Source organism: Zeugodacus cucurbitae, chromosome 6, assembly GCF_028554725.1.
Source record: "Zeugodacus cucurbitae isolate PBARC_wt_2022May chromosome 6, idZeuCucr1.2, whole genome shotgun sequence".
Classification (NCBI taxonomy): domain Eukaryota; kingdom Metazoa; phylum Arthropoda; class Insecta; order Diptera; family Tephritidae; genus Zeugodacus; species Zeugodacus cucurbitae.
Genome location: NC_071671.1, coordinates 36,210,817 through 36,282,905, shown reverse-complemented (window position 1 = coordinate 36,282,905; position 72,089 = coordinate 36,210,817). Strand labels below are relative to the sequence as shown.

At 36.8% G+C, this 72,089-nt stretch overlaps 1 protein-coding gene and 1 long non-coding RNA gene across 4 annotated transcripts; one reads left to right on the top strand and one right to left on the bottom strand.

The window, feature by feature from the left end:
• Positions 1-1,602: 1,602 nt before the first annotated feature.
• LOC128922701 (uncharacterized) lies at positions 1,603-2,415 on the bottom strand. Of its 2 annotated transcripts, none has more exons than XR_008471880.1 (3): positions 2,215-2,415; positions 1,992-2,151; positions 1,603-1,939 (listed from the first exon to the last, which is right to left on the bottom strand). It is a non-coding gene; the product is annotated as an uncharacterized LOC128922701 (long non-coding RNA). The 2 variants fall into 2 exon arrangements; XR_008471881.1 differs by having other exon boundaries at positions 2,002-2,151; positions 2,215-2,408.
• A 37,756-nt stretch (positions 2,416-40,171) lies between these two features.
• LOC105219854 (beta-galactoside alpha-2,6-sialyltransferase 2) lies at positions 40,172-57,256 on the top strand. 2 transcript variants are annotated; one of them, XM_054234152.1, is made up of 7 exons: positions 40,172-40,322; positions 51,557-51,909; positions 52,210-52,746; positions 55,737-55,834; positions 55,933-56,212; positions 56,274-56,371; positions 56,940-57,255. In XM_054234152.1, exons 2-7 carry the CDS (start codon positions 51,606-51,608, stop codon positions 57,102-57,104), a joined length of 1,482 nt encoding a protein of 493 aa, XP_054090127.1. In that variant the 5' UTR covers positions 40,172-40,322; positions 51,557-51,605; the 3' UTR covers positions 57,105-57,255. The 2 variants fall into 2 exon arrangements, with proteins under 2 accessions (XP_054090127.1, XP_011194502.1); XM_011196200.3 differs by having other exon boundaries at positions 40,176-40,881; positions 56,940-57,256.
• The last annotated feature ends 14,833 nt before the right edge of the window (positions 57,257-72,089 follow it).

The following is a 72,089-nucleotide window of genomic DNA, read 5'->3' as shown; positions in this document are numbered from 1 at the left end:
TGAAGTCAGCAAGCAACTGACCTGACATCGCGTCTATGGTGTAAAAATGATTGAAACACACGTACACTCAGTGTGCGCTCAGAGAGCGCTCCGCGGGCAATGGGCTGCCGATCACTGGTTTAAAGGATCGTTTTCACTGATCCTACCGACTGCGACAGTGATGTGCTGGACACATAGAAGACGACAAGCGACAAGCGACATCTGTCAAATATTAAAATACACGCGTTCTTATGGGCACAGATTTTTTGACAACAGCACGACTACGCGACAACAGGCTTGTAGTTGTCGTTGTCGCCAAATTAGAAATGTTTCTAATTTTGCCGACGACAATAGCCGCTGTAGAGCTGCCACTAACATGTGAAATGTGAAATTATTCAAAGTTCTCACAAGTATGACGTTATTTTGCCAGCAGAAACGTAAAATAGCTTTGATATATCATTTATAATAAGAATCGATTATTTAAAATAAATAAATCGACCATTTTTACATTTTTTGTGTAAATAATTTCACTTTAAACTAAATATGTAAATTTTATTGAAGTGAAAGATGTTAGTACGGCAACAATGAAATTGCTGTTTGATATGTCGCTGCCGTCTTCAAAATGTACAAGACGCTGGCTTCAAAGCGACATTTGAGATTAGCCGTCGCTACGTCGTGTCGTGTCGTCGTCTTTGTGTTCAGCACTTGAAATAAAACACGATTGTTTAAATATGTATAATCTAACAAAATATTGGTTTATTGTTGAAACGCTGTTCATAGCAAAGATAACATGATACGAAACTCTTTCATTCGTGAGAGAGCTGTCAAAGTCCGCATTTTTTATAACATTTGGCAGTGGTGCCACTGCGGGAAAACATAAGTTAGGAGATTTTTATTCGATTTCTTGGGTATTTATTGGTTTGCACTTTACGCTTAATAGAGACTTCTTAACCAATATTACACCAACACAAACACTTATAAATATATATTTTAAGATAAACAATAAACATCTACACATAAAAATAATAAAATATTATAATAATTAAAAATCGTACATATTATTAGTCAACATAAACAAAAATTTAGCTTAGTTGAATTTAGTAACATATATTGATTTATATTTTATAAACCAATAAACACCTTAATATATTCTCTAAAAGTTTAAGAGAAAATTTGCAATCAGATATGTATTTACGTAAATGGCATTTAACACTGCCAAAGAACGTATATTACTTTTGTTCAAATAGCCACCGTTTCTTAAATAATATACACATATTAATTCCATTTAAATAAAAGTTAATAGTAATTCAAAAATCACAAAAAACTTATCGTACAAAAACGAACCATTTAATCATTTATTTCTGCGGGATTCTTAGTGGTAGCTCGTCATTTTGACTGTCAGCTGTTCAGTAGCCCATGATCTGGCTTTGTTGCCAACATCAAAAATGAGTTCATGGGCTCTCTCAACAAGCAAAAGAGAAGAGTTTCGTATCATATTATCCATGATTCATAGCTTGACTGTTTACATCAGACTGAATTAAGTTTAGCTTAAGACAGCGAGTCAAATTCCCGGGAGAGAACATATATAGCGGAAAAGTACAACAAAGAAGTATATATGTACATATGTACACTTACATATATGTATACATAAATTTTATTAAACAATAAATAACATGGTAACGTACATTCTTAAGATAAGGAAACAAAATGAGTAAAAAGTTAATTTCAGTGCAAAACTTAAGAATAATCCAATTACAACTTACAAAATTAAATTTAAAATTGTCGCGCAATAAAATAAGAACTAATTAATCTACGATTACCGACGACATATTTTTTTTGCTTTCGTATTCAATTATTTTTTTGATTGTGATTATGTTGCTGGCGTGTTGTAAAAAATTCAATGTAGTTCGCTCGAATTCCATGTCCGTGGCAGCGGTAGGGAATTTTTGATGGTATGCCTCTATAATAGAAAAAAATTACAAATAAGAATAAAGCAATAAAATTAATATTACGCCTTAATACTATCGTCACACTAAGTGCTCTTGCCGGTTTTTTCGTCTTCGTTCCTTTCCAGGAGTATATCTGGGCAACATCGTCCGTAAAAATTTTTTGCCAAGCCATTTTAACAAATTTGTTCGAATTGGATGCTATTATCATTTGCAATTCAGCCACCTATAAATATATATAGAACAAGTAAGGAAAGGCTAAGTTCAGGTGCAACCGAACATTTTATACTCTCGCAGTTTATTGAAGAAATTTTAGTAAGATAATATCAGAGAATATGAAGTAATATAGAATGCGCATCTCGTACAACGTACACGTTGTATGGCGGGTCATACTGGTACAACCCACTAGTTTGCTGTTAAGTTCACAGAAAACTCGCTCATTTCGCTGTTAACTTTACAGAAAATTCAATGCACAGAAGCCATAATTGTAGCCGAATGACTCCTCGTTTCCTTGCTTCGTTTCTCACATTTTTACACCTAAAACAAAAAACATCATAACAAGTAAGGAAACGCTAAGTTCGGGTGCAACCGAACATTTTATACTCTCGCAATTTATTGAAGAAATTTAACCAATACATATATGCGGAATTAAGCTCATCCTATTTTTGAAAAACCTATAATTAGGTATATGGGAGGTAGGAGAAGATTCTTTTGAAAAACCTACAATGAGGTATATGGAAATGTTCTGACCCGATTTTAATAGTTTTTGGAACAGAGACACACTATTAGAAGAAAACAATTTCCTCTGAATTAAATTGAGATATCTGAGAGATTTACCCATATTTTCGGTTAAAATTTATCCATAGGCGCTGAGTTCAACATGTTCGATATCTGGGGCCTTGAAAAGTTATGGTCCGTTTTCGACAATTTTTTCACAAGTGAAGCCAGAGATGATATGCACTAATATAAGATGGATTTCAAAATTGAGTTATAAGGAAAGTAGTAGTGGTTGTAAACCGTTATGTGAACAAAACTATAATACTCTCTTTAGCAACTTTTGTTGCGCGAGTATAAAAATTATGGATATGAGGGAATATAAATAAACGTACATATGTATGTGATATGATTTATATGTCAGCTGTAAAATTAAATTTATACATAAATATGTATTAATAGTTATAATCATATTTTTTTAGTCATTGCGACAAAAACGAAAACAAACATATAGTTTATTATAATTTTTATATAAAAAAAATTATTAATTGTTTCAATTTTAAATAAAAAACAAGTAAGGAAGGGCTAAGTTCGGGTGTAACCGAACATTTTATACTCTCGCAATTTATTTATTTAACTTTATTTATATTATATAATACACAATTTGACCCACATATTCGTCATATATATTGTATAAAGTCCATTGAAAGTTGGAAACCATAATATTAAGTTAGAAGCACCGAGGTCTTCGGTTCGATGGTTCGATTTCGGCGATTTTTAGAATGGGGCTGTCACACTATTAACATAGTATTTGTGCAAAGTTCTGCACCGATATCTTCACTAGTGCTTACTTTATATATTGTAAAGTAAACGATTCAGATTGTCTCCAAAGTTCTGGTATATAGGAAGTAGGCGCGGTTGTGAAGCGATTTGACCTATTTTCACAACATATCATTGGGATGTAAGGAAACTATTACAAACCAAGTTTCATTGAAATCAGTCGAGTAGTTCCTGAGATATGGTTTTTGACCCATAAGTGGGCGACGCCACGCCCATTTTCCATTTTGTAAAAAAATCTGAGTGCAACTTCCATCTGCCATTTCTTATGTCAAATTTAGTGTTTCTGACGTCTTTTGTTAGTGAGTTAACCCACTTTTAGTAATTTTCAACCTAACTTTTGTATGGGAGGTGGGCGTGGTTATGATCCGATTTCTTTCATTTTTGAACTGTATTAGGAAGTGGCTAAAAAAAGAGACTGTAGAAAGTTTGGTTTATATAGCTCTATTGGTTATGACGAATATGTGGGTCAAATCGTTTATTATATAATATAAATAAAGTTAAATAAATAAATTGCGAGAGTATAAAATGTTCGGTTACACCCGAACTTAGCCCTTCCTTACTTGTTTCAAATGAGTTTGGAAATATGTGTTGTCTAGTCAACTTTGGGCACATTTTGGTATTACAGTTTTCCTATCGTTCCCACAACTCTTGTATGACTTTAAAACTTACAATGCCATCGGGCGTTCTTAGGTCACACTTCAGCAATCCATTCCGTAAAGACTTAATCAAATGTGGGAAATCAAACATACAGTAAATGTTTTTCCCTTCCAAATTAAAACTAGGCTTTTCTGTACTAACCCCAAAATTAGAAAAGCATTTTCGATTTGATGATCCCTGATCGCAAACTAGTACATTTATATTTATGCCAAAGCTACTTATCATTCTCAGAATTTCTTTTATAATTCCACATAAAATATTTGAGGTTAATCCGTTCTCAGAAACAAAACAATTTAAAATTGAACTCCAATTAGAAAACATTGATTTCAGCATAAAAACGCATACATATCTTAATTCCTTTCGAATTGCCATTTCGTCCATCAAAAGTACTAAGTGATTTTCATTTTTTTCTTTTAATTCTAAACACATACTCTTGATGGAATCGAAGGCGACATTTTTGATACCAGGTTGAAGGAATTTTATTGGAGCCCATCGATTTAAAGAGCTTATGTGTGGCAAATTTAGATTTCATTTATTCCTTAGAAAGGAATAAGTTGACTGTGAAATATAAAATATATTTTGCGCCAAATATTTCACATCAGAATATTCCTTTGACCTCGTGCTTACCAACAGCTTGCAAAATGTTTTGGACTCAGAACTTATATTTTTTGAAGAGTCAATTGAGTTTTGCAACATCCTTAAATTTGCCTTTCTAGATTTAAAAACAGGGAGTTCCTTTGTTCTCAGCTTTACTTTGATTTTTCTAAATTTCTTCAATAAATCGATGTATTTTTTTCTATAAAAATTAGATATTCTTGTATTTTTTTTCACAGTTATTGCACATAACATCATCCCAGTGGGGTCGCTTCGAGGGAATATCTGGTTCCACAAGGTCTTCTTCAGAAAATAAATGATCTTCAACCAAATTTAATGTAGGAATTGCATCATTTTTTTTTAATTTTTTCCCGATGAACGTGCTGCAGAAGTGATTATGACAAATATAAAGTTTTTTGTCATAATCTTCATTTGCAACATTGCATTTTTCCCGCCAAATTTGACCGAAAATAAGATCGGCAGCGGGAAATTTAAATAATTTTAAATTGGGCCAGTATCTTTTTGATTTTTGGCAACTGCGCACACAACATTTAATTCCCGACCTTGCACTATTTTTATTTGTCCATGTAGTATTTTGAATTGCGGCCATACCGTTGCAATTTCAATATAAATACAAAAACAATTAAAAATTTGGAGTATGTATACAAATAAGTTTATTTGGAACAAGCCACTTAAAAATATTTGTAAAAATTTTGAATTGGGATCAACCACGTCAAAATATATATAGATACATATGTATATAAACAAAAATTAAAATTTGTTTCAAGCGCAAGGGAGCATACATCCATTCACGTAGAAGATCAATCGCATATTAACATATGCACACATGCTCTAACCAGAGCATATTCAAAAACAAAAGTCAATTCAATGCTAAAATTCTTTTGAAATATACACTGCAAAGCGTCATTGCTTCTGCATTTTTGTTTTTACTCGTAAATACAAAAACAGACTTGATCGCAAATACAAACCATTGCTTCTTTCAAAAAGCCAACAACAAAACACATCACAAATTACGAATAGGCAACAAGAATTTACGAATAGGCGGGACGTCGGCGCAATGTAAAGAATATGAAATTTAACATAATTCCGTTGTTCAACTTCTGCTAACCAAATTCCCCCTGAAGCTTACCGCCCGCACCCGAAACTGAAATTTTGTCATTTCTATATTACTTCATATTCTCTGATAATATACAATTCGACCCATATATTCGGCATAAGGTTTAATAGAATAACGCAAATCGTCATATGTAGTATATGAGGGCTGAGGTAATTCCTGAACCGATTACACTCATTTTCACCACCAAGATACAAAGTAATATTTTATATTACTTATAATTAGGTATATGGGATCTGGGGGAAGTTCTGACCCGATTTTAACCATTTTTGGTTCAGAGACAAACTGTTATAAGAAAAAAATTCAGAGGGAATGAATTACATTAAAATATCTGAAAGATTTACTTATATTTTCCGTTAAAAATTACCCTTAGGCACTGAGTTCTTCTTGTTCTATATCAGGGGCCTTGAAAAGTTATGGTCCGATTTTGACAATTTTTCCACAACTGATGTCACAGCTCAAGCACAATTTTTGTGTAAAATTTTATTCCGCTATCTTCATTTGTTCCTAATGTATATATGTATGTATTATAAAGTGATTGAATCAGAAGAATTCAAAATTGAGTTATATGGGAAGTTGGCGTAGTTGTGAACCGAATTTCATTGAAATCTGTCGAGTAGTTCTTGAGATATGGTTTTTCACCCATAAGTGGGCGATGCCACGCCCATTTTCCATTATGTAAAAAAATCTCAGTGAAACTTCCTTCTGTCATTTCTTATGTAAAATTTGGTGTTTCTTGTTAGTGAGTTAACTCACTTTTAGTCATTATCAACCTAACCTTTGTATGGGAGGTGGGCGTGGTTATTATCCGATTTCTTTCATTTTTGGTATAAGAAAACGGCTAAAAGAAACGACTGCAGGAAGTTTTGTTTATATAGCTTTATTGGTTTGCAAGATATATACAAAAAACCTATTTGGGGGCTGGGTCACGCCCACTTTTCAAAAAAATTACATCCAAATGTGCCCCTCCCTAATGCGATCCTATGTTCTAAATTTTATTATCATAACTTTATTTATGGCTTAGTTGTGACACTGTATAGGTTTTCGGTTTTCGCCCTTTTGTGGGCGTGGCAGTGGACCGATTTTGCCCATCTTCGAAAGCAACCTCCTCACGATATTGTATTAACTACTTACTTGATTTAGTGGTTTGCTCACATCCAATCGATATAAACGAGCTATTGAAATCCATCTAATTGTGAATAAGAGGAATAAATACATATTGACTACACTCAAAATTACTAAGCAAAATCATTTTTTGTGATATTTCTTCCGCTAAATGCTGATAGGCGCAACTTGAAAATTGTAAAGAGAAATATTAAAGTTCGATGATTTTATTGGTGTAATACAGAAGTCATTCAAATTGCTAACTTCCACGGATGAAATTTTTGATACACCATTTTCCTGAGAAAAATTTATTATTTTAAATTTTTTTTTATACTCTAAAAATTATATGGTCTTTTTAAGGATAAATAAAATGAATTTGTATTTAATGACCTGATTGGATGATTTTGCTTTACATTTGCAACCTCAAAATTATCATTACTGAACGAGCTTTCCTCAACTAAACGATTATAAATTTGGGCAGCAGTATGAGTTTTACTATTACATTTACGTTTAAGCTTGGACAAAAAGTTATCGAACTTAAATGCGCTAATAGATCCTAATCCTCCATAATTTAATGCATCAGAACGTAAATGAGTAAGACTGTGGAAGTTAAAAGTTAAGAATGAATCGTCAAGAAATGTCTAGAAATGTTTTTGACGAATTCATTTAAAAGAATTTTCGCACACTCATTGAAGCAAGAGGTTTCATTTAATAAAATTCACATACCCAAACTAAGTAGTAAAAAGTGATTTTACCTTTCAGCGTCTAAAAGTAAGCTTTTGATGACACCTAAACACACCACATGCATATACATAGTCATATGGAAATGACTTCACAACGTCGATTGGTATCTTTTCAATAGCTATTTGGTCCAATATTTTATTATGATTTGCATTACTTATGTATGTGATTGGCGTTGCAACCGTTTAGCCGGTTATAGCCGAATCGACGATAGTGCGCCACCTGTCTCTCTCCTTCGCAGTTCGGCGCCAGTTGGAGATCCCAAGTGTTACCAGGTCGCTCTCCACCTGGTCCCTCCAACGGAGTGGAGGCCTTCCCCTTCCTCGGCTTCCTCCGGCGGGTACTGCATCGAACACTTTCAGGGCTGGAGTGTTTTCGTCCATTCGGACAACATGACCTAGCCAGCGTAGCCGCTGTCTTTTTATTCGCTGAACTATGTCAATGTCGTCGTATAACTCGTACAGCTCATCGTTCCATCGTCTGCGGTATTCGCCGTTGCCAATGTTCTGAGGACCATAAATCTTGCGCAAAATTTTCCTCTCGAAAACTCCTAGTGTCGTCTCATCTGATGTTGACATCGTCCAAGCTTCTGCACCGTAAAGCAGGACGGGAATGATAAGAGACTTGTAGAGCTTGATTTTGGTTCGTCGAGAGAGGACTTTACTGTTCAATTGCCTACTCAGTCCAAAGTAGCACCTGTTGGCAAGAGTTATTCTGCGCTGGATTTCGAGGCTGACATTGTTCGTGTTGTTGATGCTGGTTCCCAGGTATACGAAATTATCTACGACCTCGAAGTTATGACTGTCAACAGTGACGTGGGAGCCAAGACGCGAATGCGCCGACTGTTTGTTTGATGACAGGAGATATTTCGTCTTGTCCTCATTCACCTCCAGACCCATTCGCTTCGCCTCCTTATCCATGCGGGAAAAAGCAGAACAAACGGCGCGGTTGTTGCTTCCGATGATATCAATATCATCGGCGTACGCCAGGAGCTGTACACTCTTGTAGAAGATTGTACCTTCTCGGTTTAGCTCTGCAGCTCTTATAATTTTTTCCAGCATCAGGTTAAAGAAGTCGCACGATAGTGAGTCACCTTGTCTGAAACCTCGTTTGGTATCGAACGGCTCGGAGAGGTCCTTCCCAATCATGACGGAGCTTTTGGTGTTGCTCAACGTCAATTTACACAGCCGTATTAGTTTTGCGGGGATACCAAATTCAGACATCGCGGCGTAAAGGCAACTCCTTTTCGTGCTGTCGAAAGCAGCTTTAAAATCGACAAAAAGGTGGTGTGTGTCGATCCTCTTTTCTCGGGTCTTTTCCAAGATTTGGCGCATGGTGAATATCTGGTCGGTTGTCGATTTTCCAGGTCTAAAGCCACACTGATAAGGTCCAATCAGTTTGTTGACGGTGGGCTTTAGTCTTTCACACAATACGCTCGATAGAACCTTGTATGCGATATTTAGGAGGCTGATCCCACGGTAATTGGCGCAGATTGTGGGATCTCCCTTTTTATGGATTGGGCAGAGCACACTGAGATTTCAATCGTCAGGCATGCTTTCTTCCGACCATATTCTGCAAAGAAGCTGATGCATGCGCCTTATCAGTTCTTCGCCGCCGTATTTGAATAGTTCTGCCGGTAATCTATCGGCCCCCGCTGCTTTGTTGTTCTTCAAGCGGGTAATTGCTATTCGAATTTCTTCATGGTCGGGTAATGGAACATCTGTTCCATCGTCATCGATTGGGGGATCGGGTTCGCCATCTCCTGGTGTTGTACTCTCACTGCCATTCAGCAGGTCGGAGAAGTGTTCCCTCCATAATCCCAGTATGCCCTGGACATCGGTTACCAGATTACCACCTTGGTCTCTACATGAGGATGCTCCGGTCTTGAAACCTTCGTTAAGTCGCTTCATTTTTTCATAAAATTTTCGAGCATTCCCTCTGTCTGCCAGCTTCTCAAGCTCTTCGTACTCACGCATTTCGGCCTCTTTCTTTTTTTGTCTGCAAATGCGTCTCGCTTCCCTCTTCAGCTCTCGGTATCTATCCCATCCCGCACGTGTTGTGGTCGTTTGCAATGTTGCGAGGTAGGCAGTCTGTTTTCTCTCCGCTGCGAGACGGCACTCCTCATCGTACCAGCTTGTTTTTTGTCGTTGCCGAAAACCAATTGTTTCGGCTGCAGCGGTACGCAGTGAGTTTGAGATGCCGTTCCACAGTTCCCTTATACCGAGATGCTGATGAGTGCTCTCAGAGAGCAGGAGTGCAAGTCGAGTAGAGTATTTCGTGGCTGTCTGTTGCGATTGCAGCTTTTCGACGTCGAACCTTCCTTGTGCTTGTTGACGGGCATTCTTTGCTGCACAGAGGCGGGTGCGTATCTTCGCTGCGACCAGATAATGGTCCGAGTCTATATTTGGTCCTCGGAGCGTACGCACGTCTAAAACACAGGAGACATGTCTTCCGTCTATCACAACGTGATCGATTTGGTTCCGCGTGTTTCGATCAGGAGACAGCCAAGTAGCTTGATGTATTTTCTTATGCTGGAATCTGGTACTACAGACGACCATATTTCGGGCCCCAGCGAAGTCGATCAGCCTCAGGCCGTTTGGCGATGTTTCGTCATGGAGGCTGAATTTTCCGACTGTTGTGCCAAAGACACCTTCTTTACCCACCCTGGCGTTAAAATCACCAAGCACGACTTTTACATCGTGGCGGGGGCAGCGCTCATAGGTGCGTTCTAGGCGCTCATAGAAAGCATCTTTGGTCACATCGTCCTTCTCTTCCGTTGGGGCGTGGGCGCAAATCAGCGATATGTTGAAGAACCTCGCTTTGATGCGGATTGTGGCTAGACGTTCATCCACCGGGGTGAATGCCAGGACTCTGCGACGGAGTCTCTCTCCCACCACAAATCCAACACCAAATTTGCGCTCCTTTATATGGCCGCTGTAGTAGATGTCACAAAGACCCACCTTCTTCCGTCCTTGTCCCGTCCATCGCACTTCTTGGATGGCGGTGATGTCAGCCTTAAGTCGTATGAGGACATCAACCAGCTGGGCAGAGGCACCTTCCCAATTAAGGGTCCGGACATTCCAGGTGCATGCCCTTATATCATTATCCTTAAAACGTTTGCAGGGGTCGTCATCAAAAGGGGGGTGTCTCATCCGAGGCTTTCGTAGATTTTTCATTGGGGGGTGTTTTTATGTGGTGGGTCCCAAACCCTACGCACAACCGCATAAGCGGGCTTCGCCTTCTCACTTTAGCTCGCCTTCAAACGGATGTCTGTTGGCTACCCAGAGGATACTTGGTCTAAAACCGGAAGTCGTGAGCTGCTTGAACCATGTGGAGAAGAATCGTTTCTGGCCACTCCCAAGTGAGTGACAATCAAAAACTTTCCTCACTTGCGTGAACTTCTACACATGATCCCATCCTCCGATTTGCATTACTTCGTGAGCGAAAATCTGCATCTGTTCTGTTAGGATAGATTTCACTACGGAAAATTATCCGATGTCCTACAGATTCGCCTTTTTGAGTGCATTTTATGCAATAAAAAAAGGCAGTGTGTCCTTTCACAACCAATACATAGGATCTTACTGGAGCATCCCAAATAAAAGACCGGCAATAAATTGAAAAATGTTTACCATTGAAGTTTAAACCATGTTCTAATAAGTACCACAAATCGTTGCAAGAAGATGTTCGGGCAGAGTGCCTTACTATTTGTGCAATATGCTCCCACAACCATGACAACTGGTTCCCCATTTACATTTATTAAAATAGGCCAAGCTTGCAAATTTGAACTTTTTGCGAGTGGAAGGCCATCAATATTTATGTTGAAGTGAATTTCGGTGGAATCAAATGATTTCCTCAATAAAAAATCTGTCAAGTAGTCTTCTATGCCGTAGTGAATATACTCTCCTGTTCCCATTTTTTCTACGGGTGGAATCCTAGGAGTACACTTTAAAGTTCGTGTATCCTTTGGAATATCTCTTATACAGTACTTTTCATTTAATGGTTAATTGTTTACCCCGTTTAATTGAACGGTGTTATCGGGCAAAACATATAGCATATGAAAGAACATGTGAAATTTCTCGTATAATTGGACTCGGTTAATTGATTTTCCCGCTTAGTTGGTTCAAAATATGTCATCAAAAATCTATTTCCTTTTAAATTTCCACGGTTAATTTCACCAAATAATGTTGTTGAAAAACGAATCTCCTAATCAACACTGTATAATTTTTTTTAATAATAAATTTGAATAAGATTTATATATATATATCTACATAGATTCATATATACCTATGTAAGTACATATAATTGTTTTTACATTTTTTCCTATAATGGTAAAAAATATTCAAATATTTGAAAAACTTTAAGTGCGCAAGTGTATGTATACAGTTTAATTTAAGGGGATAGGTTGGTTTAACAGGTTGAAAACATGGGTATATTTACAATTTTTGATAGATTTTGAACAAAAAAACTAACTTTTGTGGTAAAATTTTTGCCATATACTGACTCGAAAAAATATGTAGTTGTAATAAAGATGTGTGAAAATTTTTCAACAGAATCGTTTCATAACTTTTCAAGAAATCGTGTCCACTGACTTCAAACTTCGATTTTTGAGATAAACCCGTTTAAAGTTTTGCATTCTTGATAATATTTTAATATTGTACTATTTAATAAGACAAAAATATCACAATTATAACAAATATTTATAATATTATACTTCCTTTCCCTTTTATTCTTCAAAATTGCTGCTAGAGATAAAGAGGTGTATAACTCTCATCTCACTGGAAGTGAGAGCACAATATCAAACGTCAAAACCTACTAATCTTTTGACAACTGGAATATATTAGTAGGTTTTGACGTTTTGCAATTGGGAAACTGGAACGGCCAGAGTGAAATGTCGCTAAAAATTGTACGAAGGACTTGTAATCGCCGTGCAAGTTCACTTATAAGAACTTAAAACAATGAATATAAATGGAAACGCAACATTTTAGGGTATTTGAAGAAATGTTTTGTGATCTGCAGCATCGGGATTTTAATTTTTCGTAAAAAAGTGTATTAATGGTGAGTTGATACGTATTAATTCACTTTATTTACCACCGAATGTTCGAAAACCGGTTGTTTTAATATACCATAATATCTCTAACTGAAATTTAAATAGTTATTATTTATATTAATCATTTAGGATATAATAATTATTAATCGTAATAAATGTTATAATTTTAATTTAAATGCCCAAAAATAAGTATTTTGTCTGATCTGGTAACAATGCTTACAGTGTCATAACTAAGCCTTAAATAAAGTTACGCCTACTTCCCATATAACTCAATTTTGAATTATTCTGATTCGTCCACTTTATAATATAACTAGCAGACCCGGCCACACGTTTTTGTGGCTAAGGTATACATTAAATTAAGTTGGTCCAATCTTGGCTTCGGCGACGATATTGATTACTCGAGGTTGACTTATGTTACGCAGCATGATTACAACTCACACTACTTTTAATTGCAAAGTACAAGCAATTTTAAATAGTTTAGGATAATTGACTACGTCATCCTGGTTTGTAGCTGAGCCCACTGTCTTGGACCGAAATTCTAAATTGTCGCATTAAGATCATCGATATCTTTTTTTTACCACCAATGTAGGTCATTCAATCAGCCATTTATGGTTATCATATTGAGGTTTCATGACAGGAAAACTTCTCTTTCGAGTCAATGAAGTGAGAGAAATCTGTTGGAAATGCTATTAATCCATCGAGGTGTCAACTGCCAACTACTTCTACAATCGCAATTTGATATTGTTGCAAAAACACTCATATGTTAGTTGTTAATTGGCGATTCTTCATGTGTCGCCACAAATTAAATGATTTTAGGCATGCGATTAGTCCGTCAGTAACAGTTGATCCAGGAATAATTGGAAGAGTCTGGCGTAAATCACCTACTAACAGAATCCTGGCTATACCAAAAACGTTCATCGACAATCAAGATCTTTTAAAGTCCTGTGCAGTACCTCCAGCGACTTCTTGAATATTTGGAAAATCTTCGTTATAGCGCTATTTTTGGCGATTTTGCCGACTGGTATTTCGTTCATTTGCAATTTAGGAGTAATTTCTAGGCCGAATGTGCCGTATGTTTGCCTACTAACAGGTGCCAAGTTGCCCCTATTCCCGTTAACCTTGGTGGTGAAAATTAGTGAAATTGGTTCTGGAATTACATCAGCCCTCATATACGATATATGATGATTTTCTATTGGACTTTATGTCGAATATATAGGTAAAATTGTGTGCTATCTTAATAAAATGTTCGGTTGGACCCGAACTTAGCCTTTCCTTATTTGTTACAAATTGTTTTGGGCTATCGACACAACCTTATACAATTGAACTATAACAAAAATATTTTAACAAAGCAACAATGATAACCTTCAAAATACTATTTTTTTTTTGTTTTCTCTTTTTATATTTTTCTTGTCAACTCGAATAAAATTCTCTTATTATTATCATCCTCGCAATTTTTTCAAATTTACTCACTTTCTAATCTTTTTCTGGCCTTCCGCGAATATTTCAAGACTAAAATTAGCCAGATCGGTTTGGCCGTTCTCGTTTTTTTGCGGCACAAACGAACAGCAATTCATTTCTATATTATATTATTATCAAGCGACAACTTTTTTTAATACCGCACATGACCACGCGAGTGATCTTAACCCCCATCCCGTACCTCCGTGCCTGATTGACGCCTACAACTCTACAACGCATAGTTAGCCGCCGAAAAATGTCAAAATTTTTAACTCGTGATATCTTTTGAATGGAATGTCAGAATCTAATAATTCAAAAAGTAATATAAAGGTTTTGAAGCGATCTTAAATAATAAATCATTTATTTCGATAAGGATTAATGTATGTATGTATGTATGTGATTGGCGTTGCAACCGTTTAGCCGGTTATAGCCGAATCGATAGTGCGCCACCTCTCTCTCTCCTTCGCAGTTCGGCGCCAGTTGGAGATCCCAAGCTTAACCAGGTCGCTCTCCACCTGGTCCCTCCAACGGAGTGGAGGCCTTCCCCTTCCTCGGCTTCCTCCGGCGGGTACTGCATCGAACACTTTCAGTGCTGGAGTGTTTTCGTCCATTCGGACAACATGACCTAGCCAGCGTAGCCGCTGTCTTTTTATTCGCTGAACTATGTCAATGTCGTCGTATAACTCGTACAGCTCATCGTTCCATCGTCTGCGGTATTCGCAGTTGCCAATGTTCTGAGGACCATAAATCTTGCGCAAAATTTTCCTCTCGAAAACTCCTAGTGTCGTCTCATCTGATGTTGACATCGTCCAAGCTTCTGCACCGTAGAGCAGGACGGGAATGATAAGCGACTTGTAGAGCTTGATTTTGGTTCGTCGAGAGAGGACTTTACTGTTCAATTGCCTACTCAGTCCAAAGTAGCACCTGTTGGCAAGAGTTATTCTGCGCTGGATTTCGAGGCTGACATTGTTCGTGTTGTTGATGCTGGTTCCCAGGTATACGAAATTATCTACGACCTCGAAGTTATGACTGTCAACAGTGACGTGGGAGCCAAGACGCGAATGCGCCGACTGTTTGCTTGATGACAGGAGATATTTCGTCTTGTCCTCATTCACCTCCAGACCCATTCGCTTCGCGTCCTTATCCATGCGGGAAAAAGCAGAACAAACGGCGCGGTTGTTGCTTCCGATGATATCAATATCATCGGCGTACGCCAGGAGCTGTACACTCTTGTAGAAGATTGTACCTTCTCGGTTTAGCTCTGCAGCTCTTATAATTTTTTCCAGCATCAGGTTAAAGAAGTCGCACGATAGTGAGTCACCTTGTCTGAAACCTCGTTTGGTATCGAACGGCTCGGAGAGGTCCTTCCCAATCATGACGGAGCTTTTGGTGTTGCTCAGCGTCAATTTACACAGCCGTATTAGTTTTGCGGGGATACCAAATTCAGACATCGCGGCGTAAAGGCAACTCCTTTTCGTGCTGTCGAAAGCAGCTTTAAAATCGACAAAAAGGTGGTGTGTGTCGATCCTCTTTTCACGGGTCTTCTCCAAAATTTGGCGCATGGTGAATATCTGGTCAGTTGTCGATTTTCCAGGTCTAAAGCCACACTGATAAGGTCCAATCAGTTTGTTGACGGTGGGCTTTAGTCTTTCACACAGTACGCTCGATAGAACCTTGTATGCGATATTTAGGAGGCTGATCCCACGATAATTGGCGCAGATTGTGGGATCTCCCTTTTTATGGATTGGGCAGAGCACACTGAGATTCCAATCGTCAGGCATGCTTTCTTCCGACCATATTCTGCAAAGAAGCTGATGCATGCACCTTATCAGTTCTTCGCCGCCGTATTTGAATAGTTCTGCCGGTAATCTATCGGCCCCCGCTGCTTTGTTGTTCTTCAAGCGGGTAATTGCTATTCGAATTTCTTCATGGTCGGGTAATGGAACATCTGTTCCATCGTCATCGATTGGGGGATCGGGTTCGCCATCTCCTGGTGTTGTACTCTCACTGCCATTCAGGAGGCCGGAGAAGTGTTCCCTCCATAATCCCAGTATTCCCCGAACATCCGTTACCAGATTACCACCTTGGTCTCTACATGAGGATGCTCCGGTCTTGAAACCTTCGTAAAGTCGCTTCATTTGTTCATAAAATTTTCGAGCATTCCCTCTGTCTGTCAGCTTCTCAAGCTCTTCGTACTCACGCATTTCGGCCTCTTTCTTTTTTTGTCTGCAGATGCGTCTCGCTTCCCTCTTCAGCTCTCGGTATCTATCCCATCCCGCACGTGTTGTGGTCGTTTGCAATGTTGCGAGGTAGGCAGTCTGTTTTCTCTCCGCTGCGAGACGGCACTCCTCATCGTACCAGCTTGTTTTTTGTCGTTGCCGAAAACCAATTGTTTCGGCTGCAGCGGTACGCAGTGAGTTTGAGATGCCGTTCCACAGTTCCCTTATACCGAGATGCTGATGAGTGCTCTCAGAGAGCAGGAGTGCAAGTCGAGTAGAGTATTTCGTGGCTGTCTGTTGCGATTGCAGCTTTTCGACGTCGAACCTTCCTTGTGTTTGTTGACGGGCATTCTTTGCTGCACAGAGGCGGGTGCGTATCTTCGCTGCGACCAGATAATGGTCCGAGTCTATATTTGGTCCTCGGAGCGTACGCACGTCTAAAACACTATCACAACGTGATCGATTTGGTTCCGCGTGTTTCGATCAGGAGACAGCCAAGTAGCTTGATGTATTTTCTTATGCTGGAATCTGGTACTACAGACGACCATATTTCGGGCCCCAGCGAAGTCGATCTGCCTCAGGCCGTTTGGCGATGTTTCGTCATGGAGGCTGAATTTTCCGACTGTTGTGCCAAAGACACCTTCTTTACCCACCCTGGCGTTAAAATCGCCAAACACGACTTTTACATCGTGGCGGGGGCAGCGCTCATAGGTACGTTCTAGGCGCTCATAGAAAGCATCTTTGGTCACATCGTCCTTCTCTTCCGTTGGGGCGTGGGCGCAAATCAGCGATATGTTGAAGAACCTCGCTTTGATGCGGATTGTGGCTAGACGTTCATCCACCGGGGTGAATGCCAGGACTCTGCGACGGAGTCTCTCTCCCACCACAAATCCACCAACAAATTTGCGCTCCTTTATATGGCCGCTGTAGTAGATGTCACAAGGACCCACCTTCTTCCGTCCTTGTCCCGTCCATCGCACTTCTTGGATGGCGGTGATGTCAGCCTTGAGTCGTATGAGGACATCAACCAGCTGGGCAGAGGCACCTTCCCAATTAAGGGTCCGGACATTCCAGGTGCATGCCCTTATATCATTATATAACGTTTGCAGGGGTCGTCATCAAAAGGGGGGTGTCTCATCCGAGGCTTTCGTAGATTTTTCATTGGGGGGTGTTTTTATGTGGTGGGTCCCAAGCCCTACGCACAACCGCATAAGCGGGCTTCGCCTTCTCAATTTAGCTCGCCTTCAAACGGATGTCTGTTGGCTACCCAGAGGATACTTGGTCTAAAACCGGAAGTCGTGAGCTGCTTGAACCATGTGGAGAAGAATCGTTTCTGGCCACTCCCAAGTATATGACAATCAAAAACTTTCCTCACTTGCGTGAACTTCTACACATGATCCCATCCTCCTAAGGATTAATACTAAGGTATAAATAAAGAGCCTTTTCAAGTAGTGGTATTTTAATTAAATTTTTTATATAAAAAAAATATTGTGACAAAACTATAATAGTTAGAGATATGATGTCGCGACTTTTTTTGTAGATAATGATAAGTTCTAGTAGTAGTACATCACTTTGTTATATCTTCAATCATTTTCGCAGCATTCGCGATTAAAGAAAGTTTTTTGGTATTTTTTTTTACATTATAGGAGTTTTGGTAAGGAACCCTATTTTTTTTTAAACTAAATATAGCCTATGTCACTCAGGGATAGTATAGCTTTCCAACGGTGAAAGAATTTTTCAAATCGGTTCAGTAGTTTCGAAGCCTATTCGAGACAAACAAACAAAAAAACAAACATTTCCTCTTTATAATATTAGTATAGATATGTACATTAAGAACCAATGAAGATATCGGAATAAAACTTAAAAAATACTGTATTTGAGCTGTGATACAATTGTGGAAAAATTGTCAAAATCGGACCATGACTTTTCAAGGCCCTGATATCGAACATGAAGAACTCGGTGCCTAAGAATAATTTTTCACCGAAAATATAGGTGTCCCCAAATACTATTTATGCTGATTTTCGTTATTCTATTGAACTTTATTCAGAATATATGCGTCGAATTGTGATATCTTTATAAAATTACATCAATAAATTGCGAGAGTATAAAATATTCGGTTGCACCCGAACTTAGCCTTTCCTTAATTGTTTTAATTATGAATACTTTTTGACAGATGATTGATTGTTTATTGAACGGAATGAAACGGAATGCTATATATTTCAGAAAATGGTTTTTATCAAATTGTAAAACGATGGAAACAAATTTGAGAAATAGCCTTTGGGAAACGTTTGAGAAAATGTGGTCTTTTAAATTGTATAAATGTTGAATTTCAAATTGAAAATTAATATTTTCTCCAACGTTTGAGAATTTCAATTCCAGTGTTTGTTGGGATTCATTAACACTAAGTTTTGTATGTATAAGAGAGAGATGCACGTATGTGCAATGAACAGTTCAAAATTCGCCGCCATTCCCGCCTTTCATTTCAAAAGAAAATTTAAAGTGAGTGGTTAAGTGCATATTAATAATTTGTTACTGATATTATTTTATATCTATAGTAAATTTTCTCTTCACAGAGCAGTACTATGTTTGACTGGGTGTGCAGGGTATTTTAAAGGAATATAATTGCAGAAAATGGTTCTTGGAAGGTAAAGCGAGCTGCAAAGCAAACATGCAAAACATGCAAAACCAAAGCAGAACAAGGATTATGCCACTGGAGGCAGATGGGTGAGTTGATAATATCCAACCTTACATATGTATGTATATATGTACTATAACATAAAATTTTTTTTTAGAATATACTTTCATATAAAGCTTACTTTTATCTTTTTATACTCTCGCAACAAAAGTTGCTAAAGAGAGTATAATAGTTTTGTTCACATAACGGTTGTTTGTGTCACCCAGAAATAAAAGAGTTAGATATGGGGTTATATATATATAAATGATCAGTATGACGAGTAGATTTGAAATCCGTCTGTCTGTCTGTCCGTCTGTCCGTGCAAGCGATAACTTGAGTAAAAATTAAGATATCTTAATGAAACTTGGAACACATATTCCTTGGCACCCTGAGGAGGTCGCTTTCGAAAATGGGCAATATCGGTCCATTGCCAAGCCCACAAAATGGCGGAAACCGAAAACCTATGCAGTGTCATAACTAAGCCATAAATAAAGATATTAAAACAGAATTTGGAACATAGGATCGCATTAGGGAGGGGCACATTTGGAAGTAATTTTTTTGAAAAGTGGGCGTAACCCCGCCCCCAAATAGGTTTTATGTATATATCTTGCAAACCAAAAAAACTATATAAACCAAACTTTCTGCAGTCTTTTAGCCATTTCTTTATACAGTCCAAAAATGAAAGAATTCGGATAATAACCACGCCCACCACCCATACAAAGGTTAGGTTGAAAACTACTAGAAGTGGGTTAACTCAATAACGAAAAACGTCAGAAACACTAAATATCACATATGAAATGGCAGATGGAAGCTGCACTCAGATTTTTTTACAAAATAGAAAATGGGCGTGGCGTCGCCCACTTATGGGTCAAAAACCATATCTCAAGAACTACTCTATCGATTTCAATGAAATTCGGTATATAACACTTTCTTGACACCCTGATGACACGGGTGGAATATGGGCTAAATCGGTTCACAACAACGCCTACTTCCTATATAACTCAATTTTGAATTCTTTTGATTCGTTCACTTTATAATATATACATTAAGAACCAATGAAGATATCAGAATAAAACTTTACACAAATACTGTATTTGAGCTGTGACATCACTTGTGAAAAAAATGTCAAAAGCGGACCATGACTTTCAAGGCCCCTGATATCGAACATGAAGAACTCGGTGTCTAAGAATAATTTTTCACCGAAAATATTGGTAAATCTCTCAGATATTTTAATGTAATTCATTCCCTCTGAATTTTTTTCTTATGACATTTTGTCTATGTACCAAAAGTGGTTAAAATCAGGTCATAACTTCCCCCAGATTCCATATACCTAATAATAGATAATATAAAATTAGGTGGGCGTATAGTCTTCGATATATTATATCTTGGTGGTGAAAACGGTTCACGAATTACCCGAGTCCCCATATACTATTTATGATGATTTTCGTTATTATATTGAACTTTAATCAGAATATATGGGTCGAATTACATCAATAAATTGCGAGAGTATAAAATGTTCGGTTGCACCCGAACTTAGCCTTTCCTTACTTGTTATTACTCTTTTCAGATATTTACAAACTTCGGATGAAAAACTTAAGTTTAAGCTAGATACCACCTTAGACAGTACTTTTATTAGTGACACAAACGATAGTACCACAATAGCGACTCCAGGCAGAGGACTTATGGAAACATATTAGATTTCTTTAATATACACCAACATTGCAATAATAACAACTTAGTGGATGCTTATGGTGATAACAATAAACAGAATTCGGAACAACAAAGTGTAGATAAAGTATTACCCCATATAGGAAGGTAGCTATACTTGGTATGGGTGCGGGGAATCCTACTAGCAGTTCTTCAATACATACAACGACAATCGCTCATCAATCATTCAATACAAATTCGAACTAGAATTCGCCGTATGATGGAAGAAGCACTCGTAGTCCTTTGTGTAAGAAAGTAACAAAAATCGTGCACCTAGAAGCACAACACAAAATATACAACAACAACAGATATTATTGAAATGAATTTAATTATAAAACTAAAACAATAAACAAAACAATAATTTTGATATTCTTATTATTTAACAGAGCATGAATATTGGTTTTAATAATTAATAATAATGGTGGATAATCGCCAAATGGTGTAACATGTGTAGCAGCATCAACTAATAATACATATTAAAATCCAGAATAAAAGTCAAAATCGCACAACACAACCGGCAAATAATGTTCTACGAATATATGTAGTTATTTTAATTATTCTTAACCAACTATAAATATTTTTCAGGCATCGGATGATGTACAACAAATTACATCGGACTTTTGCAGTAGCTGTTTCACTACTTATTTTCGAAGTGCTAAACACAGTGTCTCCTATGATGCCCTTGGATCTACAAATACACAATGACGATACACGTTCCGCCCGCCCGTGGTTGGTACAGTAGAAAACCTTTGGTTTGTTTACATTAATTTTCATCTTTTAACACACCACCGAGGGGTACTTGGGTTGTGTGCTACGATTTTTTTGCTACAATTGTGGTAATTAGGTTGTTGTGCTAGCATTTAATCTTCGCAATAATTTTAAAGTCCGATGAACAGTACTTAAATAATTATTAAATAAAATAAATTTTTTCATTATTATTGGAATTATTTTAAATTATTTCGCATATTTATTCAATTTTATGGTGGTATTAAATGTTATTTAATGATAAGTTAGTTATATTTTATGTACAAGTGTATAACGCGATTAAATTAGTTTTTAAATATTGTATTAAAATAAATACATCCCTGGGTTGGTGACACTGCATTTAGCGCTTTCAAATTTTAAAGGATTTAATATTACTATGGAACAATTTGAATAATTTTCACTAAATAACCTTGATAGAGTATATACATATGTCTGGTTCAAGATAGTTCTTGGCAAACTTTTCAAACTTTGACAATGTCTTATAGATAGAAAGCAATCTATTAGACATTGTATGTAAATTGATATAATTGAAAACGACTTCCTTCAGAGAAATTCATTTGCATATTTTTATGGTTATTTGTATAATGAATATTTGTTACTTTGGAAGTCTTTTAAATATAAATATTTGTAAATAATTTAAGTAAAAACTAGCAAAAATGGATTTTTTTTATTCATCTATGTACATTAAATAAATCTTTTGCATATAATATAGCACACATTGACGTTAAAATCTTCTATAAGTGAAATATAGCATAATTAAATAATTTCGCTTTATATAAGACAGCAATATTTGCTATTTTATGACTAAAGTTTTACTAAAATGAAGTACTCCATATATACGGCACGGTGTTTTTCCAATGGCGGCTATCTTACCACCGAGAATTCCCCACGAATAAGGTTTTCTACTGTATGTACTGTCGTTATGCCCGAGGAAGCAAAGACAAAAAGAGAAATTAATGTTACCATTGCACAACCTGTTCTAGATTGTTTTTCACACATTTAGCTTTTCAGTTTTGATTTTTCATAATTTAAAAGATCAAAACTCATATCCAACAATTAAAAATAGTCTAATGATTTATATATATGTAATTGTATTCGACTGTGATTTTGGGTTAGTTGAAGAATATTTCAAATATATTAAAGTTTACATTTTAATTACAACAATATATCGGTCCTGGTAACCCTGCAACGCGAGAGCGAGATGCGGCCGACTCTTCACTACGGGAAAAATCCGAATGACTAGAATATCTACTGTAGCGTACGATAGAAGCGGTGACGACTGTTCATTTACATTGAAATCTCATAAGACAGGTCGTTTCGGCTCTCTCCGTCTACGGGATTACGTCGTTCACTGTTTGAACCTTCGCAATAGCACTAAATTTATTAATATAAATGTAAAATATTATTAAATTAGCATCTATATACAAATAAATGTACGAATATTTGTAACAACACAAAAAATCAATAGTTAAAACTTGTCAGAAATTGAAAATTATAAAAATTTATTTGTAAAATATGTAAATTTTATCAATGTATAAATGATAGCCACACAATTTTTTTAATTAAAGTTAACTTTGCATTGAAATGCTAATATTTAAAAATTAATCTATAATTATTATTAATAATGTAAAATACCGTATTAATTTATAAATGTCAATATTCTTTTTTTGACTGGCGTAGACACCGCTTACGCGGTTATAGCCGAGTCCACAACAGCGCGCCATTCGTTTCTTCTTATGTCAGTTTTGCGATAATTGGTAATGCCAAGTAAAGCCATGTCCTTCTCCACCTTGTCCTTCCAACGGAGTGGAGGTCTTCTTCTTCCTCCGTAGCCAGCGTAGCCGCTGTCTTTTTATTCGCTGAACTATGTCAATGTCGTCCTACAAATCGTACCGCTCATCGGTCCATCGGCTGCGGTATTCGCCGTTGTCAATGTTTCCTTTCTCTCGAAAACTCCCAGTGTCGGACGTTGACATCGTCCACGCTTCTGCACCATAAATAAGACTGGAATGATGATGGACTTGTAGAGTTTGGTTTTTGTTCGTCGAGAGAGGACTTTACTTTTAAATTGCCTACTCAGTCCAAAGTAACACCTGTCGGCAAGAGTAATTCTGCGTTGGATTTCCAGGCTGACATTGTAGAATTCACGGCGCGGGTATTGTTTCCAATATCATCGGCGTACGCCAGTAGCTGTACACTCTTATAAAATATTGTATCTTCTTTGTTTAGCTCTGCAGCTCGAATTATGTTTTTCAGCATCAGGTTAAAAAAGTGTCACGATAGTGAGTTACCCTGTCTGAAACCTCGTTGGGTATAAAACGGCTCGGAGAGGTCCTTCCCGATCCTGACGGAGCTTTTGGTGATGCTCAACGTCAATTTACACAGCCGTATTAGTTTTGCAGGTATACCAAATTCAGACATCGCGGCATAGAGTCAGCTCCTTTTCGTGCTGTCGAGAGCAGCTTTAAAACGACAAAGAGATGGTGTTTGTCGATCCTCTTTTCACGGGTCTTTTACAAGATTTGGCGCACGGTGAATATCTGGTCAGATGTTGATATACCAAGTCTAAAGCCGCACTGATAATGTCCAATCAGTTTGTTGACGGTGAGCTTTAGTCTTTCACACAGTACGCTCGATAGGACCTTATATGCGATGTTAAGGAGGCTTATCCCACGGTAGTTGGCGCAGATTGTGGGGTCTCCCATTTTGTGGATTGGGCAGAGTACACTTAGATTCCAATCGTCAAGCATATTTTCTTCCGACCATATTCTACAAAGAAGCTGATGCATGCTAGAACAAGAGTAACCACAAAAATAATGCGGGTTTTTTATAACTAACTCTATCCGTATTGAAGGTTACATGTAAAAGTTACTTGCGTGCCACTTGTGGGGTGTTACACGATAGCATGGGATTGTTGAAAAAATATCGATATATCGATATTATTTTTTCAATGCAATGATATTTATTAGCGATATTTAAAACTTTGTCATATCTATGTATCGATACAAAATGTCATGTATCGAAAAGGTATAAAAAACGATACTTTTTATAAATTTGTGGATTAAAAAATTCTAAAGAAGAATACATGTTTATCCTGCCTTAGGCTTGTTGGAAAAATACCGATACATCGATATATCGATATTTTTTTTTTTAAATATTAATATCGATACTTTTTTGCACTTCCGACATTTCTAAGATAGCCATCTTGATAGCAGTATACATATAGGAAGAGGCGTGTGACAATGGTGTGTTTTGTCGCCTCTACTTTTTAACAAAGTCTGAATATTGTGATGAGGAAAGAAACGCTTGAAGGGAGAGGAATAAGGTGGGGCTGTTTATCAGCTTGAAGACTTAGATTATGAGGATGACATCTTATCACATAGTCACGTAGATATGCAAGCTAAACTAGATGCTATAGCCAAAGCGTCGTCAAAAGCAGGCCTTAAAATAAATCTAAAAAAAAAAAATTATGCGTTTGAACAATGACTACAAGAATCCACTGAATATACTTGGAGAATATGAAGAAGATGTTGAATCATTCGAATATCTTGACTGCACGATAACTACTTCTGGAGGTTCCTCTGAGGATATATGTAAGTAATCGCCTATGAAAAGCAAAACAAACATTTAGAATGATCAAAAACATATAGAAGTCTCAACAGTTATCCATTCGAACAAAAATGCGTTTGTTTGACTCTAATATAAAATCTGTAAGACTGTGATACTTGGAATTTTACCGCCAGTGATTCGCAACGACTATAATCTTTCGTCAACCGTAGTCTTCGTAAAATACTGCGCATCAGCTTCTTTGTATTTAATTGCCAAATATAATCTTCAATCAAACACTATGGAGCCGCACAAACCAAAATCCACTGCGCTTGATTGGGCACACCTTATGCAAATCTGCTAACGACAAAGCAAGAAATCCTCTTGAATGAAAACCGTCTGGACAGAAGAAAAAGTTGGGCCGAAAAGTTAAGCGCATCACATGTGATAGAAATTATTGAAATTGTTTCACTGTGGTCCTATGCTCCATGCTGAAGTAACTGGAACAAATATACAAGTGACAAATGTACTTTGCATACAAAATAATACTTTGCATACGAAAATAATATTAGGCTGGCAAATATCTCCCTTCCGCTTTTTTGCTCTTTATTCAATGCTTTATAAAAAGTTTTACAGTGATCGGATTTAGTTCAAATATGCGCCGTTTCGTTCGATAATCTGTTTCCATCTAAACGGCAACTTCATAAGCCCCTCATAGAAGCCCCCGTCCTTATTTGCGAAGAACTCGGACAGCTACTTTTCACAACCCTCTTTCGAGTTCAACTTTACCAGGGCGTTCACCATGTACTGCTGGCCAATTCTAGACGCATCTGGTCGATCGCCTGCTTCAAGCGGTCCAGTTGTTCGCAGTATATGGTAGAATTAAGCATCTGGTCATATGGGATCAGCTCATAGTGGATGATTCCCTCTCAATCCCACCAAACACACATCAAAACCTTCCTGGCCATTAATCCCGACTTGGCCACTGTTTGGGACGATTCACCAACCACGACCGTTTTCGCTTGATATTGTCGTATGTGATCCATTTTTCATCGCTATTCACCATCCGCTTCAAAAATGGATCGCAGGCGTTGATTCGGGCCAGAAGGTTTGTTTGAGTCAAATCTTGCGGCACCCAAACATTAAGCTTTTTTGTGTATCCAGCCTTCTGCAGATGGTTTAGAACAGTTTGGTGACTAACTTCCATCTCCTGGGCGTTTTACAGTTTTACAGTGATCGGATTTAGTTCAAATATACGCCGTTTCGTTCGATAATCTGTTTCCATCTAAACGGCAACTTCATAAGCCCCTCATAGAAGCCCCCGTCCTTATTTGCGAAGAACTCGGACAGCTACTTTTCACAACCCTCTTTCGAGTTCAACTTTACCAGGGCGTTCACCATGTACTGCTGGCCAATTCTAGACGCATCTGGTCGATCGCCTGCTTCAAGCGGTCCAGTTGTTCGCAGTATATGGTAGAATTAAGCATCTGGTCATATGGGATCAGCTCATAGTGGATGATTCCCTCTCAATCCCACCAAACACACATCAAAACCTTCCTGGCCATTAATCCCGACTTGGCCACTGTTTGGGACGATTCACCAACCACGACCGTTTTCGCTTGATATTGTCGTATGTGATCCATTTTTCATCGCTATTCACCATCCGCTTCAAAAATGGATCGCAGGCGTTGATTCGGGCCAGAAGGTTTGTTTGAGTCAAATCTTGCGGCACCCAAACATTAAGCTTTTTTGTGTATCCAGCCTTCTGCAGATGGTTTAGAACAGTTTGGTGACTAACTTCCATCTCCTGGGCGATGTCACGAAATGCCACATGCCGGGTTAACTCGATATTTTCCATGATTTTATTGGTATTCGCCGTCACAGGTCTTCCGCCGGCTGACTTATCCATGGTGTCGTTTTCACCCGCTCTGAATCGTTGAAACCATTCCTCCGCAGTTCGAAGTGATTGGGTACCATCCCCTAAAACCCCATTAATCTCACGGAACGTTTCTCGAGCGGATTTGTCTTTAATGAAGGAAAACGTTAAAATAGCGCGAATTTCGGCGTTAGTGAACTAATCATGCATAGCATCGTTTTGTAGGTTATGTGAAGACCTTTCAAAGATGTATAGTATTGCCAGATACGAGCGCTTAAACATAGCCTCGAAATTCAAAAGACAAAAAGGCGGAAGGGATATTTGCCAACCTAATACAAAGCGTAAAAACATTAATATATTCATTGTTTCTTTTGAGCTTTTTCAAATTTTGTGTGTTTTGATTCTATGTTTACCATGATTTTATTTTATTTTAAACTCTTTCTACATGTATCTTCTTCATGTTGTTCGTTAAACCAAGTACTTAAAAATTCCCTATGTTCGTTAGTTAAGATGCTCAATGTAACAAATCAAATATACGGCGGTTTTCGTTAAAACGAATATTCATTATTTCGGAAAACTACTGTATCATTATCATTTAAGCACTCAAGGAGAGTAAACGTTTATATTAAATAAAATAAACTTAAAGAAACTCTGTGCGTGTTTTTATTATTGGCGCAGTTGGCCAGTCCTATGAAAAAGGTCTTTTAATTTCGAACCTATCGCGAACTTATCGCGAAAAATACAAAATATTAAAATATATTAAAAACATGTAAGGAAAGGCTAAGTTGCTGGTCTATTTTCACAAAATATCATTGGGAAGCTTGGAAGATAATATGAACCGAATTTCATTGAAATTGGTTTAGTAGTTTCGGATATATTGGTTTTAACCCATAACTGGGCGAAACCACGCCCATTTAAAATTTTGTATACCATTTTGAGTGCAGCTCTTCTGTACCATCTTTATAATGAAATTTAAGGTTTCTGGTGGTTTTCCTTACTGAATTAAAGCATTTTTAGTAGTTTTTAACATAACTCCCATACAAAATGGAGGCGGGCGTGGTAATAATCCGATTTCCTCCATTTTTGGACTGTATAAGGTAGTACCTAAAAGAAATGACAGTAGAAAGTGTCCTTGATATAGTTTTAGTAGTTTACGAGATATGTACAAAAATCTTAGTAGGGGGTGGGGCCAGGCCCACTTCCCCAAAAAAATTACATACACATATGACCCTTCATAGTGCGATCCTTCATACCAAATTTTACTTCAATAGCTCAATTTATGGCTTAGTTATAGCTCTTTATATGTCAGTGATCCGATTACGCCCATCTTCGAACTTTACCTGGTCGAATGGTGCCAAGAAATACGTCTTCCAAGTTTCATCAAGATATTTTAATTTTTACTCAAGTTACTTGCACGGACAGACGGACAGACAGACATCCGGATTTGAACTTTACTCGTCACCCTGATCATTTTGATATATATAACCCTATATCTCACTCGTTTAGTTTAAGCACTTACAGCCAACCGTTATGTGAACAAAACTATAATCAAGCATTTTACTTCAATTGCGTTTTACATACTCTACGAGCATGATTCAATTATAAAAGGTTTGGTAAGTAGTGACAGCTTAGATTTGACACTGCGTAACAAACGGTTGTATTTGCGAAGGAAAGAAAAACGGGAAAAAATATTCGCTTTTTTTGTGAACGTAGTTAAAATATATTTAAAGTAGTGGAAAATATACTACTATTCTAGATCCAAAATTAATAAGTGGCATGAAAATATGTCCGATTTTCTACTAATAATGGTTTGAATCTATTTAATGTTGAGTTATAGAGAATATAAAATTTAAAATTGTTATCCATGACACAAACATTTAATTTTATTTTCAGAAATTATTATTAGAACTTTATTAGAAATTTTCAGACACCTACGAATAGATAGTCTAGCAGAAGTAGACCTACACATTATGCTTTCGCTTCAATTCAAGCGCTAGGAAGATTCTAACAATGGATAAATAACGTTGATTGATTACATAATCTTTCATCGAGAGAGCACAAAAAGTGCCAGAGTTAAAATATTCCTATTGCCCCTATTGCCTTCTGTGAAATAAACAATTGTGAAAACAAAGAAGTACGATTGGAAAGTTAGTAGTTAAATAGCAAACATTAAGGTTGACTTGGGCCTATTTAACTATATTAGTTATCTCCTACAAACACTATTTTCAAACACGTTCTTGATATAATATGCCCTTTTAACTTTCTTATAAATGCATTCATCAGTTTTCTGCCGTCTATTTGAAATTAACTCGCTGTCACATTGGTCTTTGTCACAGTCCATCCTGTACCATCGACTGGAATTTCTTTGGACTACAGATTAGTTTTTCTGCAATAGTACATGTTTTAAAATCATTAAGTCAAACAAGTAAGGAAAGGCTAATTTCGGGTGGAACCAAACATTTTATACTCTCGCAATTTATTGAAGAAATTTTATTAAGATAACGCACAAATTTACCCATAAATTATTAACCAATACATATATGCGTAATAAAGCCGAACGAATTTTTGAAAAACCTTTAATTAGGTATATGGGAGCTAGGGGATGATATTTTTGCAAAACCTGTAATTATGTATATGGGAGCTAGGAGATGTTGTGACCCGATTTTAATAAGTTTTGGAACAGAGACATACTATTGGAAGAAACACATTTCCTCTGAATTACATTAAATTAGTTGAGAGATTTACCCATCTTTTCGGTTAAAATTTAACCTTAGGCGCTGAGTTCAACATGTTCGATATCTGGGGCCTTGAAAAGTTATAGTCCGTTTTGGACAATTTTTTCACAAGTGATGCCACAGATCATATACTGGTTTTGTGTAAAGTTTTATTTCGCTATCATCATTGGTTCCTAATGTATATATTGTAAATATAAGTGATGGTTTCAGATGGAATTCAAAATTGAGTTATAAAGAAAGTTGTCGTGGTTGTGAACCGATTTCATCCATTTTCCACACATGTCATCAGGGTGTCAATAAAATATTATATACCGAATTTCATTGAAATCTGTCGAGTAGTTCCTGAGATATGGTTTTTGACCCATAAGTGGGCGATGCCACGCCCATTTCCCATTTTGTAAAAAGATTTGAGTGCAGCTTCCTTCTGCTATCATTTCTGTGTTTCTGACGTTTCTCGTTAGTGAGTTAACACTACAAAAAACCTATTTGAGGGCGGGGCCAAGCCCACTTCTTCAAAAAAATTACATCCAAATGTGCCCCTCCCTAATGCGATCCTGTGTTCCAAATTTTATTTTATAACTTTATTTATGGCTTAGTTATAGCTCTTTATGTGTTTTTGGTTATCGCCATTTTGTGGGCGTGGCAGTGGTCCGATTCCGCCCACTTAACCTTCTAATGGTGCCAAGGAACACGTGTTCCAAGTTTCATTAAGATATCTCAATTTTTACTCAAGTTACAGCTTGCACGGACGGACAGACGGACGGAGAGACAGACAGACATCCGGATTTGAACTTTACTCGTCACCCTGATCACTTTGGTATATATAACCCTATATCTAACCCGTTTAGTTTTAGGACTTACAAACAACCGTTATGTGGACAAAACTATAATACTCTCTTTAGCAACTTTTGTTGCGAGAGTATAATAAAGATATGAGCGTCTCGATATATGCAATTGAATAAGAAAATACCGAAGGGGTTAAAAGATTTTTTACTAAAACATTTAATTTTATCAAACAAATTTTCAGTTTGCGCAATGTAAAAATCAAATGTCAATAAAAAAATTCGAAAAAACAGATAAACATGAAACAGTATTGCCTACCCCTTGTATTGGTAAATATCTGCTACTATTTACACATTTTTGAACAATTTTCTGGATAGATTTCCAAAAATCATTATTGTTTTGCTAACGCAGAAGGGGTGTCAAAAAAGAGTGAGAAAGCTGCTTACTTATCAAACCTTTTATAATTGAATCATGCTCTACGTGGGGTGGCTTGGTGTAATTGTCGCCCGTAGCAACCAAAATATGTCAAAAGTTATGCCCGTAGAAACAAAGAAAAAATGGGAAATGAATGTTGCCAGTGTTCAACTTGTCTAGATTATTTTTCACACATTTAACCAGAGATAAAGAGATGTACAACTCTCATATCACTGGAAGTGAGAGCGCAATTGTAAACGTCAAAACCACCTAAACTTTGACAGTTTGTCGAGATGAGGAGGTTTTGACGTTTCGCAAATGGGAAACTGGAAAGGCCATATTGAAATGTTGCAAAAAAAATAAATCGATGGAGACATTTTTATCCGCCTTGCAAGATCACTAATAAGAACTTAAAACAATAAATATAAATGAAAACGCGTAATTTAAAAGTGGTTTAAGAATATTTTTCTGAATTGCAGCAGCGAGAAACTAATTTTTCATGGAAAATTATAAAAGAAATTGATTTATTTTCAGTTGACACTTAATAATTGACCATATTTATTACTGAAACTTCGAAAACCGGCTATTTTAATATACCATTTTATCACTAAATGAAACTGAAATAAGTTATTTTATATTAAACATTCAGTATATAATAATTTTTAACCATAATAAATGTTGGGTATTTTAATTTAAATGCCCAAAAATTAGTATTTTGTCTGATCTGGCAATAATGCAAAATGTTATAAAAAACGCAAATTTTGAGGCGCGCTCACACTGGAATAAGTTGGACATCCCTTTATCCCTGCATTTAACTTTTCAGCTTTGTTTTTTCATAATATAAAATATCGAAACTAATAACAAAAAATTCAAAATAATCTAACGATTTATAAATAATTGTATTCGATTGTGATTTTGAGTTAGTTTAAGAATTTTTCAAATACATTAAAGTTTACTTTTTAATTAATACAAAATATCGGTTCTAGTAACCCTGCGTTGTGAGAGACTCGAGAGTGAGAAGCGGCCGACTCTTCTCTACACAGAGGCGGGTGCGTATCTTAGCTGCTACAAGATAGTAGTCCGAGCCGATCTTAAGACCACGGAGCGTACGCACATCAAAAGCACTGGAGACATGTCGTCCATCTATCACAACATGATCGATCTGGTTGTGCGTGTTTCGATCAGGGGACAGCCACGTTGCTTGATGAATATTCTTGTGCTGGAATCTGGTACTACAGACAACCATATTTCGGGCCCCGGCGAAGTCGATCAGCCTCAGCCCATTTGGCGATGTTTCGTCATGGAGGCCGAATTTTCCGATTGTTGTGCCAAAGACACCTTCTTTACGCACTCTAGCGTTGAAATCGCCAAGCACGATTTTGACATCTTGGGCACATCGTCCTTTTCTTCCGTTGGGGCGTGGGCGCAAATAAGCGATATGTTGAAGAACCTCGCTTTAATGCGGATTGTGGCTAGACGTTCATCTGCTATTAAAAACTGCCTAAGATTACGAATATAAAAGAGACGTAAAAAACAATGCAAGAGCGCATTTTTCTAATAATAATAGATTTTGTAAATGTGAATTTGTTAACTCTAATTTACAAACCGACAAAAATCAAAATTCTCATATATTTAAAAATAATAATTTTCAAACAAGGAGAGTCCCATCAGGTAATGCTACTTTAAGTCATAATCAATCCAGGCAGGTAAATGTAGGCCAATCGTGTTCACAAAATTATTATCCTAATTCATTTAATAATCCCAATAGCTTTACTACAAGAAATGTGGTTCAAATGGACTCATTGCAAACCAGAATGCCTGTTAACTCAAACTTGGCGATTTCAACGCCAGGGCGGGTAAAGAACGTGTCTTTGGCACAACAGTCGGAAAATTCAGCCTCCATGACAAAACATCGCCAAACGGCCTGAAGCTGAAATGTGGTTGTCTGTAGTACCAGATTCCAGCACAAGAATATTCATCAAGCAACGTGGCTGTCCCCTGATCGAAACACGCGCAATCAAATCGATCATGTTGTGATAGACGAAAGACATGTCTCCAGTGTTTTAGACGTACATACACTCCGAGGACCAAACATTGACTTGGACCATTATCTGGTAGCAGCGAAGATACGCACTCGCCTCTGTGCAGCAAAGAACGGCCGCCAAAAAACCAAGGAAGGTTCGACGTCGAAAAGCTGCAATCGCACCAGACAGCCACGAAATACTCTACTCTACACTGCAGCCGAAACAATCGGATTTCGGCAACGAAAAAAACCAGTTGATACGATGAGAATTGTCGTTCCACAGTGGAGAGAAAACATACTGCCTACCTCGCAACGTTGCGATCGACCACAACACGTTCGGGGTGGGATAGGTACCGAGAACTGAAGAGGGAAGAGAGACGCATTTGCAGACGTAAAAAGAAAGATGCCGAAATGCGTGAGTATGAAAAGCTTGAAAAGCTGGTCGACTTGGGAAACGCTCGAAAATTTTATGAAAAGATGAGGCGATTTATAGAAGGTTTCAAGACCGGAGCATTATCATATAGGGACCGAGGAGGTAATCTGGTAACGGATGTCCAGAGCATACTGGGATTATGGAGGGAACACTTCTCCGAACTGCTGTATGGCAGTGAAAGTACAACACCATGAGATGGCGAACCCGATTCCCCAATCGATGACGATGGAAAAATTTCGAATAGCTATTACCTGCTTGAAGAACAACAAAGCGGCGGGGCCGATGGATTACCGGTCGAGCTATTCAAATACGGCGGCGAAGAACTGATAAGGTGCATGATCAGCTTCTTTGTAGAATATGGTCGGAAGAAAGCATGCCTGACGATTGGCATCTCAGTGTGCTCTGCCCAATCCATAAAAAGGGAGATCCCACAATCTGCGCCAATTACCGTGGGATCAGCCTCCTAAATATCGCATACAAGGTTCTATCGAGCGTACTGTGTGAAAGACTAAAGCCCACCGTCAACAAACTGATTGGACCTTATCAGTGTGGCTTTAGACCTGGAAAATCGACAACTGACCAGATATTCACCATGCGCCAAATTTTGGAGAAGACCCGTGAAAAGAGGATCGACACACACCACCTTTTTGTCGATTTTAAAGCTGCTTTCGACAGCACGAAAAGGAGTTGCCTTTACGCCGCGATATCTGAATTTGGTATCCCCGCAAAACTAATACGGCTATGTAAATTGACGTTGAGCAACACCAAAAGCTCCGTCATGATTGGGAAGGACCTCTCCGAGACGTTCGATACCAAACGAGGTTTCAGACAAGGTGGCTCACTATCGTGCGACTTCTTTAACCTGATGCTGGAAAAAATTATAAGAGCTGCAGAGCTAAACCGAGAAGGTACAATCTTCTACAAGAGTGAACAGCTCCTGGCGTACGCCGATGATATTGATATCATCGGAAGCAACAACCGCGGCGTTTGATCTGCTTTTTCCCGCATGGATAAGGAGGCGAAGCGAATGGGTCTGGAGGTGAATGAGGACAAGACGAAATATCTCCTGTCATCAAACAAACAGTCGGCGCATTCGCGTCTTGGCTCCCACGTCACTATTGACAGTCATAACTTCGAGGTCGTAGATAATTTCGTATACCTGGGAACCAGCAGCAACAACACGAACAATGTTAGCCTCGAAATCCAGCGCAGAATAACTCTTGCCAACAGGTGCTACTTTGGACTGAGTAGGCAATTGAACAGTAAAGTCCTCTCTCGACGAACCAAAATCAAGCTCTACAAGTCGCTTATCATTCCCGTCCTGCTTTACGGTGCAGCAGCTTGGACGATGTCAACATCAGATGAGACGACACTAGGAGTTTTCGAGAGGAAAATTTTGCGCAAGATTTATGGTCCTCAGAACATTGGCAACGGCGAATACCGCAGACGATGGAACGATGAGCTGTACGAGTTATACGACGACATTGACATAGTTCAGCGAATAAAAAGACAGCGGCTACGCTGGCTAGGTCATGTTGTCCGAATGGACGAAAACACTCCAGCCCTGAAAGTGTTCGATGCAGTACCCGCCGGAGGAAGCCGAGGAAGGGGAAGGCCTCCACTCCGTTGGAGGGACCAGGTGGAGAGCGACCTGGTTACACTTGGGATCTCCAACTGGCGCCGAACTGCGAAGGAGAGATAGAGGTGGCGCACTATCGTCGATTCGGCTATAACCGGCTAAACGGTTGCAACGCCAATCACATACATACATATGTACATATGTATATGTACACACACACCATCTCTTTGTCGACTTTAAATCTGCTTTCGACAGCACGAAAAGGAGTTGCCTTTATGCCGCGATGTCTGAATTTTAGTATCCCCGCAAAACTAATACGGCTAAGTAAGCTGACGTTGAGCATCACCAAAAGCTCCGTCAGGATCGGGAAGGACCTCTCCGAGCCGTTCGATACCAAACGAGATTTCAGACAAGGTGACTCACTATCGTGCGACTTCTTTAACTTGATGCTGGAAAAAATTATAAGAGCTGCAGAGCTAAATAGAGAAGGTACAATCTTCTACAAGAGTGTACAGCTACTGGCGTACGCCGATGATATCGATATCATTGGAAACAACACCCGCGCCGTTAGTTCTGCTTTTTCCAGACTGGATAAGGAAGCGAAGCGTATGGGTCTGGTGGTGAACGAGGACAAGACGAAATATCTCCTGTCCTCAAACAAACAGTCAGCGCATTCGCGTCTTGACTCCCACATCACTGTTGACAGTCATAACTTTGAAGTTGTAGATAATTTCGTCTACCTGGGTACCAGCATTAACAGCAATAACAATGTCAGCCTGGAAATCCAACGCAGAATCACTCTTGCCAACAGGTGCTACTATGGACTAAGTAGGCAATTGAAAAGTAAAGTCCTCTCTCGACGAACAAAAACTAAACTCTACAAGTCCAAACGGCGAATACCGCAGACGATGGATATGTTATTCGACGACGTAGATATATGTACATACATGTATATCACTTCTGCCAACTCTAAAGCTTTCCATAGCTCTAAACTAGTAAATAAGTACTAATAAAATCTACATTCTTTTTTTCTATAAATATAATATTTCTCAAATATTATTTTTACATTAGCATTTTACATTTGAATTTTTTTGTTATTATACTTCAATTAATAACACTGTCCAACAGCATTTTTGGAACAGAATAGCGACCCTATAATTCTGAAAGGGTATGTTGAGTAGATCATTTTTGTAGAACAAACTTATGGTCCAGCACGTCTGAGGTTTTTTTACAGTGGGTCAAAGTTTTCATTTTTTGGTCGAAGGGAGCATTATACTATATGAAAAAAATGGTGTAAGTTAATGTCTGAGAGAATTCTTATGGTCAGAGTTGTATTGTGGAATTGTATGAGGATTATTTTTCTGGAAGATCTTAACCCTCTAACTGGTTTCTTTATGGGTCAATATGACCCTTTTTTCGAGAATATCAAAAAATATCCTTTAAAAAAGGACATTTAAGGATTAAAGTATTTTACGAAAATGTTTGGCGGAAAATTTCAGTGGGGGTCACCAAAGACAAAGTTGTTGTAAATAAGGCTCTTTACGATTGATAAAATAATTATAATTTTGTTTTAATTGTGGTTTATTATTGTATGTACATATTTATTTTTTTGCTTCAGCAGTAGTAGGACAAGGGATTAAAGATTAAACTTAATATGCTTTTCTGTATTTAGCTTGAAGTGAATGTTCCGATGTGTCAAGGTTTCTGTACAAGCCCCATACGTATTCAGCAAGCATTACAGTTTGGGATTTCCCTTTGAATCTTTTTTCCAATACCTTTATATCCTGATGAAACCTTTCACCGTGTTCATCTGAAACCGCTCCAAGGTTTTCTTTAAAAAAATTGAGATGAGAGTGCAGAAATGCAGCTTTAGTTTTACCTTCTTTTAATTTTGCTGCAGATAATCTGGGGAAAATTGTTTGAATCCGTTTGAAAGCATATCCTTGTGTATTTAAGCTTTTAATAAAATTTTTCACCACGCCCAACTTAATATGCAGCGGTGAAAGTATGACCTTATCTTTTGGGACAAGAGATTCATGGATTACATTTAAGTCACCAATAATATTTTCTTTACGTTCTTCGAAATATTTAATATGATAATGGCTGCTGATAGCACGTGAATCCCATTTACAAATAAAGCACATATATTTTGCATTCCAGTCAATATTGCAATCATTTTGCGCATACTTCCCATTTATATTTATAATATTCAATTTTATTTAAGAGATTTGAAAGATTTGCGTATGTTTCCTCCTTTTTTGTGGAATACGCAACCGGTATTGATGGATGCTGATTTCCATTGTGCAGTAAAACTGCTTTTAAGCTGTGTTTTGAACTATCTATAAATAGTCGCCAAGCGGAAGAGTCCAGTGGAAGCTTTAGATATTTTAGAACCTCTTCAATACTGCAACAGTACACAAGTTCTTCTGATTTTTTAAAATAACTTTCCAAATCGGCGTGTCTTTTATTGGCGATGTAACTTTTACATCGGCTTTTATCAAATTCCTGTTTTTCAATCTGGAACATAATATTTCAGCTTTCTCTTTTGTTAGTCCTAAATCTCTTACAAGATCTTCAAAGTAAGCTTGGTCTATCAAATTAGGACATATGTTTAAACCACCAGGATGCAAGTAACTTATATCTGATATGTTTTCACCCGCCGCTGTTATTTCTGTATTGGCGTATGTCATATTGGCCGAAAATGTATGTGTAGGCGGTTGAGGCACCGGAAAACCTTCACAGCGCACTTCTGGTAAAATGACATTATTTGTTGCTTCGTATGTCATTATCGCGTAGTGCCTTTGGCTTCTACCAAATTTGTAATTTACGCAGAAATAGCATGTATCTGATTTGTGATTTTCAGGTTCAATCCATATAATAGGCGCAGAAAATGGCAGCGCCTTAGTACCGCCTTTGTACCAGATCAAAGGACCACTTTCGCAAGTAGTACATACAGTTTTTGGTATCCAAGCTTCACATAAAAATCGTATTCCAATGAAAAGAAAATATGGTTCTTCAATTGTAGGGAATATCTTTCTTCTGCTTTGAAGGTGCGTAAAATGTCCACAAATAAAACAAAACCAATTAATTTGCAAACAGAATCCGCCATGCTTATTTAGGCTTTAATTGTTCTTTTTTATATTAATTTTAGTAAAAATCACACCCGATATGTACTGCTTAGAAAGTCAATTATGCTTAATTTTATCACACCCGATTTGTAAGTCACAGCTGACTAGACGCGAGAACTCAGTTTTTGGCCCGGCCGAACTTGACGACGTTTTAACCTGCTTTGTATATGTTGGCGTGTAATTTTGCCAATTAATCGTAAAGAGCTTTATTTACAACATTGGTGTCTTTGGTGACCCCCACTGAAATTTTCCGCCAAACATTTTCGTAAAATATTTGAATCCTTAAATGCCCTTTTTTAAAGGATATTTTTTGATTTTCTCGAAAAAGGGGTCAAATTGATCCATAAAGAAACCAGTTAGAGGGTTAAGATCTTCCAGAAAAATAATCCTCATACAATTCCACAATACAATTCTGACCATAAGAATTCTCTCAGACATTAACTTACAACATTTTTTTCATATAGTATAATGCTCCCTTCGACCAAAAAATGAAAACTTTGACCCACTGTAAAAAAAACTCAGACGTGCTGGACCATAAGTTTGTTCTACAAAAATGATCTACTCAACATGCCCTTTCAGAATTGTGGGGCCGCTATTCTGTTCCATTCAAAAAAACTTCATTTGTTGGACAGTGTAATTATTTACATAAATAATTTTTAAAATACAATTATATACAGTTGATCTCCTTTTTACATGGTGGTTTTGCAACAATTTCAATAAGTAAACTAATAAATGAAGCTGTATGAAGAAGTAAGAAAAAAGAAAGAAAACTTTAAAATTTATTATTTTTTTTACCATCCCCAGAATAGTTGTTGTTTGCCTCCTTCTAACAGTAATATGTACATATCTTCTTCTTCTTGACTGGCGTAGACACCGCTTACGCTGTTATAGCCGAGTCCAAAACAGCGCGCCACGTATCCCTCCTTCTGCCATTTTGGCGCCAATTGGTTATACCAAGCGAAGCCAGGTCCCTCTCCACCTGGTCCTTCCATCGGAGTGGAGGTCTCCCTCTTCCTCGGCTTCCACCAGCGGGTACTGCATCGAATACTTTCAGAGCTGGAGCACTTTCATCCATTCGAACAACATGACCTAGCCAGCGTAGCCGCTGTTTTTTTATTCGCTTTATGTACATATATATATATCGTATGTTACTCTTCTCCCAAAAGTCTCTCCCGCATTTTGTCTCCTATACTTACAGATATGACCATGAAGTGTGGGTGACGAAATTTAGAAATTTAGAATTAAGTATCATTATCATTTAAGCACTCAAGAAGAGTGAACATTTATATTAAATTAAATAAACTTAAAAAAAACTCTGCGTATTTTTATCGATTAGCGACATATTCGTTATAACAATGTGTATGAATGTAAAGAAAGTCATTATTTTTGCAAACGAATAACTGTGTTTGTAACGTAGGAGTGTACAATACGCTAACTAGTTCCAATATTCGTATTGAAGTAACAAACTTTGACTACAAGCGAAGATTTTGATGCTGGGAATTGTTGAACAGCACTCATGCGCGAACACATAAACTGCGGTTACTACGGCACCTAGACTTATTTACTTGTTTATTTTGCATATTTATATGTACATGTTAATGTGTGTGTACGTGCAATTATGTACTTTAATATCTACAAAGCTTCTTAGTTTTTGCTTAAAAGCAAAATGCCATACAACTGCAAACTTTCACTTTACACAACTGAATGCTCCCACCAGCAGTACAATACGTTTGTGGGGTAGCTTGCCGTGTTTCTTTAGATCCGTCCTTTCTTCTTTTCTCTACACTGCGTGAATGTACGAGTACGCACAATATGTATGCACTTACATATATACCTACATGTCCAGCATCAAGCAGCTTATATGTATGTGTACTGTTGGCATTGAAGCTGAGCGAACGCAGCGAGGGGTCCTTTTCGTACCCTTAGAGTTAAAGGCAAAACAGTTGAGCTTTTCACCTCAAATATACCTTTACGTAGTTCAGTTTACATATTTGTCCATGCTTACCTTTTACCACTTGCTGTTTGCGTCCACCCAACGCCACCGATCAGAGCAGAACACTGAAGTCGGAAAATGCAAACAGCGGCTCAGAAACAAGCCGATTGCCGTAGAGGACAGGTGTATAGCGCGTTAACGACATTTCGTTGTTGTTGGGTTGACAAATAATCGTGGCACGATATGTCATAGCACGTGGCCTTACATAAAAACATAAAACAAGGAGAAAGAGCCGGTAGGAAAACATTCCAAAAATTCACTGGCCACAATTGCGAATAATTCTTGGCGCTCGGTTACACGCATTGTTGTACAAATTATTATTTAATTAACGCAGGTGCTGTGTCCGTACGAGTATACATTCGCGCATGAGTGTACACAATATCAGTTTATAACAGAAGTCACACTACACTTAATATACATATGTACGTGCATATGTATGTATGTGAATTGTGCCACGAGTTTGTGTTCATTGTTAAACATAGTGCGCGGGACGCGGCATTAAGGCTCAGAAGCGGCCGTTATGGGAATAAGTTGAAATAAATTCGTGCAACTAAATGCTCATACCCACTAGCTCATGAGTTCATGCGGCGTGTATCAAAGTGACGATTTACCGCATAATGCCGTAATTACCATCGGAGTAGGCAGTGCAGTTTATCAAAAATTTGCTGAAAAAATCAATACATAAATTATATGTACATATGTATATGTATATTTCAACAAGTGTTTTACGCAGGAAAAACGGATGATTGCATTTATGTACATACTTATGTACTTATACGTATATACATATATAGGTACAGTATTTTTCGTTTAATTGACACTATGGTTAATTGGTTTCCCCGTTTAATTGAACGGTGTTATCGGACAAATAATATAGCATATTTAAGCACATGTAAATTTTCTCGGAAAATTTGACTCGGTTAATTGATTTTCCCTCTTAGTTGGTTTAAAATATATTGCATCAAAAATCATTTTCCTTTTAAATTTCCCGGTTAATTCCACCAAATAATATTGTTGAAAAAACTAATATTCTAATAAACACTGTATAATTTTTTTAATAATAAATTTGAATAACAAATATATATATGTACATATTTTCCTATAATAGTAAAAAATATTCAAATGTTTGAAAAACTTTAAGTGCACATACATATGTTCATATGTATGCAGTTTACTTTAAGAGGTTAGGTGGGTTTAAGAGGTTGAAAACATGAGTATATTTAAAAAAGTTTTTAAATGTATACAATCATATATTTCATTCAGCATATTAAAGATATGTACATATTTAAACAGTATTTTGTGAAATTTATATTTACAAATTCCGAAAGCTTAGCCGTTGGTACCTCATCTTTCATGAAGTGTCCAAAAAAAGGTTCTTGCCGTGGACATCATAACTCATTATTGGTTCATCCAAATCAACAAATCAAAAATATTTGTTTTTAATGAACGAATGAAAAAAGAAGAGATTAAAAACTGAATTCTTGATAGATTTTGAACAAAAAAATTAACTCTTGTGGTAAAATTTTCGCCATATACTGACTAGAAAAATAGTTGTAATAAAGATGTGTGGAATTTTTTCAACAGAATCTCTTCATATCTTTTCAATAAACCGTGTCCACTGACTTCAAAATTCGAGTTTTGCGTGTTTCGAGTTTTCGAGTCCAAATAAGCGTGTTCCTGTAATTGAACAAACTGCTCATTTAAACGGGATTCTTTTAATTGAACAAATTAAGCGAGTATCTGTTAATTGATTCCCCGTTTAATTGAACCCAAATTTTAATGTGCAATTAAGCGAAAAGTACTGTATATATTTATAACCTAATTAGAGAATTAACGTATCACCTACATACATAATAAAAGGATAGCAGCAATTTTTCATACTTATAAGTCTCATGCAAACTACTGTTTTAGTTGACTATGCTCGAAAGTATTGGTAATTGGTGGGTTGCAATAGACTTCCCAGAAATAATAATAAATTTGGAGCTATTCCTTTTGATAGTTACAAAAGTTGTTCATAGATTGGGTTTTTGGTACGCTGGTTCTTTCATTTAGTTACATGATTGCGCTCAACGCAGCTTTTAAAGTATTCAATGCGCCCCCTGCTAGTAGAGAAAGTAAACGTTGCGCTCAACTAAGCTGTAGAGATTTCAGTAGAAATAATTAAAACGGGCCTTACAATAAAAATTATAATATATTCGTGGAAAACAATAATCTAATGAATTATATTTTGACATAAGTCAACAGGATAATTCAAATGAAGGCAATCGGAAGATAATTTTACACGCCTTTAATGCGATTTAGGGTTAAAAGGCATGCATAATATGGTTTAAAGTTTACTATCGGAAGAAGACGACGATGTGGGTTTCGGTCTCTTCGACTAAACAGTTCAACACAAACGAAATTTATTTTAGGATTATTACAGAAATTAGGAGATTAGAGAAATTTTGACTAATAAACTCCCACATTAGCCATTATAAAAGTACATAATTCTCGGGGAAATAATACCAAATAAAGTTGCCAGAACAAAGGGGTGTCAGAAACATCATTAAAAAAATTGCACAATGAGTTTATCTCTAGATGAAATGCGCTACTAATTATTGTACACAGTTATTATCTATTAAGCCGTGGAGAGGAACTAAGTCTGCCAGTCCATTACGCCCTACGCAAGTCTTGACTTATTTGACAAATACATACAACAATATTGAATACTTTAAAATGAAATATATTTCAATTATTAAAGTGAATAATTATAAATGTACATACTTATGTATGTATGTGACGCCATCATAATTTACAGTGCTGCTGTCACTTTTTAAAACTTCATTTTCTTTTTAGTTTGACACTCTAAAAGTTTACTTGACTAACATTTAATTTACTCTTTATACACATCAAAGCACAACAAACCAATGAATCTACAGATGCCTACGTATATGTATAAAATTTGTATGGCAACAGACCTTAATTTGTTATTTAGTTATAAAGTCGTAATTATTTAATAGCGATTAAAGGAGCATGTACATACTTCGTAATTGCTAGTAAAACTTAATTAAACTCGCAATTTTAAAAGCTTTAAATCTGGGTAATACCCCTGACAGACGGCGGCGTTAATTCGGGTTAACTGCTTTAATCGGGGTTAATTCGAGAGTTATCTCAGTTAACTCCGTTTTTTAACTCCCATTTAATCCTCAAAATTTTAGTGAGTTAGGGGGAGTTCGTCCCATTTTCGTGGGCAACATTGTTATACATTGCCGCTTTTAACCTAATGTGAATGAAAATATGCAACTGACAGCTGTTTTTCAATGAAATGTAAACAAAAACATAAAACATAAACAAATCTAATAATAACGTATTTATGTATATTTGTTTGGTAATTAGTGATTTTGTACTAATTGTGCGACTAACAACCGCAATATTTGCTTTCTATCCAATTTAATTTTACCAAAATGGAAATATTATTGCCAATCTGTTTATGGGAGGCTATAATACGTTTAGGTGTTGTCACCTTACATTAAACAAATATATCAAATAAATTCCGTTATTACACGAAACGGGAAACCGGAAATGGATTTGACTAATATTTTGTATAATATTAACTTGCTCTATTAGTAATAGACTCACTTCGTGTCCGCACTACATTTTGCCTAATGGTCCAGATATTTATATATATATTAGAAATCATTTAATTATATTGCGAGACTACGTCCGTTTTCCTACTAAAAATCTAATTCATAAGAACTTTTACTTGCATTAATTGTACTTTTGTAGCTGTAGGCTTAGGGGCCATCCATAAATTACCTCACACGAATTTAAGGACTTTTTAACACCTCCCTCCCATCTTGTCACAAGTTGTCACATTTTGAACTCAACCACTCTCCCCCCCACCGTGACGTCACCCATTTTCAAATTTTATGGATTTATCATAAATAAAAAACAGGTTATTCTATTTATTCTTATATTTATTGAATAATCCTAAATAAAATCAACATTTAATTAAATATTAAACTACAGAGACAACGAATGACTAGTCAAGAAATAATAGATACTTAATTATGCTGCTGCGTGATCGGCGTGGTACAGAGCAGCCAGTCGTCTAGCACCCAGGAACGCAGCAGAGCGGGAAACGATATTGCCCTAAATTTTGAAATGTGATGTCACAAAGCTTTTGACCCCCCCCCCCCCCTGACCCTTGTAACACAATGTCACTTCTGAATGATACCCTCCCCCCCTTCAAGGTGAGACGTAATTTATGGATGGCCCCTTAGTTGTAGAGTATTAATCGACATCGGCCAGTATCGGTCACAAAAATTAGCATCGGTATCGGCATCGGCCATATTTGGCCGATCCTTAGCTTATTCTTTCTACTTCTTTCGGATTACAATAAAATAAATTTTTCTTGCTTTTTTTGATTTCTTTAAAGCATAAAATTTTAATTCTTCTGTTTACCATATAAAACACAGTGATTAATATTTGACTAAACTAATAAATCACCACGATGATAATTTAAGTTTAGTATAAAGAAATTCAATAATTTTGCATTAAATTGAAGGTTTTATTTAGCACTGCCAGAAAGATTCGATTTATGTCCAATATTCACAGTTTTGTTTAACAACTTGTTGATATTTTGAAGATAATGTCATAAAACCACTATTATAGAAGCAACTAGGAGAGTCTATTTTTAAAGGTTCGCCATAGACAGGATCGCGTAATATTCACTTGGTGCTGTCCTGGACTATAAGGTGTATGCAAAAGAACCTGCCAAACAAGATTCAAAAGTTTCGATCGTGTCACTATCACTATAAAGAATAATTTCTGAAATTTTCACCTCCTGCTTAAAATTCCTCCATTGAGACGTATTTCCGGTGACCCCTCGGAGAAAAGGTACATCCGCGTTGTCAGCATAACTCCTGACTGGATCATCCAAAATGAAAAAAACAAAAATAAGTGTTCAAGGTAAGACCATAAACTCCTGCTTGAACGAACTGACGTGGAGCGCACACCTTCCAAAGAGTATATCTCCGAAACTATTATTCGGATCGACTTGAAAATTTAGGGTAATATTCTTGAGATGTTGTAGAAATTAATAGGCAAAAAACAAAGAAAAAGAATTTTTGAATCCTCGAAACCCATGTAACTCCTTAAAGGAAAAAAAGCTATATTGCTGATTCGCTTTGAAAAAACGTGAATAACTTATTTATCCTATCAACATATGTATATATTAAATTATAATAATAATTTATTTAGTTTTGAATATTAATTAAATAAATAAACAACTTCATATTTACATATGTTTATGTACATAGTTGTTTACTTATTTTGTTATGTTATTTGTCTTTGTTTTTCTTTTGTTGCTATACTAATTTATTAAATAAAGTTATTGATGAAAGAATCGGCATCGGCATCTGCCGATTCTTTGCCAACTGGTCGATTAACTGGCATCGGCATCGGCCAAAAATTTGGTATCGGTCGGACACTACTTAGTTGTAGCACTTTATAGCATTTCGTTTAACGCCCTTTTGTGTGCGTGACAACGTCCCATTTAGTCCCAAACCTGAGTGCCAAAGAATTAGTGTGCCAAGTTTCATCAAAATATATCAATTTTAATCAAGTTATCGCTTGCACGGACATACTGACAGCCGGGTCTCAACTCGTCTCTTTAGATAAAAAAACTGTTATACTCTGCGCGAGATTTTTATTCATTAGGTGATTCGTATTTATGTGGTGAGTTCCAAACCCTACGCACAACCGCAGATGCAGGGTTCGCCTTCTCACTTTAGCTCGCCTCCAAACGGCTGTTTGTTGGCTACCCAGAAGATACTTGGTTTAAGCCGGAAGTCGTGAGTTGCTTGAACCATGTGGGGAAGGAATATCTGTCTTAATAATGATAGGAGATAGGCCAATATGTAAGCCAATCAAAATTTTAGATAATTCAAGTACAAAAAAAGAAGTAATAATCTTGATTTAAAGATAAATAATAAACAACTGGATAAGCGGTAGATTTCGATATTATATTGGATGAAAAATATTTCAGTAAGAGGTCCTACATTATAAAAAAGTCATCGACTAGTAATTTTTACCAATCAAATAAAAACAAATTTGTGCTTACCGGTTAATTAATGAAATTTTGGAAGTTGACCAATTAAGTACAGTTGTTCACTTAGATCTCCATCCATAATCTGCTTGAAAGGTAATGGCATGGTATTGTAACAGTACACATGTCATTCCCCTAATATCCATTAGCTTTGAGCTTTTGTAAACAAAAAAACATTATAAGCAATTATGTTATTTCTTTATAGGTGAATATACAGACCTTTTTTTGATTTAAGAAAAATAGCAACAGCAAAAATTGAGGAAGGGCTAAGTTCGGGTGTAACCCGATCACAATATTCATGTAATTTTATTAAGATACAATTTAAGCCACATATTCGGCAGAAAGTCGACTAGAATAACGAAAATCATCATATATAGTATAAGGAGCCTAAAGCAATTATATCCTGAAGATATTTCACATAGCAACCGATTTATAAGGTATAAAGCTCAATGTATTTTTGAAAAACCTATAATCAGAAATATGGGAGCCAGAAGAAGTTATGACCCGATTTTAACCATTATCGGTACAGAAACACTCTATAAGAAGAAAAAATGTCCCCTGAATTACATTAAAATATTCACAATGGTTTGGTACGGCTGGCGTCCTTTCGGATTAACAAGACGTGAACCCCAGTACATGTGTTTTGCATTGTAATCTCCACCTGCTAGAAATCTATGACCTAGCGTTCCTAAAAAGTCTTTAAATTCGCTATCTGTAATTTTAAAACGAGATGGGCAGTATATAGCCGTTAGATTTAAATCACAATCCCGATGTTTTAAGGATATTGTTGTAGCTTGTAACAGAGCTGTAGCATGAGATTCCCGTGCATAGTGATTTAACCGATTTCTAACCAACACTGCCGTTCCACCATGTGCTTTTCCATCCGGGTGATTTGTTACATACAGTCTGAATCCCATTTAGTACGTTCATTTTTTACTTATTAAAGTTTGGAGCATTTGGTTTTGTGATTTTATTAAATCTTTTATCATATTTTGCATAGTAGACATAAATTGTGTCATATATTGCGTAAGATTTATAATCATGGTTTCAATACCTCCATTTGGTGGATTTTGGGGTAGTTGCATTTGTACAGTGTTGCTTTTTACAACATTGGCTTAGCTCCCTTGTACATCAATTTTTTTAAGTATACCGGGTTTAGGAATATGGTCTGTGATATCTATGATTTCATTACCGGGAGTATGTAACATTTGGATACGTCGTGCTTGAATTCCCTTTGACAACTTCGATTTCAAATCTTTATAAACAGGATTAGTTGGTAGTGTGACTTCCTCCACAATTGCTGCATTTTTTGTTTAAGTCCTCTTTCTTGAAGCGGATGTAAATCACCACATACCCCACAAACACTGCGTAGAGTGCAATATGATTTGGTATGCCCATACTCTTGGCAGTTTGTGCATTGTACCGGACCGTTTCTTTTGTGTGGTTCTTCTACGGTTACTCTACGGCAAAGGTGGGCACAAGTTGATTTTCCTATGCACGCGTGCATAGGGCCTCTGCTGCGACGAGCAGCACAAAATATTACGTAACGAACGAACGAACGAACGATCGGTAGCCCTCGGCACAATGAAGACTGAATGCTATCATACCAGTGGCTATGGGAAAGCAAAACAGTCGCATGCAAACACTTGTTCAAGCAACACCACGCTGCGCTATTTCAAATATACAGTGAGAGCTAACAATGTTTATGCGCGAATGGGAAGACGATTTTTTCTTTATAGAAAATTTGGATGGAAGAGCACAATGTCTTATTTGTTACGACATTGTTGGTCGCAATTCAAAATTTTGTTTAAGCCGACATTATTTCTCTTGCCATACAAATTTTAAATTTTTTACTGGAGGTGAACGGAAGCTAATGCTTTTGCAATTGCAAGCAGAATTTTTTTTTAAATTCATTGCAAATGATAATAATAATGATACTGAAACTGAAACTGATAATGGTAAAAATAATAATAAAGATATTGATTTGCCTTTAATAAAGGCATCTTTTACTGTTGCGTTAGCTTTGGCAAAGCAGTGTCGCCCATTTGAAGATGGCCTTTTTTTCTTAAATTTGTCTTCAAAAGTTTTGAAATGTTTTGGTGAAAAAGGGCAAGAAGTTTTGAAAATTATAGAAAAAGTACCTTTATCTCGTCGTACCGTCACACGTAGGACTGAAGATATAAGCAAATTCATCCACTCTGAGACTAAAAATAGATTGCTAAATTGCAAATATTTTTCTCTCAGTTTGGATGAGAGTACTGATCTAAATAGTATTTGTCAACTAATAATTTGTGTAAAAACTGTCGATCAAAACTTTCAAACTTTCGAAGAAATTTTTGATGTTATTGCTTTGCATAGCAATGTAACCGGTGAAATTTTATACAATGTTTTGGTTGAGAAAGTCTTCTGCTTCGTTGATAAAAATAAATTAGCCGGAATTTGTACGGACGGGGCCAAAGTAATGGTGGGATCGAAAAAGGGCTTAGTAGGGCAATTATTAAAAAATCATTTCAAGGTTCTTTTTTTCCATTGTATAATCCACCAGCAAGCGTTATTCGCAAAAGGGGATTATTTGAAAAGGGCAATGAATATATCAATAAAAATTATAAATAAAATTAAAGGGGCCACAACTCTTTAAACCACCGAAAATTCAAAACGCTTCTTGAGGATCTAAAAGCGGAATACGGTGACGTACTATTATATACTGAGGTTCGTTGGCTAAGCCATGGGAGAAGCCTTCAGCGCCTGTTCGATTTACGGAATGAAATCTTAACATTTTTTGAACGAAATATGTCTGCAGATAATGGGGATTTCGTTTTAGAACTAAAAAACAAAAATTTTTTGTATGATCTAGCCTTTTTGTGCGACATAACAGAATTATTCAATGAATTAAATTTACAGCTTCAAGGAAAACACAAGATAATAACACAATTAGTAACCACAGTACACCATTTCAGCCGGAAAATTCAAATTCTAATAAATGAATTAAAAAATGGAAATCTTTTAAATTTGAAAAAAGTAACAGAAATCTATAGCCAATTTAAAACATTTGATAAGAACATAGAATACTGCAACATATTAGAAAACTTATACACAGATTATCATTTAAGATTTAAAGATTTTGAAATTATAAAGAATATAATAGATCTGCACGAAAATACCCTTATCTGCGATATTGAAAAACAAGACCCTGAACTGCAACCAGAGTTAGTTAACATGAGACAAGATTTCTCAATTCCGTTGCTAACTGGCGAACAATTTTGGAGGGCAATCGACGAAAAGAAGTATCCAAAGACAAAGGATCAGATTTACAGACTGTATTCTATGTTTGGATCGACATACAACTGTGAATCTGCCTTTTCGTCGATGAAACTTATACTTAACAAACAAAGAAATCGAATGACGGACCAGCATTTAGCAGACCTCCTCCGGATTAAGACCTACGAAGGAGAAATATACATAGATAGTCTTATTAAATAATAATAATAATAATAAGATAATAATATAATATAATAATGATAATAATATAATATAATGATATAATAATGAGATAATAAGAATAAAAAGTAATAACAATAAATAATAATCACGAATAGCACATTTGTACGTTAACTTGCAAGACTCAGTGTACACTGTTGTTGTGCCGAACGACATGCTCAACTTCGTGCTTTCGCTGCTTCACACACAAACAGTAATAGTATGCGTGTACAAATGTAACAATATGTGTAAGTGCCCACCTCTGCTCTACGGTGCAGAAAAATTTTAAATTATATATTGGATGCACTTCGTTCTTTTTAAGCTGGTTAGAATTCGGCATCAATTGAATTCTAAACAAGGGTTGTGGTACTTTATTTCTGTTAAAGATGTTTACGACAGTTTTAACTTCAAAGCCACATTCTTCAAGAGCTTCTTTGATTTCACTAGAGTCTGCGGATGACTCTATACCTTTAAATACTAAAGCTAGGCCCTTTGAGCTCTTCAGCTGAAAAAAACTTTACAACATCCATAAAGCTTTTCTCAGTGTATGTCTGTATTTTCGTTTCACCTATATTGCCTTTTTTTAAAGGCTCTATGTGAAAATATATTGGCGGTGGTTGGGCATACGCGACTGTGATGTTACCCTTCGCATCATCATCAGAACCATTGCTTAGTAAGGCAAATCTGTTGCCATTTAAAACTTCAGGTTTATTCTTGATTGGCGTGCCGCCTTGAAACTTTTTAGGATTAACCGCTGACCTCACAGGACTTAATTTCCTTTTAATATTGACGTAGCGGTCAATGCCAATCTGAACAGATGAACCTTTTTTTGTTTGTGCATTCTCACTTTGCGTTATGTCTTTCTTCGCTGTTTGCTCGCTTGCCGGTACCTGCTTACTTGTTAGTGCGTTCATGTGACTGCCCTTCTCTGCTGCTTTTGTTGCTTCTAAGCTCCGCTTTGGATGCTGTTCATTTGGTCGCTGTGATGAGTCATCCTTTTCGCATTTGCCTTGTTTATTGGTAGGAGCTGGTTTAGCAGCCTCGACAAAGCTAAAGTAGGCATTCAGAGAATGAAGTGCTTAATGCACTTTTTAAATTGTTTTGTTTATTATGTATTTTCTTTTTGTTTTAGAGAATTATCACGGAGCGCATCAAACGTCCGTATAGGTTGAAAGCTCTCTCAATCTATTGTCCGATTTTCACAATTGATTTTTGAAAGATCACTAACAGACTTAACTAATGAGCCCAATTTCTACAACGTACACTTCACACCTGCATTCGCAAGTAGCTTCGAAGAACAGTACTATCCATCGTCGTGCCTACTTATGGATGCTGCGGTGAAAATATTACGACGCAGAGATCCTCCTTTCCATAATTTGGAACTTGGAAAGCTGTTCCCTAAACAAAAATTATTTCGCAAAATAAAGGAGATTAGGACATGTGCCATTGTATCTAGTGCTGGATCACTAAAGTGAACGAATCAGATGGAATTCAAAAATGGATTAAATGGAAGTGGGCGTGGTTGCGAACAGAATATTACCATCGGTAATATCAAGTAGTTCCAGACGGACAGACATACATCCGGATTTCACCTCATCGCCCTGATCACTTTAGTATATATAACCCAATATCTATCTCGTATAGTTTTAGTTGACACTACAATCGTTAGGTGGACAAACTTTCATACCCTGTGCAACATGTTGCGAGAGTATGAAAATAGCACTAGGTTCTGTTTGTATTTCGATGGTGTTACATGTTAATTTTAGCTTCTTATTAAAATGTATAAATGTTATAAATGATCTCATTCTTTTGATTTTGAAGCAAATAAAGTACAATTTCTGACTCCAAACTTACCTTTCCTTACTTTTTCTATGTAAATGTTAATACAAAAAAATCTTCTACAGCCAAAAATAATAATATATAGATTTGAGAACACAGACCCCAGAGTTCGTCATGAACGTTGGCCAAGTGATTGTAGCAGTACCAGCCTTAATCATAACGTATTTCATAATATTTCAAACACAATTGATCGGCGCGCAGCCAAGCCAATTGAAACAATTGTCCATTTTGTCGCTAACCGGAACATTCGCTAGTCCACCGGTATCAACAAAGCACATTTCGCTAAAAGCTTTTAACCAAAATGCAATAACGAAACTTAAAGCACCAAAAAGCTTTCTGGAGAGTACGAACAGACAGCATTCATCACATCCATGGAAAAGCTTCGAACCGCATCCGAATTCCCGGATGGTGGGAAAAGGTTAGTGCGAATCATACAGTATTTTTTTATGTGTTCAGTAGACATCGATGTATATGTGTATGTACATACATATATAATATCCACATAACATTTACTTAGGTTTATAGCGTGACTATCATTCATTTGATTCATATTACCAGTTTTTAGTGTAAATCTCGTTAATTTTAATATTAAAAATTAAATTGATACATTCGCTTTGATTCGACCACTTTGGTGTGGATATTATATGGACATAAAATATTTCTATGCAATGTGTTTACAGGGAATTTCTAATTTAATTATTTAATACCTTTAATATAGCTCAACAGGAGTTTCCTCAGCGCAAACGTCGCAGTGTATTTCACATTCGTTGGAACCCAAATGAAAAATACGTAGTGGAGAGTAGAGAAAAACCAGCAATTAACTCTTCTAAACTATCACCACATCCTCGCCTTAAACTATCGAAAAATACTAAACTTACATTTAATCCGAAATTATATATCTGCCATGAGAAACATTTGGAGAATTGCCAGAACAAAACTGCGAATTTTCGTCAACACATAATTCACATTTTTGAAAGATCACTAACAGACTTAACTAATGAGCCCAATTTCTACAACGTACACTTCACACCTGCATTCGCAAGTAGCTTCGAAGAACAGTACTATCCATCGTCGTGCCTACTTATGGATGCTGCGGTGAAAATATTACGACGCAGGGATCCTCCTTTCCATAATTTGGAACTTGGAAAGCTGTTCCCTAAACAAAAATTATTTCGCAAAATAAAGGAGATTAGGACATGTGCCATTGTATCTAGTGCTGGATCACTTTCCGGCGCAAAACTGGGAAGATTTATTGGTAATCCATACTATCCACATCATTGTCATTGTTTGAAACTTAATAGTGTTTTATAAAATCAGTGAAAGTCATTAATATTTTAATTTGAAAACTAAACTAAATATTTAACGGCAAGAGAAACTTACAAAAAAAGTAGTTTAACATTTACCACGGTTACAGTTAACAATTCCCTACCAGTATTTACAAGGTGAAGGTCCACTGTATGGTTTCTTTGCGCATATCTTTTAAGTATTAAATTGTCTTTATTTCTAAAATCGTCCACTTTTACTGCATTATTTTATAAATATGATTTTTCTGAACACGGGCCACTTTCTTCTTGACTGGCGTAGACACCGCTTACGCGGATATAGCCGAGTCCACAACAGCCAATTGGTAATACCAAGTGATTCCAGGTCCTTCTCCTTATTCGCTGAACTATGTCAATGTCGTCGTATAACTCGTACAGCTCATCGTTCCATCGTCAGCGGTATTAGCCGTTGCCAATGTTTAAGGGACCATAAACCTTTCTCTCGAATACGCGTCTGCACCATAAAGTAGGACGGAAGAAGAGTTTGGTTTTTGTTCGTCGTAATAGGACTTTACTTTTCAATTACCTACTTAGTCCAAAGTAACACTTGTTGGCAAGAGTGCTTCTGCGTTGGATTTCCAGGCTGACATTGTTATTGCTGTTAATGTGGTTCCCAGATAGACGAAATTATCTACAACTTCAAAATTATGACTGTCAACAGTGATGTGGGAGTCAAGACGCGAATGCGCTGACTGTTTGTTTGATGACAGGAGATATTTCGTCTTGTCCTCGTTCACCACCAGACCCATACGCTTCGCTTCCTAATCTAGTCTGGAAAAAGCAGAACTAACGGCTCGGGTGTGATTTCCAATGATATCAATATCATCGACGTACGCCAGTTGCTGTACACTCTTATAAAAGACCTTGTACCTTCTTTGTTTAGCTCTGCAGCTCGATAGACGAAATTATCTACAACTTCAAAATTATGACTGTCAACAGTGATGTGGGAGTCAAGACGCGAATGCGCTGACTGTTTGTTTGATGACAGGAGATATTTCGTCTTGTCCTCGTTCACCACCAGACCCATACTCTTCGCTTCCTAATACAGTCTGGAAAAAGCAGAACTAACGGCTCGGGTGTGATTTCCGATGATATCAATATCATCGGCGTACGCCAGTTGCTGTACACTCTTACCAAATTCAAATATCGCGGCATAGAGGCAGCTTCTTTTCGTGCTGTCGAAAGCAGCTTTAAATTTGCAAAGAGATGGTGTGTGTCGATCCTCCTTTCACGGGTCTTTTACAAGATTTGGCGCATGGTGAATATCTGGTCAGATGTAGACTTTCCAGGTCTAAAGCCACACTGATAAGGTCCAATCAGTTTGTTGACGGTGAGCTTTAGTCTTTCACACAGTACGATCGATAAAACCTTATAAGCGATGTTGAGAAGGCTTATCCCACGGTAATTGGCGCAATTGGGGTCTACCTTTTTGTGGATTGGACAGAGTACACTTTGATTCCAATCATCAGGCATGCTTTCTTCCGACCATATTCTGCAAAGAAACTTATGCTTACACCTTATCAGTTCTTCGGCGCCGTATTTGAATAGCTCGGCCGGTAATCTATCGGCCCCCGCCGCCTTGTTGTTTTTCAAGCGGGTAAAAGCTATTCGAATTTTCTTCACGGTCGTGCAATGGATCTTCTGTTCCATCGTCGTCGATTGGGGAATTGGGTTCGCCATCTTTCTGTTGTATTTTCACTGCCATTCAGCAGTCTGGAGAAGTATTCCCTCCACAAACTCAGTATACTCTGGTCATCAACAACTAGATCACCTCTGGGGCCCTACAGGAGAGTGCTCCGGTCTTGAAACCTTCATTTAGTCGCCGGATCTTTTCGTAAAATTTCGAAGCATTACCCCAAGCATTACCCCTGTCGGCCAGCTTCTCAGGCTCTTCATCCACTGCAAGACGACAATCTTCATCATACCAGCGGTTTATTTGAAATTTTCGAAAGCCAATAGTTTCGATTGCATCTGTATGTAAGCAGGTTGAGATGCCGTCCCACAGTTTCTTTATACCGAGATGTTGATGAGTGCTCTCAAAGAGCAGGAGTGCAAGTCGAGAAAATCGTTCGGCTGTCGGTTGAGATTGCAGCTTCTCGATGTCGAACCTTCCTTGTGTTTGTGACGTTGCGCTTTTCTACACAGAGGCGGATGCGTATCTTAGCTGCTATAAGATAGTGGTCGATGTTAGGACCACGGGGCGTACGCACATCAAAAACATTGTAAACATGTCGTCCTTCATGTATGATTCAATCGGGGGAGACCCAAGTAGTGTGTTAATGTATTTTCTTCTGCTGGAATCTAGTACTACAGACGACCATATTTCGGGCCCCGGCGAAGTTGATCAGCCTCAGCCCATTTGGCGATGTTTCATCATGGAGGCTGAATTGAAGGTGAAGACACCTTCTTTACCCACCCTAGCGTTGAAATCGCCAAGCACGATTGTACCATCGTGTGATATCATAGGTGCGTTCTAGGCGCTCATAGAAGGTATCTCTGATCACATCGTCCCTCTCTTCCGTCGGGGCGTGCGCGCAAATAAGCGATATAATACATTTGCAGTGGTCGTCATCAAAATTGGGGTTTCTCATCCGAGGCTGTTGCTCCCTGTTCGTTGGTAATTCGTACAACCGCATAGCGGGATTCGCCTTCTCACTTTAGCTCGCCTCCAAACGGATGTCTGTTGGCTACCCAGAGGATACTTGGTCTAAGACCGGAAGTCGTGAGCTGCTGGAGCAACATACAAGAGAATCGTTCCTGGTCACTCCCAAGTGAATGACAGTCAGAAACTTTCCTCACTTACGTGATCTTCTACATATGACTCCATCCTCACAGGCCACATTACTTTTGCATTTATTACCATTAATTTTAGTTTTATAATATAGTATAATAACTTATATTCTTACTCAAAATGACCTTTAAGATTCACATGACATAGTGATGCGATTTAATGATGCTCCCACGATAGGATACGAAGTAGATGTTGGTAGCAAAACTACAATTCGAGTATTAAACTCTCAGGTAAGATCCAAAGAATTTATTTTATTGAAATATGCTGTCATTTTTAGAAAGATAAATAAATACTAATGTAATCTTTTTTGTAATAAATTCTCATTTAGGTGGTTACAAAGCCCCACTTTAATTTTACACATTCACCTATATTTCAAAATGTCACAATTGCTGCCTGGGATCCAGGAAAGTACAACACCTCACTAAGTGAATGGAGTAGTGCCGCAGACTATGACTTATTTACCAACTACAGGATATATCGTCGCAAATATCCTAAATCTAGAGCATTTCTAATTGATCCTCATTCGGTATGGCGTCTTTGGCAAAGCTTACAAACTTTTGTTGGAAGTCGTCCCATTCGTAAAAACCCTCCAAGTTCAGGTTTCATTGGTAACACGTCCATAATTTTGACACTTTTTTCAGGCCATGTAAATGTGTATTTTAATTTCAGGACTCTCTTTATTATTGCCCCATTGTCCGTATATAGATTTTATCGAATATATACCTTCAACTCGTCTAAATGGTCGATGTCACTACTATAGTAAAGAGGTAAGCATGATCTATGTATAAGTATTATCTTTCATACACACTATGCAAACCCAAAATCAATTACACAATTCCGGGAATTAGAAACACACATTTTCACATTATATTTATAAATAATTAAAAAGTGTAAGTTAGAAGTGGACCACTATATTGTTAATAAGATCGATATTTATATTGATCAATTCCAAAACGAACATTTCATAGTGCTGCAATTGCTACTTATGTAAATTCGATTATGTTGAAGCTTGCCTGCCAAATAGGCATTTATAATATTGTCCCTTAAAGAAAGATTTTAAGATACGTTTACTATGACTTTGAGATTTAAATTTTACCAGGAGTTAAAAGTTTCAAGAACGAAAGAATGAGAAGAGCTGTATGGGAAGAAACGATGGTTTTATTCATCTAGAATCTAGATACATACATATCATTCTTATAATTTCTAATTGTTTTTTTGCACAGTATGTACGTGTATTTACTTACAAATCTTAAATTTACTTGACAGTTTTTATGTTTAGTAAAATAATATATCGTAAGTATGATTTTTCTATCTGGTTATTTCTTAACATTGAAGATGAATTCGGCTTGTACATTTGGAGCGTGGCATCCTTTGGCTGCTGAAAAATTAATGGCGCTCGATATGAATTTAGCAGATGATATGTCCGTTTTCCAACTTGGAATTTTGCGCATACGCCGTCCAGATAAATTACTTTGTGGATTTAATTTTTTTGGATATTGAAAGTGGTGACAGTGAGATGGATTCAATCAACAATAGTTGGCCTTCTAAAACCTATTAATCCTGACTAAATTGTCTGTACTTTCAATGTAATAAGCGAAAATTTTGTAATTCTTTATGTAGGAACCGATTTAAATATATATATGTATATGTACAATAAACACAAGCAGTTTTCAAAATGGTACGGAAGACTGCAGAAAGTAAGTGTGTGTTTTAAATCTCAATTGTAATTTTTATTTAGAATTCGTCGGCATCATACATTCGCTACAATTTTTCGCATAATTCCTAATGTACTTCAACTACTTAACAAAATTATTAGGGCTCAACTCTGCACTCTGGATAATTGCAGACTATTAAAAATAAGAGAAATAATAAATTAAACAAGTAAGGAAAGGCTAAGTTCGGGTGCAACCGAACATTTTATACTCTCGCAATTTATTTAGAGATTTACCTATATTTTCGGTGAAAAATTACCCTTAGGCACTGAGTTCATCATGTTTGATATTAGGGGCCTTGAAAAGTCACAGCTCAAATACAGTATTTGTGTAAAGTTTTATTTCGCTATCTTTATCGGTTCCTTATGTATACATTATAAAGTGATCGAATCAGAAGGATTCAAAATTGAGTTATATGGGAAGTAGGCGTAATTGTGAACCGATTTCGCCCACCAGTGTCATCAGGGTGTCAAGAAAATATTATATACCGAATTTCATTGAAATCTGTGGAGTAGTTCTTGAGATATGGTTTTTGGCCCATAAGTGGGCGACGCCACACCCATTTTCCATTTTGTAGAAAAATCTCAGTGCAGCTTCCTTCTGCCATTTCTTATGTAAAATTTGGTGTTTCTGACGTTTCTCATTAGTGTGTTAACCCACTTTTAGTCATTTTCAACCTAACCTTTGTATGGAAGGTGGGCGTGGTTATTATCCGATTTCTTTCATTTTTGGACTGTATAAGGAAACGGCTAAAAGAAACGACTGCAGAAAGTTTGGTTTATATAGCTTTATTGGTTTGTAAGATATATACAAAAAACCTATTTCGAGGCGGGGTCACACCCATTTTTCCAAAAAAATTACATTCAAATGTGCCCCTCCCTAATGCGAGCCTATGTTCCAAATTTTCCGCCCATCTTCGAACTTAACCTTCTTATGGTGCTAAGGAACACGTGTTCCAAGTTTCATTAAGATATCTGAATTTTTACTCAAGTTACAGCTTGCACGAACGGACAGACAGACATCCGGATTTGAACTTTACTCGTCACCCTGATCACTTTGGTATATATAACCCTATATCTAACTCGTTTAGTTTTGGGACTTACAAACAACCGTTATGTGGACAAAACTATAATACTCTCTTAGCAACTTTTGTTGCGAGAGTATAAAAACTTCTTCTTTTAACTGGGAAAAGTTATTATGACAAGTTGTGAAATTTCATTTACAAGTTGTAAGTGTTTAATCAACTTTATTTATGCTTTTTCTAATACAAGTCGAAACCTAGGAATCTACAGTCACTCAAACAACTGTTCACATGTTTGCATAGTGGTTTCGTTGAACTCTATTTCAAATAAATTAAATAGGATTGCAAAAAAATTGGTATGCAACTTCAATAACTTAGTAGCCTGTAACGAGATGTATAAAAGCTTCTTGGATTAAATAGTTCCTATTGCAAAACTAATATAAATATAATAGTTACCTCAGTGAATTGTTGTTTTGTGTATATATCTATACTTTTATATATGAGCATTTCCAACGGTCGCGAACCGTACGTTCGCACGCATTTAAAGTTCAAAAAACAAGGAAAACAAAAATTTGTCTTATTTTTTTTATGTTTCGATAGCATTTTGCTAGGTCTTTCTTTGGTGCAAAAGGTAGGATCTTTCGATTTTTATTTTTTAATATGTTAGCGACAAACATGCGGTCGCGAACGTACGAATAATGGAAGTTGCTTTTGGGTGCAACTAGAAAAACGCAAAAAATAGCGAAATGGAACATAATATTCTAAAAGGATTAATTTATATTACATTGGAATAAAGTAACTTCCTCCTAACTAATTGCACGCTGAAATTTGTCCATTGGTTTTTTATTTATGAGGTTGAGTACCGGTCGCGAACGTACGGGTCGCGAACGTACGATTTTTCCATCAAGTTTTTATTTGGATTTTGGAAACCTTTTCTTAAATAAAGCAACCTAATATTCCTTTTATTGATTGAAAAGATATAAACATATATAAAGAACAAGAAATATTTATTTAATAGTGTTATATTTTGAATAGGCCGTACGAGCAGTTTGTAGCTTAAGATTTTCGTCGTAGGAAATCGAATGCACCATTCTGATACCTGCAATATTCGGTATATCGTTCCATTTTCGATATAAAGTTGGAGATATCTCGAAAATTGTATCAGTTCCAATTTATAAAATTTTAATTTCAGTAATGTGCTCTTGCGCACAATTGTAAAAAGAGAATGCATCGTTTAAAACGACATTTTTTGTTCTCGTAATTTGCCAGATTTTTCTTTTCACAACTGCCAACTACCATGTGACGGTGCAAAATAGTTCCACTCATCCAAAGTGTACTCATTTAAAATCTATTTGTAGGACAAGTACCCCAGGCGTGATATTTTCCCTACCGTTTTCAAAATAATTTTGTTGTGCTCGCTTTACAAAGAAATGTTGCTTGAAAATTGGCAGTTAAACTTGTAGTTCATGGAGCAAGTCCGATAACGCAGCAACAGTGCAAGTCAAAATTACACGATCGCACCTTTCCACATTTGCGTCCATTTTTGACAAGTATTTTAGCGGCACAATATCTTTTACATCTTTTGCACACTTTTCGCAATCGTTTGTCATACTTTTCATTAGAATATTTGTTTAGAAACAAATCAATACTTACGGTCGCGAACGTACGAAATTTTGAAAATCGAAATAAAAAGTTTGATGCACTGTTTACCTAAAGTAATTTTGTTTTTTGATTAGGGATGCTTAACTTGCTTTAATCGTGTTTTTTTAGGCACCAGTTTGCACTCAATGTGAAGTAATATCAATAAATGACGTTTTTGGTCGCGAACGTACGATTAGATCGTAGATAATAAGCAAAATAAAAATTTACCGTTATTCGATTTTTGTTTGGCCCCTTTGCATTTTTCTCTTCTTATTTGGTATTTAATAAAGAGATTTTGTGGAAAAGTACAACCATAACATAAGTTATTCATATAAAATAACTCAAGAGAAAAATTACTTGTAGAGTAGCTCAAAGTAAAAACAAATAAGTTTTCAGGTTTCAGGTCAAATTTTTCATGATAATACCAGAGAGAGGTTATGAAAACATTATATTCATAAAATTTAAACATCTTTGTAAAATTTTATTTAAAAAATTTTATCTTTATTAACATTTTAAATCTTGGTCCTGGTTGACGATTCTGTGGAAATGCTCATATACATACGTATGTATATTTCTATACTTTTTTTAAATTTATTTTTCTTGTATCCAAAACCAGCCTCTATCACTAGCTGAATTTTATGAAGTATGCTGCCAACTAGTTTTTTACAAATTTCTGTTATGATAACATGCCAGGCAGAATTAATTTTCAACCATAAAGCAATATGCATTAACCCTAAACTAAGCAGATTGTAGAGGTCAACGATAAACTTTATGTATTGTCTTGTAGCTATTTAATGGTCAGTTTGGCCTATTTATGGTCGTGGTCTTACTATAGTAGTGGTAGGTAGGTGGTGGTAGGGATGCAAACATCGTGAAATGAAACATCGATGGTTCGATGTATCGATGTTTCTTCAAAAGCCATCGAAACAAAAAAAATATGCGTTCCCTCCATTAATTCAATTTAATATTTTTTTTTCATATTTCAGGTACATGAGTATATAGGTACATAAAAAAAACAATATTTGATGTTCTTCAGACTTATATCCTTATGTCACACTAAACAAATTAAAAGTATAATTGATTTAACGGGTAAAAAATCAAATAATCAAACGGCAGGTTGTGGAAAAGCATAAACATGAGCAGTGTGAATTCAGCATGACGCACTTGTTTTTGCTACTTTTCATATTCTTCGGTTACGAAACGATCCATATTTAATTGATTACTTTTTCTTTTCACGTTATAGTGGTGAATTTGATTAGCGGCATGCAATGTTTTATCACATGCAATACAATATGCTGCACCATCTTCACTCTGCAGCCCGTCATTCTGGCCGAAATTTTCGTTTATTCACCCCGTCAACATATTCTAATTACTAATAACTAATAAAATTTCGATGAGCCACAGTAAGATGAATACGATTGCTATCTTTACTTACCGATATACATATATCTTTATTGTTTGGTAGTAACTTCAGTGTGGGATAAACAAATTTAGACTTTATAAAAATGCATTAATCAAATCTTTTTTACCTTTTTTTCCACAATTAAATTGCCGAACTGATATTCAGATTCAAAAATTATTAGCAATAATGAAAAATCCCTGTACATTTCCTAAAGTATTGTATTCCAAGGGAAAAAATGGACCGAATTTGGTCCAAATGTACCAAATCGGCAACCGTGTACGTCTTAAGTTGATAAATTTTATTTACACTTAGCTTTAGCTGTCTGTTAAAACTCATTAAACAACAAATTTTTTTCTATTTCTGCATGAAAGGTGCTCTGGCTTTATAAAATATTTGTTCACTCGGGACTAAAGTGACTGGAATATCTAAATAAGAAGCCCCTTTATAGAAGTCCGGAAAGACACTTTTTATGTCAACCGGCTTTTAAGCTGATCGAAGATACATTTTTTGTTCAACCTTCCGTTCCTGTAACTATAGATAAATTTGATAGCATGCATTTCACACTTTTGTGGACTAAATGTTTATAATGGTTTCAAATGTCAAACGAGGATTCTGTTTCACACTCATCCGAAGATTCATTTGTATCAGCGCCATTCTTTGCATATTTTATGAAACAATGATAAAAAGTTTTTCCTTTAGACATAACATCTTTAAAATTCAGCAATTTGAATATCTGATGCAACGCAGTTGCCAACGCCAGAATTAAATTGTCAAAATATATCATAAAATTAACCGCAATATTATGCAAGCGCACCTAACGAATTCTCCGTATTTTACAACAAAACGATTTCCAATATGACAAACCGTTTCCAAATGGAGGGTATATAGGGTTTCGGGTTAATACCAGAAAAAATGTGAAGATGTGAAGTAAAATTTTAATATGAAACATCGTTGAAAGTGACATCGATGCATCGATGTTTTTAGATTCGTAACATCGATGGCAAACACTGCTTTTTTGCTTTTTGACGAAAACATCGATGTTTCAAAAACATCTATACATCGTCTGCGTCCCTAATTGTTGGTGCAAAGTTTCGGTTGCAAATATCAGTATAATATTGCGAATTTATCGTTCCAACTATGCTGTCAAAGAATGCAATACATTGGGGCATCATGCAGCCAACCCCACACTATTGTAGAACGACCACCAAACTTATGGATTGGTATAACTGAGTTCAGAATCCGTATACTTTCTCATTGATGACAGTTTGAGCTCAAACAATTTATTTTGGATTCATCTGACTACACTACATTGCAATCGCATGTTGCCAGCCAAGTTATTTTGTTATTTGTAAAGAACAGTGTCATTTTAACCTTTGTTCTTCCTTTTAGGCGGGCAAAAAAGTAACCGTACGGTTTCAAAATAACCGTTAAAATTATTTACAAGATTTTTTTACATTTTCACTGTCTTTTCAGATTTGGATCATCTCAGATATCTCAAAATAGTGCGCTGAATGGTTAGAGGTAGTATATTTTTCCACAAACAAAAAAAAATGTAACCCTATTAGAAAAACTCAAATTTTTATTATTTTATACGTATTTTCATGCACTTGCATCTTTTAAATTCGCTGCCGTGTGTCGAGGCTATTGGCCAATCGATGACAGCTACTCTAAACTAACGTGTCTTTCATAGACACACCAAATTCAGTATCATTCTATCGGAGAGTAGCTGAGGGACTGAGTGATTTCGTTTGAGGTTTTTTATAGTACGCCTATCTGATTCTTGTAAAAGTCTTTGTCTGCATGAATATCAATATATGTATATACATGTAGAATGATCTGCCATCAGGCAGAAGATTCTACGGTTTTCGGTAACCCATTGGCGATTCGATTTAAATAAAACTCGTGTTCTACGACTCGTTAATCCTCACTTTATTCAATTATTTCACAAATGCTTAAAACTAGTGGCAAAGTTCAAGTATTACATTGTAATTATAACAAGTAAGGAAAGGCTAAGTTCGGGTGCAACCGAAAATTTTATACTCTCGCAATTTATTGAAGAAATTTAACCAATACATATATGCGGAATAAAGCTCACCGTATTTTTGAAAAACCTATAATTAGGTATATGGGAGCTAGGAGAAGATACTTTTGAGAAACCTACAATGAGGTATATGGAAATGTTATGACCCGATTTTAATAATTTTTGGAATAGAGACACACTATTAGAAGAAAACAATTTACTCTGAATTAAATTGAGATATCTGAGAGGTTAAAATTTATCCTTAGGCGCTGAGTTCAACATTTTCGATATCTGGGGCCTTGAAAAGTTAATTTCCGTTTTCGACAATTTTTCACAAGTGAAGCCAGAGATGATATGCACTAATTGTGTAAAGTTGTATTCCGTTATCTTCATTGGTTCCTTATGTTTACATTATACAGTGAAGGAATAAGATGGATTTCAAAATTGAGTTATAAGGAAAGTAGTAGTGGTTGTGAACCGATTTCGCCCATTTTTTGTGCGTGTTATCAGGGTGTCATGAAAATATTATATACCGAATTTCATTCGAATCGGTCGAGTAGTTCCTGAGATATGGTTTTTGACCCATAAGTGGGCGATGCCACGCCCATTTTCCATTTTGTAAAAAAATCTGAGTACAGATCCCTTCTGCTATTTCTTCTGCAAAATTTAGGGTTTCTGACGTTTTTCGTTAGTTAGTTAACCCACTTTTAGTAATTTTCAACCTAACCTTTGTATGGGAGGTGGGCGTGGTTATTATCCGATTCAACTATTTTCATGGTGTGTGGTGAGGAATGTAAAAGAACCGACTGCATAAAGTTTGGTTTATATAGCTTTATTGGTTTGCGAGATACAAATAACCGATTTGTAGGCGGGGCCACGCCCACTTCCCCAAAAAAATTACATCCAAATATGCCCCTCCTAGTGCGATCCTTTATTCCAAATTTTACTTTTATATCTTCATTTATGGCTTAGTTATGACACTTTATGTGTTTTTGGTTTTCGCCATTTTGTGGGCGTGCCAATGGTCCGATTCTGCCCATTTTCGAACTTGATCTTCTTATGGTGTCAAGGAATATTTGTGCCAAGTTTCGTCAAGATATCTTAATTTTTACTCAAGTTACAGCTTGCACAGATGAACAGACGGACAGACGGACGGACGGACAGACGTCCGGATTTCAAATCTACTCGTCACCCTGATCACTTTGGTATATATGACTCTATATCTAACTCTTTTAGTTTTAGGTGTTACAAACAACCGTTATGTGAACAAAACTATAATACTCTCGTAGCAACTTTTGTTGCGAGAGTATAAAAAGACTGTGTGTTCCCGCGTACGCGGTACAAAAGCGAGTGTACGACACTATTCTATCTACATATGTAAGTAATCTTAGAAATTATGATGGCCGCCAGTTACAATCCATTATTCGAACTATTATATCGAAATTCGAACGGGTGGTTGCCATCTGTTATGCTATGACTTTAATTATAACTTATAATTCTACTTATAATCCCACATACATTTACATATATAGAAATTGATAGCACCATCGCTGGGTTTAGAAATTGTGAGCCCATGCCCAGAATGCAGGATTACTAAGCACACTACCCTCCAACGAAAAGGTAAGCAGTCTCTAATTGGCAAATAGTCAACGCAAAATCGAACTCAGCTCTGTACTCAGCAGTTTGGATTTTGATTCTTCGTAGGAGACCTCGATCACGAAAAATATTTTCATAGCTTCACAATTCTTAGCCCCCTACATAACCATCTTGAATTAACTTTTATTCGTGCAATAAACCTTGCCATACAAATATTTATATTCTCATATACAATATTATACAGGAAGTTTACAAAGCTTTTCCCAATTCAAGTAAATATGGTCAGCAAGTATGCAAATCAACAAAGGTAGAAAAAATGTACAATTAAATGGATTTGTTTTGAAGTTGAAATACAAATAAGTTTTATGTTGACATTATTATTATACTGTTGGTACGTGTTCTTTGTGTGTCGTCTGGCTTTCAGAGGAGCTTCTTATTAAGTGTCTTTTTCAGCAAAACATCAATCAAAGGCTTACAGTCTGTACCTGTGCATACACAATGTGACACATTGCAATATAAATACTTTTCATTTATTAATTGTTAACTACACTTCAATGCTTCTGACTGATCAAGTTCAAGTTCAACAGTTTACAAAATCAAGATGCTGGGTTCAGTAACTGCGAGTATGTATATATGTATAGATATATATGACGGCATATGTATGTATGTATGCGATTGGCGTTGCAACCGTTTAGCCGGTTATAGCCGAATCGATGATAGCGCGCCACTTCTCTCTTTCCTTCGCAGTTCGGCGCCAGTTGGAGATCCCAAATGTCACCAGGTCGCTCTCCACCTGGTCCCTACAACGGAGTGGAGGCCTTCACCTTTCCGCGGCTTCCTCCGGCGGGTACTTCATCGAACACTTTCAGAGCTAGAGCGTTTTCGTCCATTCGGACAACATGACCTAGCCAGCGTAGCCGCTGTCTTTTTATTCGCTGAACTATGTCAATGTCGTCGTATAACTCGTACAGCTCATCGTTCCATCGTCTGCGGTATTCGCCATTACCAATGTTCTGAGGACCGTAAATCTTGCGCAAAATATTCCTCTCGAAAACTCCTAGTGTCGTCTCATCTGATGTTGACATCGGCCAAGCTTCTGCATCATAAAGCAGGACGGGAATGATAAGCGACTTGTAGACTTTGATTTTGGTTCGTCGAGAGAGGACTTTACTTTTCAATTGCCTACTCAGTCCAAAGTAGCACCTGTTGGCAAGAGTGATTCTGCGATGGATTTCGAGGCTGACATTGTTGGTGTTGTTGATGCTGGTTCCCAGGTATACGAAATTATATACGACTTCGAAGTTATGACTGTTAACAGTGACGTGGGTGCCAAGGCGCGAATGCGCTGACTGTTTGTTTGATGACAGAAGATATTTCGTCTTGTCCTCATTCACCTCCAGACCCATTAAAGCAGAACTAACGGCGCGGTTTGGTGATACTGATACGGCTGTGTGGTATTAGTTTTGAGGGGATACCAAATTCAAACATCGCGGCATAAAGGCAACTCCTTTTCGTGCTGTCGAAAGCAACTTTAAAATCGACAAAAAGGGGGTGTGTGTCGATCCTCTTTTCACGGGTCTTCTCCAAGATTTGACGCATGGTGAATATCTGGTCAGTTGTGGATTTTCCAGGTCTAAGGCAACACTGATAAAGTCCAATCAGTTTGTTGACGGGGCTTTAAGATTTCCAGACTGTGGGGTCTCCCTTTGCGTAGATTGGGCAGAGCACACTGAGATTCCAATCGTCAGGCATGCTTTCTTCCGTCCATATTCTGTAAAGAAGCCAATGCATGCACCTTATCAGTTCTTCGCCTCCGTATTTGAATAGCTCGGCCGGTAATCTATCGGACCCCGCCGCTTTGTTGTTTTTCAAGCGGGAAATTGCTATACGAATTTCTTCATGGTCGCGTAATGGAACATCTGTTCCATCGTCATCGATTGGGCAATCGGGTTCGCCATCTCCTGGTGTTGTACTTTCACCGCCATTTAGCAGGTCGGAGAAGTGTTCCCTTCATAATCCCAGTATGCCCTGGACATCAGTTACCAGATTACAACCTTGGTCTCTACATGTGGATGCTCCGATCTTGAAACCTTCGTTAAGTCGCTTCATTTTTTCGCAAAATTTTCGAGCATTACCTCTGTCTGCCTTCTCAATCTCTTCATACTCACGCATTTCTGTCTTTTTCTTCTTTTGTCTGCAAATGCGTTCCCTCTTCAGCTATACCATCTCGCAAGAGTTGTGGTCGTTTGCAACGTTGCGAGGTATGCAGTCTGTTTTCTCTCCACTGCCGAAATCCAATTGTTTCGGCTGCAGCGGTACGCAGTGATTTTGATATGCCGGTCCACAGTTCCCCTATACCGAGATGCTGATGAGTACTCTCAGAGAGCAGGAAATAAGCGGTATGATGAAGAACCTCGCTTTTATGCGGATTGTGGCTAGACGTTCATCCACCGGAGTGTCGTATGGCCGCTGTAGTAGATGTCACAAGGACACCTTCTTCCGTCCTTGTCCCGTCCATCGCACTTCTTGGATGGCGGTGATGTCAGCCTTTAGTCGTATGAGGACATCAACCAACTGGGCAGAGACACTTTCCCAATTGTGGGTCCGGACATTCCAAGTGCATGCCCTTAAATGTCGTCATCAAAAAAGAGTTTCTCATCCGAGGCTTTCGTCGATTTTTAATTGGTACTTCGTTTTTATGTGGTGGGTCCCAAATCCTACGCACAACCACAGAAGCGGGTTCACCTTCTCACTTTAGCTCGCCTTCAAACGAATGTCGGTTGGCTACCCAGAGGATACTTGGTCTAAAACCGGATGTCGTGAGCTGCTTGAAGCATGTGGAGAAGAATTGTTTCTGGCCACTCCCAAGTGAATGACAATCAAAAACTTTCCTCACTTATGTGAACTTCTACACATGATCCCATCCTTCCTTCGGCATATAAGAAATGAAAATACGGTACAATTCGAATCAAAGTGAGATTTTCAACATATCATATCATAAAGTTCCGCAGTATCCCAAGAAAACTTGCTTGATTAATTTTCTGTTGAAGAATCTGCAAATCATGCTTAGGTATTACAGCAACTGAGTTCCTATTAAATCAAGTTCCGGCAAGCATTTTTTTATATAATGAAGTTCAAAATAAACAAATCGGAGCTAAGTTCAAAGCAAATCGATAGTAAAGTACTGTTACTTGTAAAATAATGTTGCTTAAAAATACCCATAGCAGACCTATCATTTCATGGTTTCTCTTTATACAGTGTCGGACAGAACTCATTGGACTAAATCGAGTCTGAGACATATTCTGTCATAACTTTTTACATGGATGCATTAGAAGAATAATTTTTTTTGCAAAAGAAAGATCGCATATTCTATATTAAGAAACAATTCAATTTTATTTTTCAACTTTTATGTACAATTTATAACTTATAACAGAAGAGAAAAAAGTAAAAAATTCTCGCGACATAACTCATTGGACTTTAGCTGAATATGAAAATAAATTCGTTTTATAATAATATTTTATTGGGTAGCCATTATTTTTAATGATTGCAGCACATATTTTAGGCATAGATGAAATTAAATTAATAATATATGTATCATTTATTCCATTCCAGGCTTGTTTCAGGGCATCAAATAGCTTGTTTTTATTACCGTGGACCTGTTCCCTATTAATCTGCCTGTTGACAATTTCCCATAAGTTTTCAATCTGGTTTATATCAGGAAACTCGGCGGGCCATCTCATAACACAAACTTTTTCTTCCAAAAGCCAATCTTTCACAATTTTTGACGTGTGTTTGGGGTCATTAACATGTTGGAACTGCCAATCAGGCGGCATTTTTTGGATAGCGTGGGGTAACATTTGGGTTTGCAGTATAATTTTATATTGGAACCTATTCATGTTCCCTTCTATTTTGAAAATAGGTCCTACTCCCTGCCAGAGAAGCATCCCCACACCATTATGTTACCCCCACCATGCCTTACGGTACCCTGCAAGTATCGACGGTCTAAACGCTTTCCTGTTGGTCTTCGTACACGTGTCATTCCATCAAAGTTCTGCAAATTAGATTTGGAGCAATGGAAGTCAGTATTGTTTTCAGATGATTCCAAATCTAATTTGCAGAACTTTGATGGAATGACACGGTAATAAAAACAAGCTTGAAAACAAAATTGAATTGTTTCTTAATATAGAATATGCGATCTTTCTTTTGCAAAAAAAATTATTCTTCTAATGCATCCATGAAAAAAGTTATGACAGAATATGTCTGAGACTCGATTTAGTCCAATGAGTTTTGTCCGACACTGTATGTGAGTTTGGCAGTAGTCGAACACGCCAATTAAGAACGGCAGATTACTCACACGTTTACGAATCGATTGATCGCATGGAAATCATGTGATCGAATAAAATAAATGGACAGATAACACAATATTTTTAAAATGCATTGTATAATGAAACGGATGTGGAGTATGCAAACTTGGGGAAATATTTAATACAAAATAATTTCAAAGTGTCCACAATTACTTTTTAAAGTTTCATCATGAGCATGCCATTCAAATCAATCAATGTAATATAAACAAGTAAGGAATTTTATTAAGAGAACACACAATTTAACCCATATATAGGACAGAAAGCCCACTAGAATAACGAAACGCCTCCATATACTTGCATGTGTAAATTTTATTCAAGACACACATTATTACCGATACCTACGGTATAAGGCTCACAAGATGTTTGAAACCCATAATATTTGGTATACGGGAGCTAGTGGAAGTAATGGCTCGATTTGACTCACTTACTACTTTTGGCGCCGATGCATACTATTATAAGGAAAATATTCTCTCCGAGTTTCAACTCTACTCGTCATCTTGATCACTTCGGTATATGTGTATATGTGTGTGTAGATGTTACAAACAGACGTTAAGTTAACATAACACTCTGTACAATATGTTACAAGAGTAATAAAATTATCAAAGTTCTACCACCAAAGCCATACAGAAATGTGCATATGCAACTTAATCATCTACCCAATTACATTAAGTGTGTTTTAGCAAATACAAATACATATGTACAAGAGTATGTAGACAATTATGCATACATTCATACATCTTTCATAATTTGCGATCAAGATCGTTGACATTCATGTATACAAAGACCGCTTATATTATTTTATTTTTCATAAAACCTTATTTTGAAAACCTGATTTACCGAACTATCGAGCTTTGTTCGCTTGTTTTTTCATGTTTCTAACTTAAAATTCTAGTCATCTACAAATACAATCCATTGTATGAAGTAACGACCTCAATTTTTGTAAAAACAAATCGTGCATAATATGCGAATATATATACATATGTATATGTCCATACATTGGATGTATAATTACATAAATGTTTATTCAGATATATGTATGTAAGTACTACAGCAATTCCAGTAAAAATGCGCAGTCAGTCATTATACTTAATTGCTCTATATAATCCGCCCAGGCATTATATCAAAACTATGCGAGTTTATTAAAAAAATATGACGGAAGGTACATTATGGTTGGTGACTTGGATGCAAAACACACTTACATATCTCGTTTAACTACAACAACAGGTCGAGAATTTCTGAAAGCTATACAAATTATTGGATGCAATGTTATTTTACAGGGAGACCCACTTATTGTCCTGCAGACAGTAAGAAATTACCAGGTCTTCTTGACTTTTTTGTCATCAACAAAGTATCGATCAATTTACGTATTGAACGTAGATTTTAGCTCTGATCAGTCACCAGTGTTACTAAGTCTATGTGAAAAATCAGTAATTTCGTCCGGTACGTCTTCTTTATCTAATAAGCATACTGATTGGTATAAATTGAAGACTATGCTGAATGAAGTCGATTTTAAGCTATAGCGCATATCGACAGATGTTGACTTATATTGTGAAGTTGAACATTTAACAAAAGTAATTCAAAATTCTGCGTGGAACAGTACACCGAATATTCGCGGGAATCTAAATGGAAACAAATTCTCAAAATACATCATAGAAGGTATCCATAAAAAACGGAAACTTCGACGAAGATGGCAGCATACTAGGTCTGCTGCTCTCAAAACTGAGCTTAATAGATGTACAGCGGAACTAAGAAAAAATTAGACAGTTTAAAAACTACTCCTTCAAAACGTATTTGTCCAAACTCACTATTGATAAATCTACCGATTATTCGCTCTGGAAAGCTGCAAGGAATATTAATAAACAAATAAAACATGTCGCTCCATTAAAATTAACCCAAACGAATGTACAAGAAGCTGCAGTATTTGAGAAACACATTTACACCTAACGATGGACATGAGCTAAACTGTGAAAATAGTTGGTTGGATCCACTCGTCAGCATTTCTCCAGTTACTAGTAAATTAAAAGTCTTATCAGGAACGCAAGGCTCAAAAAAGCTCCTGGGTTTGATTTAATAACCGGAGAAATATTACGCAATCTACCAAAGAATTGTATAAACAAAATTTACACATTGTAAACAGTGCATTATACTTAAGATACGTTCCATCGCTTTGGAAAGTATCTGAAGTTATTATGATACCTAAGCCGGGCATCGAAAGTCTTCGAGAATGTTCTCATAAAGAGGCTCTCACTTGGAGAAAACACATCTCGAGCAAAATAACCTGCATGAAGATAAGAGCTGCAAACTTAAATTGGCTTCTAAACAAAAATTCAAAACTTAGCCTAGACAACAAAATTCTGTTATATAACGCGGTCATAAAGCCGATTTGGATGAACGGCATTCAACTGTGGGGTACGACCTGTGCTACTAATATCGATATAATTCAGAGATTCCAATCAAAAATGCTTACAACAATCACGTGCTCACCATGGTACATGCGTAATGAAAATATCCATAAATTTTTCTACGATTACTCAAAAACTGCAGAGGTTAAAATTTTTTAAAGTTCTAATCCAAAAACTAGACACTTGGGGCTATAATTTCCTTCTTTATCGATTTCTTGTACGACCATTTCTTTCGAAGTTACGGCCTGTTGAAATTTGCCCAAAAATTTGGAAATAATTTTTGATCCCTTAATTTTTTCCACTAGTGTAATAGCACGCTTCATGAAT

Bases quoted from the DNA above. Each gene is read 5' to 3' on its own strand.
- LOC105219854 (XM_011196200.3), top strand. From the start codon at position 51,606: ATGAACGTTGGCCAAGTGATTGTAGCAGTACCAGCCTTAATCATAACG. The intron at 51,910-52,209 runs GTTAGTGCGAAT...CCTTTAATATAG, and splicing joins TTCCCGGATGGTGGGAAAAG to CTCAACAGGAGTTTCCTCAG. The intron at 56,372-56,939 runs GTAAGCATGATC...TTAACATTGAAG, and splicing joins GTCACTACTATAGTAAAGAG to ATGAATTCGGCTTGTACATT.